This window comes from Haemaphysalis longicornis, unplaced genomic scaffold, assembly GCF_048455015.1.
Source record: "Haemaphysalis longicornis isolate Haplotype H1 unplaced genomic scaffold, Haemaphysalis longicornis Haplotype H1 scaffold_67, whole genome shotgun sequence".
In the NCBI taxonomy this organism is placed as follows: domain Eukaryota; kingdom Metazoa; phylum Arthropoda; class Arachnida; order Ixodida; family Ixodidae; genus Haemaphysalis; species Haemaphysalis longicornis.
Genome location: NW_027526419.1, coordinates 1,410,952 through 1,483,040, shown reverse-complemented (window position 1 = coordinate 1,483,040; position 72,089 = coordinate 1,410,952). Strand labels below are relative to the sequence as shown.

The 72,089-nt window shown below is 45.2% G+C and overlaps 1 protein-coding gene and 2 long non-coding RNA genes across 3 annotated transcripts; 1 reads left to right on the top strand and 2 right to left on the bottom strand.

Moving 5' to 3' along the window:
• The first annotated feature begins 24,549 nt into the window (after positions 1 to 24,549).
• LOC144144230 (uncharacterized) lies at positions 24,550 to 31,221 on the top strand. The gene is made up of 5 exons (XR_013317204.1): positions 24,550 to 24,699; positions 24,953 to 25,083; positions 25,160 to 25,263; positions 27,205 to 27,312; positions 31,058 to 31,221. It is a non-coding gene; the product is annotated as an uncharacterized LOC144144230 (long non-coding RNA).
• Positions 31,222 to 37,376: 6,155 nt separating this feature from the next.
• On the bottom strand, positions 37,377 to 48,159 carry LOC144144229 (uncharacterized). Its single transcript, XR_013317203.1, has 5 exons — positions 48,036 to 48,159; positions 44,707 to 44,834; positions 44,543 to 44,634; positions 41,154 to 41,258; positions 37,377 to 37,664 (listed from the first exon to the last, which is right to left on the bottom strand). It is a non-coding gene; the product is annotated as an uncharacterized LOC144144229 (long non-coding RNA).
• A 3,183-nt stretch (positions 48,160 to 51,342) lies between these two features.
• On the bottom strand, positions 51,343 to 70,693 carry LOC144144221 (uncharacterized). Its single transcript, XM_077675591.1, has 5 exons — positions 70,577 to 70,693; positions 65,259 to 65,386; positions 65,097 to 65,188; positions 56,713 to 56,817; positions 51,343 to 51,515 (listed from the first exon to the last, which is right to left on the bottom strand). Exons 1-5 carry the CDS (start codon positions 70,682 to 70,684, stop codon positions 51,343 to 51,345), a joined length of 606 nt encoding a protein of 201 aa, XP_077531717.1. The 5' UTR covers positions 70,685 to 70,693.
• Positions 70,694 to 72,089: the final 1,396 nt, after the last annotated feature.

The following is a 72,089-nucleotide window of genomic DNA, read 5'->3' as shown; positions in this document are numbered from 1 at the left end:
AAAAAGTCAAAGAACAATATCATGGAAGTCTTGACAATATCAAGGAAACGGTTTGGCGGTGTAATGTTTCCGTTTACACAATCATTAAAAAAATGTCTCTTATTTGAGCGTCCCGTCCATTTCAAAAAAAGGTGGTCATTGTTGCAAGGGTCTGCTTACATTTATAATTCTGCTTAAAGAACTTCGCGCTACAATAGACGATGGGCCACCGAACTGTGCACCTCATTGATCATTAATTCTATATTATTATCATAAACTGGTCAACTTCGTATATCAACGAGCGTATTGGCTGTCAGTCTTTCCGGCTTACGGTCCGTATGATGTTCACAACGCGAACACTCCATTTTCTTATAGCGCCACCTGATACAGCAAAGCTTACACTGCCGCCTCGCTCTTTGCAGTATCTAAACACCACGCAGTTTGTGTGGACTGTTGTTTCAACTGATAAAGACAGTGTCTGCAAGGTGGACAAGGCAATATATGAAACGTACCGAGAAATATTTTTTGCAAGAACTTTCTCTAACAGAGACAGGTATGACTTCTCTCTCCTGTGCATGCTAAGTGTAACCCTCTGAGAACTTTTCTTCATTCTGTTTTTTGTCTTTCCACAGAAGAAATCTGGAACTTTTGAGAGGAGCATTTTCTGACTTGGAATCGACTTGGTCAGCGGTAATGCAACCGTACGGCCCAACCATCATGCAAATAAGTGGTCCAGGTATCGTGATTTATATTTGTATATGTACAGTACATCACGACGTACTCTTTCTGAAACCACACAAGCACAAAAATTTAAGGGTTCTCAATCTGTTATCTTGCTACGAGTAACAATGAACGCGATTGCTTCTTTGCACATAGTTCAGTGGTTAACAATCAAAATGCACCAATGGCCTCAGTACCGAGGGTTATCTAGCGAAGTTGTATGGTTTTTAGATATAAGCATTAAAGGCATGTCAGTAATAACAATCGCGACACACATGGGTACGCCTTTTTGAGAAAATGTGACTTTCACCGCCGAACCCCCTCATCAAGTTTTTATTTCATGGACTACACAGGCGCTTTATTGGCTCGCCTCGGCTTCGGTCGTCTTTCGAGGCTTTTGCTTGTGTTTAAAAATAGTTACACTTATTGATGAATTATTATCAACAAATTCAATTCAAATTTGGCTGCGAGAACTGCAATATTCCTCAACAAGGCAGGCTGCAATGCACACAGGAACACACACACGCACAAATATATATATATATATATATATATATATATATATATATATATATATATATATATATATATATATACAGAAAGATAGGTCGGCAGTCTACAATGCCAAAGGAGGCATAGGGGTGTGGTTAGGCTCTTTTCTTTTTCACCACGGTTAATTAAGTAAACATTTTTTTAAACATACAGAAGAAAGAAAGAAAGAAAAACACGCGCCCAGAGTGGGGACCGAACCCACGCCTTTCGATTACATGTCGAATGCCTTACCAATTCGGCTATCTGGGCGACTGTGTTCTCCTTCACTTTCTGGGCTATTTATATTTACTAGAAGGGTATCTGACGCTTGAGGGTGGTAGCCAGCGCCACTCTGACTACACGGGGAGAAGGGGACCTTCTTTTCAACCCCCGGGGCGTGATTCGAACGTCTACAGCCTGTCATGAGCGGGTTACTGGCGGGAAGCCCTCTTATGCTACCTAGGCATCAAGGCTGCCAGAACCGAGACCCTCGCTAGGCTTTCGGAGAATAATATAGTAAGGAAATGAGGGGCTCGTTGAGGAAATACAGAAAGATAGGTCGGCAGTCTACAATGCCAAAGGAGGCATAGGGGTGTGGTTAGGCTCTTTTCTTTTTCACCACGGGTAATTAAGTAAACATTTTTTTAAACATACAGAAGAAAGAAAGAAAGAAAAACACGCGCCCAGAGTGGGGACCGAACCCACGCCTTTCGATTACATGTCGAATGCCTTACCAATTCGGCTATCTGGGCGACTGTGTTCTCCTTCACTTTCTGGGCTATTTATATTTACTAGAAGGGTATCTGACGCTTGAGGGTGGTAGCCAGCGCCACTCTGACTACACGGGGAGAAGGGGACCTTCTTTTCAACCCCCGGGGCGTGATTCGAACGTGTACAGCCTGTCATGAGCGGGTTACTGGCGGGAAGCCCTCTTATGCTACCTAGGCATCAAGGCTGCCAGAACCGAGACCCTCGCTAGGCTTTCGCAGAATAATATAGTAAGGAAATGAGGGGCTCGTTGAGGAAATACAGAAAGATAGGTCGGCAGTCTACAATGCCAAAGGAGGCATAGGGGTGTGGTTAGGCTCTTTTCTTTTTCACCACGGTTAATTAAGTAAACATTTTTTTTAACATACAGAAGAAAGAAAGAAAGAAAAACACGCGCCCAGAGTGGGGACCGAACCCACGCCTTTCGATTACATGTCGAATGCCTTACCAATTCGGCTATCTGGGCGACTGTGTTCTCCTTCACATTCTGGGCTATTTATATTTACTACAAGTGTATCTGACGCTTGAGGGTGGTAGCCAGCGCCACTCTGACTGCACGGGGAGAAGGGGACCTTCTTTTCAACCCCCGGGGTTGAAAGGCATTCGACATGTAATCGAAAGGCGTGGGTTCGGTCCCCACTCTGGGCCCGTGTTTTTCTTTCTTTCTTCTGTATGTTTAAAAAAATGTTTACTTAATTAACCGTGGTGAAAAAGAAAAGAGCCTAACCACACCCCTATGCCTCCTTTGGCATTGTAGACTGCCGACCTATCTTTCTGTATTTCCTCAACGAGCCCCTCATTTCCTTACTATATTATTCTGCGAAAGCCTAGCGAGGGTCTCGGTTCTGGCAGCCTTGATGCCTAGGTAGCATAAGAGGGCTTCCCACCAGTAACCCGCTCATGACAGGCTGTAGACGTTCGAGTCCCGCCCCGGGGGTTGAAAAGAAGGTCCCCTTCTCCCCGTGTAGTCAGAGTGGCGCTGGCTACCACCCTCAAGCGTCAGATACGCTTCTAGTAAATATAAATAGCCCAGAAAGTGAAGGAGAACACAGTCGCCCAGATAGCCTAATTGGTAAGGCATTCGACATGTAATCGAAAGGCGTGGGTTCGGTCCCCACTCTGGGCGCGTGTTTTTCTTTCTTTCTTTCTTCTGTATGTAAAAAAATGTTTACTTAATTAACCGTGGTGAAAAAGAAAACAGCCTAACCACACCCCTATGCCTCCTTTGGCATTGTAGACTGCCGACCTATCTTTCTGTATTTCCTCAACGAGCCCCTCATTTCCTTACTATATTATTCTGCGAAAGCCTAGCGAGGGTCTCGGTTCTGGCAGCCTTGATGCCTAGGTAGCATAAGAGGGCTTCCCGCCAGTACCCCGCTCATGACAGGCTGTAGACGTTCGAGTCACGCCCCGGGGGTTGAAAAGAAGGTCCCCTTCTCCCCGTATAGTCAGAGTGGCGCTGGGTAGCACCCTCAAGCGTCAGATACACTTCTAGTAAATATAAATAGCCCAGAAAGTGAAGGAGAACACAGTCGCCCAGACAGCCGAATTGGTAAGGCATTCGAGTTCTAATCGAAAGGCGCGGCTTCGGTCCACACTCTGGGCGCGTGCTTTTCTTTCTGTCTTCCGCATATTTAAAAAAAATGTTATCTTCACTAATCGTAGTAAAAAAAAGAGCCTAACCACACCCCTATGCCTCCTTTGGCGTTCTAGACTGCCGACCTATCTTTCTGTATTTCCTCAACGAGCCCCCCATTGCCTTTATATATATATATATAAAGGCAATATATATATATATATATATATATATATATATATATATATATATATATATATATATATATATATTTATATATATATATAGATAGATACGTAGCTGGATAGATATCCAAATGGCTGCTTCTGCACCATCATCCCATGCTAAGGGGAATTTCAGTGGCCTTGTGGGTTGCCTTGGCACTTGTCAAGACAACCACATTTCCTGCAATATACAGTAGCCTTCGTTTCTTCATTCGTGTACCATCACCCTTGCCACTAAAAACCGCGCACTGCGCTAGACATTACTAAATACTAGCGGTTCATCGCCTGTCCCATACATGTACTTTATCCCTAATTCTTCATATATTAACAGGAAGTTGTTCTTGGTCGAAGCTTTCATGGGACAAAATGTGGTAACGCGGGTGCAGCGATGTGGAGAGGGCATGGCCTAGCGAGGAGGAAAGCAAGCGGCATGCACTCATGTAGCAAGTTGTAAGGTTGAACGACGCGCTTATATTGTCAAAGCTTGCCTAAGCTCACAAATCTGGTGGGAATGTGGATGCGTTTCAACATTGTTGAGAAAAAATAACACATTGGCCGTATTTGTGGTAAGGCAGTGGCCTTGGCATACAGCACTTGAATTGTATTTTTAATTAAAAATACATCATTGCTTCATTTTTGGAGCAAATAAAAAATAGGCCACAAAAAACAAAGAAGCGCTCGCAGCGACACCTCGTGGCCGTGTTTCAAGTTCAAAATTAGTAAATGGTTCCAATGGATGGCGCGAGCAGTGTAACACCTATTTTGTATTGGTTGGAATGGGAATCCGTCTTCGGGGATTGAGAAGTTATATGAAGCTTCTTAGTCTTCAGACAAGGGTACGCCAGCTAGCTTCTCTGTTACATGAGTGTTCGCAACGTTAATTCTATGAAGCGGGCCTAATTTTTGTATATCCTTGCTAGAAATACCCGCATTTAAAGTTACCGTCATGTTTCTTTGATTCATAATGTTCACAAAATTATTTCATTTTTTTTGCAGCCGTAAGTGAAGAGTTTATGGAAAAATTGGTTTACAGAGATAAAAAGAACACCTGCGGGATATTTTGGACTTATAAAAGTGCGACACTGGACAATATATATACCCACCGTAAGTCTAAATGAAGGTTGATTGACGTTTTAGCTGAGAGCGACACATACGAGTATTATCAATATATGTTTGACACACGCAAATCCAGCATTTAACCGGTGTATCAGCCCAACCTTCCTTCTTGTCACTGCAAAGCAGACCACAGAAAAAATTCTCTGACGTCTTATGTGTCACACTTGCTTATTGCAGCAAAAACGCTAATTTCTTTCGGCGTATTTCTCTTAACAAATGCAACTTACAGTTCACCTGCATGCATTATCAAATTTTAGAGAATAATCAAGCTCTGAATGCTGAATCTTTTGCAATGGACGCAATGGCGTTCTTCGATAAGAGCTGGAGAAAAGCCAGTGGTGGCGTGCTGTGTAAGTGTAATTCATTGTTGTCGGGAGATAAAAGAACTGACATGGCTACATAAGAACAACCGGTACATTTTGCTGGGTGATATAATGTTATAGACTTTCTGTCTGAAGTCTGAAGAGTGACGTCTCACAGCATGTCCTGCCGCAAGTAGTAACCGAGTTCAGCGTCCACCGCGGCTGCGGAAGTCACCATGTGCGTTCGCTTGCCCTGTTGGAGACGCGCTCCTACCGCTAACATAGGTACAAGTGACTCCCCGGCGTGACGCTTGGCCCTTGTGCGGGACAACAACGCTGGGGAAGTTGACCCGGTTTTTACGGGAAATCGCCTCTATTGAATGTGGCAGTCGTAAAACGCGATTTTTTTAACAACAGAGCTGTTTAAGCTTTTAGTTCCGCCGTCGAGCCTTCCCAGAACAAAATACCAAGAAAAAAAATTACGCCATCTTCCCGTGGGGAACCCTGATGAGGATGCGAAGCATCATGGGGCTTCCGTGTGGTTCCATTGTGTTGCCGTTATGTTGGAGTTAAAGGGCCTGAACAAACATCAACACCCAGAGCCGTTGGCTACTTCGCGAAGCTCTTCAAGAAAGACATGTTTAAACATTCGTTAACTGAGTATGTGGTAGACAATGGTTCAAGGGTGACATGAGTTGTGCTATGGCGAGATGGCATCACAACAAAACCTGCCGTATCGTTGTAAGGAACGTGGCGAGTCTTACAACGAAGCTTCCCATATTCGCTGACAGCCAGCCTAGTCGTATTTTTTTGCATTTCTTTGTGTATTAATAATTAAGATGCACTTTTTGTCGACTGGAACCTGAGTGCGGGTTCTATTAACCCGGTCCTTCTTTACACGGGTGTTTCGGTTCGCCAACATCTATTTCGGCACATAGTTATTGCAACAACTTCCAATAATAATACTTCCCCTCCCGTATGAAGCGACAATATGAACTCCGTTTACCTTCGTTCTCAAGTATTATTTTAGTCCATCGTTTGCAGCCAAAAACACTCATAAAAATGCAGTTATGTCCTCCTAATAATAAGCCTGCATATATTTTGACCGTAATTTCCCGGTTACCTAAGTTACAAATTTCCCGTAATTTCCCCGTTACCTACGTTACTCTACGACATGCCAGATGTGGCTTATTGTATGTGAGCTTACCTTTCTTTTTAAAGGACGGTTAGTTACTCCTCCCTTGAATGCCAGGTCTGAGTCATCTCCTGTTGCTTGCTCGTTGTTACTCATCAGGCTAACGGTTTCTTCGGCGAATGTTTACAAGAAACCTTGGTCAAAGAAATCGTTAAACCTTTCTTCGTAGTGGTATTCAAAACGTTTAAACTCTTGTCGCTTTAGTCCATCTTCGAGCGCCTCATCGTTGACGAGACACTCAGTATAGCATCTTTATTACTCTCGTACCATTTTAATAGCGTTTTTCTTTGCCAAATGTCCTGAGCCTCTAAGCTACTCACGCTATCAAGGAGGCGCTGCCGCCTATAATAATGAAAGTTCTTTACTCCAACGGTACACCGTTGTTTCCTTAAGGTGCCTTTCGTAGTCCTCAAAACGATATGGAGGAAAACAGCATAATTATGAAGTAGTAAGCAGGCTTGGCAGAGTGCAGCTCTTACGCACCCATTGCCGCGTTCAGCGGTGTCGGCCCTCGCTTGTTTTAGAATTGCATTTGTTGCCTTTGCGTACGCTAAACGCTAATTTTTTCGCCACGCTACGTCAACACCGTGAAAAAAGTTTTGCGTATCAGCAGTCTACCGCTTACGGCGCCATCTTTTGCATGGATTGCGAAACAAACCGCCCATCGACCGATCCGCCAGCGGGGCATCGGTGTGCCTGAACTTCTTACGACTATCCAAAGCAGTGTAAGCAAACGCTTTCCAGTTAGTATTAAAGGGAAAACGCTAATAACATGATATGCATATTCCTTTACCTGGGTACGCTTCATAAAGGAAGCGTTGAAGCACCGGGGCAGTTCTTTTCTGCACTTGCACACACCGCCCTGAAGGAAAATACGGGCTTGACGCATACATTTCATTCAGCTTTAAAGCAATCCAGAGATGTGTTTCGAACGAAGACAACCTGCGCTTCACGTTGTGCAGACATGCGTTGCAAGTTTCAAAAGCAATAACGCGCTATCGGTTGCCTCCTGCCAGTCGTACATTCGGCACTCATCTCTCGTGGTTTCCGTGGACGAACAAGACACCTAGCTCTGGGGCGCAAGCCGAGAATGCTCTTAACCACGCACACTGTACTACACACCCGATGCGAGGTTGATACGTACTTCAATAGGGAGAGATAATACCGAGCATGGTGAGCACAGTCTACTGGCAGAAGCACAACGTCGCATTTCATCGCGAAGCGACGCGTCCACAACACAGACAGCTTCGGTCGGCGGCCTGGCTGCAAAGTTTCGTTCGGACAGCCAATGATGTCACGGCAATACAGCGCTGGGCAATGGCTATATGCAAACCACGTGACGTATTTAAAAAACATCCCCCTCGCGAGGGGCACGATCAAATGCAGAGCATTTCTGCGGGGGGGGGGGGGGGGGCGCCTGCAAGTCGTATGGATTACGTATTGGTTGTTGTTGTTGTAATTGTTGTCTTCCAGCGTAGACATTGTCGATGAAGTCGATGGTGGAACGTGCCGTGAACCCCCTGCCGCGGCTATGACGCAACGTGGAGCGGCTATGACGCAACACAATCCAACACAATCCACTTTAATCCAATCCAATCCAAATCCAAGCCAATCCAAGCCAATCCAATCGAATCCAATCCAATGCCCCTCGCGAGAGAGTGTTATAGCGCCGAAATCGCCACCACGCGAACGCGTGATCCTGACGTCACGATCACGCCACAGATGTTAGCGACCGCAGCGCGCGCGAACAACTTATGTGGTTTAAGCGCGAACCGACCGCGGCGAGAGAGCGCGATGCGAGCGCCCCACCTGTTCTTGCGCGCGAACCTAACGCGGCTAGAGAGGGTGTTGCGCACGTCCCCACCTGTTGTGCGCCCGAACCGAACGCGGCGAGAGAGGGCGTTGCGAGCGGAGAGAAGGCGAGGAGGACGCGGGGGAGAGGGCGCACCTCTGGCCGACGGTTGAATGAGTCAAGGATATAAGGCACGTTCGTAACCTTCCGTTCTGTGTCGGCTTTGTGGCAAGAGCTTTCGCTGAATATTATGCAGAACTATTCTCTCGACGGTCAGTCCTAGATGCAATCCCAGCTGAAGTGCTAAATCAAATTCCCAAAATACCTGAAGAAACCAAAGATTTGATCAACACCCTCATAACAGAAGCGGAAATAGAGCGTACCATCAAGAGCCTACCACGGAACAAATCTCCTGGACCGGATGGTATCATCTCAGAGTTCTATATAGCCTTTAGGAAGGAACTGAGCCCCATCCTAGCCATGGTCTTCGAAGAAATAAGAAAACAGAAGCGCCTGCCATCCTCCATGCGGACAAGCCACCTGGCCTTAATCCCCAAAAAAGTACCCACCGATTCTATCCCCGACGTCGCCGATTACCGTCCGATCAGCCTTCTCTCAACGGACTACAAGATCCTGGCCCGAGTTCTCGCCAGACGGCTGGAGAGTGCACTAAGCGCTGTAGTTGGTCCTCACCAGACATGCGGTTTCAAGGGGCGGTCCATCAATTCCAACCTACATCGCATGAGGGTAGCCATCGAGGCGGCTGAATCAGGTCTGCTACCTTTGGCCATCGTTCAACTGGACCTGAGGAAAGCGTTCGATCAGGTGGACCACAATTTTCTACTGGATCTCCTCCAACACTGCGGAATCGGTGACACAATGATCGATTGGATCAAAACTTGCTACGAGGACATATCTACCTGCGTAGTAACAAATAGGTCTGTGGGAACGCCCATAGACATCCACAGGTCGGTGCGCCAGGGCTGCCCCATGTCACCCATCCTATTCACCCTCTATCTTGAGCCACTTTGCCGTATGGCCCTTGCATCCGAGGTCATCAATGGCCTGAAGATGGGAGACGAGGAGCTCCGTGTTCTCGCCTATGCGGACGACGTGGCCTTCATCTGCACTCGTGGATCACAAGTGGGCGAGGTAATTAAACTAGCAAACCAGTTTTGCCGCTTTTCGGGAGCAGAGATAAATTTACTTAAGTCGAGGGGAGCCTGGTTGGGTGATTGGGCTTCCAAACCAAGTTACCTATTTGGAATGGCCTGGGAAGAGGAGATGTCCAATTACTTGGGAGTCAACCTCAACCAAAGCGTCGCAGTAAAAATCGGTGGAAACCCAAGCTGTCAGCTGCGGAAAGAAAGCTTCAACCATGGAGAAATAGAAACATTGCTCTGTTCACGAGGGCTCATGTGTGCAATGCGATTGCATACCCCGCAGTGCTGTACGGGGCCCGCATAACTTCCATCGACGCAGGCACCCTGAATAGGCTGCACCGGTCCTGGGCGGTGTTTCTCTGGCGGTCCACATTCGAGCCCACGCGCCGCTCAAACCTCTTCTGGAGCCTAGAAAAGGGTGGATTTGGGCTCGTCAACGCGGAGCTCAAACTCACTATCCAACGATTCTTGTACTTTCTGGGTCTACGCGATCCGTTCCTAGTGGCAGCCACGCAGTGCCTGGGCACCAGACACTTGGCCCCGTGGCTTGCCACGGCAGCATCACTCCGCTTTGACACGCGCGGAACGAGGTTCTACAAAGAAATCGCGCTAGCCTTAGCCCTGCTCGAGCAGCATTTCTCTTGGGATTATCTGCTCAAAACAAAACCCAGAAAACTATACTGGGACCTCGTGGAGAAGGTCCTGCCGCCCCCTCTCTACCGACAACCCCCAATACCCAACGATGTCTTGAAGCGAGTAAGACGACTCCCTGTGTCCACCGCCTCAAAGGACTTTTTCTTCCGCCTCCACATGGGGGTGCTGCCAGCAAAGGCACGTCTGGAGGATAAGGGTTTCTTTCTCCATGGCGGCGCGTGTTGTCTCCTCTGTGGAAAACGCGAGACGGCAGAACACGTCCTCACAGATTGTAACGCCGCGGCCGTCTTCTGGGACGAGCTGCAGACCGCGTACACCGAGCGATGGGACCTGTCGTGGTCAGGCCTGCGGCACCTGAGTGCGCCCAGAGAGAACAAGGCGCTTCGCGACTGCGTGCTTGTCCTGGGGCTCCACTCGCTGTGGAGGGCTCGAGTGGATGCAGTGGAGTGCGCCAGGAACCCCAGGCCTACCTCGAGGCACTTCACGGCAAAGGCTGAATGGACAGTGAGCGTGTTGGGGGCATCAGATTCTGACACGGAGCTCCGCGAGTCACTGCAAAAAGGATGCCAAGCACTGCAGCGCTTTAAAGAAAAAGAGATGCAGCGCTGGCAACGGCTGTGATCTTGCCTCACTAGTACTTTGTAGAGACGCTTTTCCCCTCTGAACAGGCTTTGTACATCCTTGCCCAGAGTTTACACTCATATGTGAACATGTTACCTTCACACAATTCCCAGTTCATGTACTCTGATATTACACTGTCTCAGGATGTCATATTTTCCTGCTTGTTTGTTCGTTGTTGCCACCGCAGTCCCACTACGTTGCTTACTCTGCGGCTCAAGTGAAGGCACGCCTAAAGGTGATTGGAGTCCCTGCGGCGACAGTATGTACGCGTACCAGCATTGGTCACCGCATCGAGCGTGCCAGTGCATTATGTATATATGTATATCCTTGTAAATAAAAAATTGTGTTTGGGAAAAAAAAAGTCGGCTTTGTGGCTCAGTTGGTAGAGTACCGTGCACCTTGCGTTCCGCCCGCAGAGTCGTAGGATCGAAACCTGGCGCCGGCAAGTATTATTTTTTTATATAGTGTAGGGGGAGCGATGCGGACGCGGACTATGGACGCCAACGCGGGTGACATCGTGAGTTACTGAAATGCTCTGCGTTTAAGACACAAGAGCAAATAACTGCGCTCATCAGTGGCAAATTGCTACCAACAGAAGGCAGCAAACGTAGAGGGTCGTCGCCCTACTTGACGTCATGTTGTAAACAAACAGATACGCAAGCCGCCTCCTGTTGGCATGCTATTTTTCTAAAATAGCGTCCGCTCGTCCTATGTCCGCTAAACGCTAAGCCAGCGTGGAGTAAGGTTCATGCGCAATGCGAACGACGGAAAGAAATAGCCTACCCTAACTCTTGCGTACGGCTGCTTACGCTGGCAGAGGACGATGGGAGAGAAGGAGCACATTCGGCAGAGGGAAATAAATTACTCGCTGCGGAAGAGAGAACGACAATGAAACAAAAAGAAGTTGATAATATTTTCTCTATATTAGCAGGTGATAATACACGCCGAGACACGCGAACGCCGAAGGAGCCTGCTGGCACCTTGAAATCGGTTGCGAATCAGCCGTACCCGCTTTCTCCCGCCGCTACTGTTGGCCATACGTAAAGCTCGGTTGAATCCCGGTAAAACTTGTCGGTGTCCTTCAACCACATTTAGCCGCCGCTTCTTTGAAAACTACGTAACATCGTCTGTGGACGTTAACGTCACGTAACTTCCTTCACGCTTTCAGGAATTTATTGTAAAAGCTGGGGGCCTTTTGTCATTATTCTTTCCTTCATGCGAAAAGCAAAGAACCGGACGAGCATCCATTCACAGTTGCGATGCGCTATGAGATAGGGCGAGAATAAGGCACCGTTCCTTTGTGGATGACTTCACGGGTAAGCTAAGCTGTGAACGCCGCCACCAGCACCATACTTACGAACGCATCGCCGCACGAGTGGAGGTCTGTGAGATGTGCTGGGACAGAGGTACTGCCGCAATGTTCCGTATGTCTCTAATTTCTATGCGTAAATACATCGCAAAATCAGAACACCGAGAGAAGTGCCTACATTTGTTATAATACAGTATTGTAATTGTCGGTGGTTTGTTTAACGATTTGTGGCCAAAAACGAGCTGATCAGAGACACTTTCCCAATGCTAGGGAATGCATCACAGTAAGTATGAATGAGCGCAGTAATAAAACTTGCTTACAAAACAATATTTTGTTATTTTATTAGAGCAGCATGTAAGCTGTGGAAATACATTTCAAAACAACATTTATTTTTTTCAGGTGCTTTCTCGAAATACCATGCTTGTGAGATCCGCATAAAAGGAAACGAAGCCGGCCCATACCTCACGACTGCATGCAACGAGACCTTTTACAAACTTTGTCGTAGGGATAAGACCTTTTATTACAGAAACTCGTGTTAGCTTCTTATGTACAATAAAGAATAGGCTCGATCAAAGTTTATTATTAGATCATGATTCGCAATGCAGCAGCCGAACGAAGGCCAAATAACGTATTATGCAGTAATAAAACTTACGTTACATGTTGCAAAGGGCTAATAGTTCTGCCCGTTTATTCTTCCATTCGAAACGTAATGCACCGACGTTTAAGAAACCATGTTACTCGTGAAAAAATTGTCACCTTAATAAAACAGTTGCGTTGTCAACCCCAAATAAAACTGACAATTTATAGCCGTACGAGGTACCTAAATCACGTGGCAGTGAGGTGAACACTACGAATAGCTGTCAAGGATTAACCGGATGAAAAGATATTTTTAACAGCATTAACAAAATCGTGTCGCAATGATGTTGACTGCACGCATCGAAGGTCAAGCGCATCAAAAAATACTTCTTTGGAAGAACATTGCTAATCTCCGATAAAGTAAGCTGATAGCTTTACGGCACACTTTAATAAAACTATAGTTGTGGGGAAAGTAGTAAGAACCCTGCGACCAGTGTCGACAAAGTCTTTGACACTGATGACCGTAGGTTGAGCGAAATGTGCCTATATTGTGTAAACACCATGCAGGAGCTTCAAATTTTTTTCCAAGTGATTAACACCGTGTTTGGGAGGAAATCTCAATTTCATCTCACTCTAACCATACACTTGCGAAAAAAATTTTCGTGCACAAAAGTCTGCCTACGTGCTTCGGAGAAAAAAAATTCCCCCGCATTTCCCCGAGGGGGAGAATGTGAAAGTGCGAATGCACGGTTGTCGGCCCGCTTGCGGCGCTTGCGCTCGGCCCCCGCAGCCCACCGCCTCGCCGCCTTCTCTTCCATCTCTTCCATCGGGTTTGTAGTATCACGTGTACACCACGCAGTTATCAAGCCGCTATAACGCCGCTGAGTCGCCAACGCACGCCGCTGACGACGTAGTTTGAGTGCGTTAAAGATATAAGGCGCGTTCTGACACCGATATCAGCGTCGCGTCCGTGGCTTATTCGGTAGAGCGTCGGGCTGCGGCCCGCAAAGTCCTCAGATCGAAACCTGGCGCCGGATGCTGTTTCTTTCTAAAATATAGAGGAGCACTGCGGACGCCGACGCCGCCGCCGGCGGTGGATGGTTCGGGGTCGCTTATAAAGAGCATTCGCTCTTAAAATGCCTGGCGATACTAGTTAACAAACACATTACTGCAACATTGTGTTTGCGTCTCTTTCACCACTTTCGTTTCTTTTTTTGTTTTGGTGCATTACTTCGGCCGGATTATTTTCCGCTACAAAATGTTTAGGTCTCTTTTTACGCTTTCGTTTCTTCGTCTTACGGCACGAATTACGTTGGCGTTGTTGCTGTTGCTGTTGTTGTTGGTGGTGGTGGTGCTGGTGCTGGTGGTGCTGCTGCTGCTGGTTTGAAAGAAAGGAAACGGGCTGTCCAACGCCACAGCTGGCAGAGTCAGGGTTATGCTCAGCTGGTGTGCACGTGCTCTACTCACGGGCCACCACGTTCGCGGGTAGCGCGGCCCGCATTGTTCTACAATTTTTACTTTCCAAATTCATCGTTAGTGAATTTTGTGGAGGGAGCACGCTAGGCATTGGCGCATTTGTTGCGATAAAATGAAACTCAAAGCACTGTTTCCTTTTGGACAGTTTTGTGACGCACCTGCTAACAAGGATTTCTAGGGTATAGGATTGCAAGCTTGGGTATCTTCGATGAATTTTCCGATACCACAAAAAGTTCAATAACGAAAGAGATTTGCAGGAACGACAGCTGTTTTAAAAATGAAATAGTTTAAATGCACGCTTCAAACTATTGGGACACCACTACAGCAGCCAGCGATGCAGTAATAAAAGTACAGGGCGTTCTCTCTTCCGAGGTTTACACGCAAACTATGAATCAAGAATTTTACAAACTAGTGATATATAAAGCTACACAGATTGAAAATTTGAACTCCACCTTTATATATAGCAAAGAAGCGTCCGTACTATTTAGTTCATTGTGGTTTTAATGTGCGAATTAAGATATTTATTACCATTCAAAATTTCCGTGGTTCAGCGATACAACCCCTGTATTTCTAAATGGCCTGAAAAATTATCTTCGTTTTTGAGGCAGCTTCAGCAGCGAGCTGACTATGGCCAAACACTGTCCGACTGAACGTATGAACTTATGAAGGAATGTTTATCTTCATAAAAACGCTTAAGGGCGACAATAGGGAAAAAGTTGCAATCAAGCAACTTGCAGGGTCCTACAATTCTTTACAGTTGGAGGCAGCAGCATACATGCGCAAACAAAAGAAGAAACAAAGCATAAAAAGAAAAAGCCAAACAGCACCCAAATCTAGTAAAAAAAAGACACCTAATAACCACCAAACTAAGAGCTTATAGCACACGCTGTTACCCATAGGGGGAAACAGACAACGGAAGGGGGGAGGAGGCAGAGGTGCAGAACAGAAAGTAATGCCGCCTCCTTATCGTGCGTATTTGTTTCAGAGACGGACAACTTTATCTAGAAGTATCTCAATCAAATTGGCTCTCTCTATCTCTCTCTCATGTCTTAGTAAACAAACTTGATGCGAAAATCGCAAACCGCTCACACACAGGCAACAAACAACAAAAATAATGCGCCACTATGTTGTTGATCTTGTGTTATAACAGCAGGCAGACCTTATTTCTAAAGGCTTTCACGGGTGACAAGAGGACAACCACTGATGTCTTCAATGTGAAGCATTATCTGCGAACTACTTCAGCTACAGGCTTTTTCCGGGTGGGCATGTTCCAGATAAAGCGAAGAATAAGCCGGCCAAACGTGTCGCCCGTTATCTACATCATCATTAAGAACATCTCAATCTTCTGGCTTCTATCGTTCCATAAAATATAGCGAGAAGAGCGAGTTGGTAGGCACTCTTCGCGGAAAACTGCAGCCCGAAAAACAAAAAAGACTGAAGACGCGAGCGCGTGCTACATCATGTAAATGCAACTCGGCGCACCTCGACCACAAAAACATTCAACTTGAATTTTTAGTTGTCCTTTCATTTGGCAACAAGGCCACAAGGTTGTCACCTTTTGTGAATTGAATAAACTTTGGAGCTCACAGATTCTTCACAGTATCGGAGTCCCTGCGCAAAAATTGGACAAGGAGTCGACGGTTCCACGGAAGCCCGTCTGCTCGGTGTAAAACATGTTCAAATAAAAACGACAGACACCGACCAGAAGACACTTCTGAAACCTGAAGCGCGTCGTCCTGTGTATTTCTCTTCTTAGTCAACGTATTTCCGCGCCTGTTTTCAAGATGAATCAACACCAACTCGCTCAACTTGCAAGTCTGTGAAACCTAAAAAGCAACCAATATTCAAGTCTTGTTCCCAAGGTTGTGACGGGGAGTTCACGGAAACGTATGTATTCTTCAGTGCGTGACGTCAGCAGCGCGTGTACAACGGGGGGGAGCTTCCTCATTTAGAATGAGGCTGTGACGTGTGTCTGTATCTCGGACGACTCCAGTAAAAGCCGAAATTTCAAGTTCCTTCTCGAAAAAGAATTCTTGAGTTTACCAAGTTGATCTTGTATCCCGCTGCACCCGCCTGCTCGGCGATGGCATTTGACGCTGGTCGTTCGTTTTCAACATAATTCTGATGCGGATTCAGTCTGCCTAAATCTGTCTGATTCGCAAATATATGCATATTTACAAGCTACCCAGGGTACCTGGTAAACTACGCAAGAAAATGATTTTGAACGACTGAGCTGTTTAAGCTTCAGTTTTGTCCGTGGGGTACTTTAACAAAAAACTATGATGATCTACAAAGTGGAGAGGGGGTAAATGCTAGGCCAAGAAGTGTGAGAACTGCGAGCAGGCAGGGAGCCCACGACCTGGGGTTTCGGAATGCGCGCCTGAAGAAACAAATGTGGTTAGAGAGGTTACGGGAATCGAACCCGGGAGCTTTACGCCGTATTAGAGGTAACCGAATCACTGGGCCACCCCAAAGGCCCGAGCTGTACGGGGTTAGCTAAAGCGGGGCGCAATAACATGGGCACCCAATAGGGAAAAAAATGTGTTGGCTTGCAGTGCGCAACACCTAGCAGGAAAAATTTCCCCGCATTTCCCCGAGGGGAAGAATATGAAAGTGCGAATGCAGGAGTTGAATTTGCGCGGTTCGGTAATGTTCGCGAAAGAGAGATCACACACACACACACAACTACAAAGAAAGAAAGATGCATTTATTCACAGACACCTATTTGTGTTGTCGTTGTACTTGATTGCTAGAGCGGATCTCAGCTTTGAAATTTCGTGTCAGTACTCCTTTAAGCGGGTGCATTAGCCCTTCTCACGCCCGATTCCTGGCCAATCCCCCACGTGGGTATGTGCCATGCACAGACACCTATTTGTGTTGTCTTTGTACTTGATTGCTAGAGCGGATCTCAGCTTAGAAATTTCGTGTCAGTACTCCTTTAAGCGGGTGCATTAGCCCTTCTCACGCCCGATTCCTGGCCAATCCCCCACGTGGGTATGTGCCATGCACAGACACCTATTTGTGTTGTCTTTGTACTTGATTGCTAGAGCGGATCTCAGCTTAGAAATTTCGTGTCAGTACTCCTTTAAGCGGGTGCATTAGCCCTTCTCACGCCCGATTCCTGGCCAATCCCCCACGTGGGTATGTGCCATGTCAGCGGCCAGGCAGCGCGCGCCCATCTCCCCCCGTTGCCAAGGAAGACAAGGAGATTCCTGGCCAATCCCCCACGTGGGTATGTGCCATGTCAGCGGCCAGGCAGCGCGCGCCCATCTCCCCCCGTTGCCAAGGAAGACGAGGAGCGCGCGCACCCGCAGCTGTTGCTATGTGGACGGACGGCGGTCAACGGAATTCAGGGTCGCTTATAAAGTGCATTCGCACTTAAAAAAGGCCACATAGGAGTTTACACAAGTACTAGGGCCCAAAATACAGTTCGAAGCAGAAAAAAAAAACCTAACAACCACTTGCGCGCCCACGGCATGCAAATGCAATTCCATCTCTCCTTCCTAGGCCACCTCATTACGTCACACAGAAAGCAGGCGAAGTAAAAAGCAGAGAATGAGGTGAGGACAGGACAAGCGCTAACTTTCAACTATTGGTTAAATGCAGAACCAGCGCATACAAACACATCTGCCTAGCAACAGCAGAGAAAGAAAAGAAAAAAATTCTGGGCCATGTCCACTAATGAGAAACTTAGCGAGGGGCAAAGCGTGCAGTGCATCAGTGTATTCTTAGCGCCAAGGTCTTTTCCCCCACGAAGATGGAACCGTTGGGTGGTGGTAGTACACTGCTTCGGCGTAAAAGCCTCGTGTCGTTGAAGCAAGAGTGTTTTAGCACGAGGAATTGGAAACGATTGTCCCTAGTGTTCTTTTTGTACGCGTTTTTGCCGGCGGAGATAAAAAGTTCTAGAGTTCTGCGCCTCAGAATTCATGGCCAACGGGCACAACATAGAGACTATACACGCGCTGGAAAAAAAAAAAACGTCCATCAAACAATTCGGCTCAACTCACGCATCTCGAACAGGCACCACGAAATGAAAGAACATAACCTAGTGAGACTGGTGCAGGCTTTCGTTTTAAGTAGGATTACATACGTTACTCCTTACCTGAACCTCAAGCGGGATGAAGAGACCAAAATAAACACAGTGATAAGGACAGAGCACAAACAAGCCCTCGGTATACCTATAAATGCATCGAACGGAAGCTCTGAAGCGCTGGGCCTTCATATCACCTCAGTGAGTTCATAGAAGCTCAGCAAAAGCACAAAAGGAACGCCTTTCTAAGAGTCGAACAGGGAGGAAAATTTGGGATTATCTTAAAATAAATTACAGACGCGCGCAGGGCACGAAAGTCTCAATACAAGCGGAGATACGGACCCACGTACATAACCCGCCACTCCCCAAAAAAATTCCCCCGCACCTCCCCGAAGAGAATCGTGCAGAAATGCGAATGCATTGGGTGCACCGATGAGTGTGTTGCGAGTAATGGCGTAATTAATGACAAGAGTGTGAACGTAATCATTTATTCATCAGCACCTGTTTGTGTTATCGTTGTACCTGACGGCCACAATCACTGCCTTGTGATCGCTAAAGTGCACGGTCAAAGAGTCTTTGAGAAGCATGCGCGCGTCACAGTTTCGCGTAAAGACCAGATACATGCAACTCCCGTGAATGGTAGTGGGGCACGTGTCGAAGCCGGCAGAGAGACAATGCATAGACCAAAGGAACGCGCCCGTTTACCAGAGACTCGCGGCACGAGGCACACACCAGGTACGACCTCGACGGCGCCAGACGAGGGTTGTCGTCACAGACCGCGATGATGGCGTCACCGTTCTCATCACCTCCTCTTCCAAACTCGTTCCAAAGAACCCGAAGCGCGTTCAAACGACTAGACTCCTTCTTGATGTTCCCGAGCGCGTAACGCGTTCGGCATTACGCGCTCTTCGCTTCGCAGACTTGTCTTCTTCTTCTTCTCCAACCGATGATGATGACGTGGAAGCAACTGCAGTGACGTCACCGCCAGGGAGAGGCGTAATGCTCACGTTGCATTGTGTGAACCCCCGACTAAGAAATGCATTCGCATTTACGAAGACGACGACGACGACGAAGGCACAACTACGAAGCGCGCGCTCACTTGCGCTCGCGCTGGAGGAATGCAGGCGCACGCCGGCCAACGGAGAAAGACAACCCCCGGCTAATAAATGCATTCGCATTTAAAACATGCATCCGGTATATAACGAGGAACGACGACAGTTCAGAGCCAGGGCTCTGCACAAAAGATTCTCAAAATCCGAGGACGTGATATACGTGGACGCCGCCGAATATACCAACCCCGACGCTAAGGCCTTAGCGGTAGGGAATCGACAGGGCAATTGCATCACCTTCGGTTCGGTCTGGACAGCGGAACTGGAGGTTGGCGAGGAGGTGACCGTGACCATGGCAATGGTCGCGTCCCCTAAGACCACAGTTATATATAGTAAGCGACTCCAAGTCGGCCATACTAACTTACGCGAGAGGCTCCATCTCAACCTAGACGTTTCGAATTCTAAAATCCAGCTTGACTATGGATCGAGACGGCAGAATATAACTGATATGTGCACCGGCCCACTCTGGCATGGCCGGGAATGGGTGTACGCACGACGCGGCTCGAAGTTTCGTTGACTAAGCCGATGTCTAACCTCCTGACTCGGACGTTCACTCGTTACGACGGTCGGGCAAGGACAAGCTGGTGTACTAACGAGATATAATTGACCACTATGGGCTAGAAAAGACAAAATTCCCAGCCCCAAACAAAACACTGAGCAAATGGCAGTCAGTGGCGTGGCGACGGCTGCAGACCGCTTGCTTGCCCAATCCAGTGGCTTACAGCCGATGCTACCCAGGGCTCTCTTCAGATAAATGCAAGGCGTGCGGTGACAGGGCTGACCTACATCGCATGATATGGTCATCCCCTCTCCGGAGAAATGACCCGCAAATCATTTAACATACCATCGAAGCACCAGTACGAGACCTCGCTACTCAGCTCCGACCCGCGTATCCAGACCCGGCTCGTACAGATGGCCACGACAACCGCCAGGAACAAAGGCTCCTGACCGACGGCTAAGCGACAAATCTGGGCAAATGAAAGTTCTTCGATCAATCAAAAGTGCGAGTCGTTGGAAAACGAGTGTCCCGGTGTATTTCTTTAGTACGCGTTAGATTCTAGCGCAATGCGTGCGAAAACGAGTGTCCAGGTGTTTTAGTACTGTGTCTATATGTAACGACGACAAGGACAGGAGACGCTGACAGCCCGAGCCTCTAAGGGGCTTCGCCCCTAAAAATGGAGGAGCTTGCACTAGTGGTGTAAGGCAGGAGAAACACCAAAGTACCCGACTCGGTGGCTCAGTGGCTAAGGCGTTGCGCGGCTGAGCACGAGGTCGCGGGTTCGATTCCCGGCCGCGGCGGCCGCTTTTCTGATGGAGACGAAAAGCAAAAACGCCCGTGTGTACGAGATTTCGGCGCACGTTAAGGATCCCCAGGTGGTCGAAATTAATCCAGAGCCCCCCAATACGGCGCACCTCATCTCCTGCGTTGCGTCGGCGCGTTAAATCCTACAATCAATCAGTCAACTGAAACACCAAAGCTTGTGGCCTTACCTAGGAGGAATTTCTTCGAGCTCCTTGGTGGTATTGAGGACTCAAACTCGCTCCCCGACTCATTCCCGCTCTGAGAATCTACAAGTAGTGACCCTCGATGCGCACGGCAAAGAGGTCCCGGAACTGTTCGATGTCATAAAAATGTCTAGTGTTTAATGTAACCATAACCTAATGAGAGGTAACCACCAAACCTAAACACTCAGACGTAAGAAGCTATACCATAAAGATGTAACCGCACTGCGAACCAAGCTAAATAATAACATTAACCGTACATCTTGATACCCACACCCAGGCATAACTGAGTTAAGCCACAACCAATTTTCCCATTCCGTTCTAAAGCTCGTTGAGGTGTGTGGCACATTTGCCTATTCAAAGGCGTTTTCGCGGTTTCGTCGCTCGTGCTTCAACTGAAGAAACGGAGTTCGCAATAGCGCGCTCACCTCGCGGAGGGCAGCCATGCTGGAACTCAACGCGGTAGCATAAGCTACCGCGACGGCCGAGGGGTTGCTGAGCGGGGCCCCGCTCCGGTATCGCCGCTAGCGCCCTACCGCGGCACGCATACGCAATGCCGCTTCCGCTTGCTATCGAGGAGCAGACCGTCAGAAACGGTCAGCTAAAATTGCTGCGGACCATGGAGGAAAGAAATGCTACGGACACTGCGTGCTCGCCGCACACTAGCGTCCGCTCCCCGACTGGGCTGGCGTCATATTGTCAACATTTTGCAAGTGTGGTGCAGTAACTTGGGCAAATAACAATACCTGGGACACGCCCAAAACCATAAGGTGCCTGCGAAAATAAGGTGCCTGCGAAAAAAAACGGAAAACTCGGGACTCCAGCATTGTGGTGCAAGGGCAACTGGCCTGTAAATCGGTTGGTGCTGCCTAACTTCTTAATTTTTGTGAATATTAAAATTCTGCCAGTAATTATCCCAGCCCACAGGATACTTGCAGTTAATATACATCTTTGGATATGAATTCTGGTTGTATATGTATCGTTTCCTACAAGCACCGAATCCGCGAAATGGCTCACCTTGACCGCGCTCAAAGGCGTATTCTTGGCGGCCAGCTCATTGTTCAATTCTTGAGCCCATGCACCACGTAAGCAAAACAACACTGTGCCATCAGATGTTAGGCGGTATGCTTTTTTTCTCCATTTCTGCGCGGTTTTTTTCCTCAAGAAAGCATAATTAGGTCTACAGTATACCTTCCAAGAGCGTGCACGCGTTTCCCACCAAGCACTGGCCACAGTTCCAAGAAATTATGCGCCGCATTGCTCTCAGCACTACCAACACCCTCAGATGCGGCAGTGATAGTACTTGCAGTGCTTACAGCGCTTTTACGGCATGGCGACAAGGCAGCCATGCAAGCGAAGAGAGGGCCAAATATCGCAGTGGCACACGCACCGTCGCTCCCGACATCTCAACTGCGTATGACCGTGTCCTTTCCATGGCCGTTGCCAAATGACGGCATCGGTATCTTCGGCCGTGCGTTCCGTGGTTCATATTTCAATTGTCCATGACTGTACATTCTCTGTGTGCTATGTGTGTTCGCTGGCCATCCATCGTGACGGTGTAAAATGGCTTTTCATTTTTTCTAGTGAAAGCTACACTACGCTATCTGGCGCAGTCTTCTCGGGGTGACCAGATTTGATCTTGAGAGCTAGAGGTCAAACCACACCCCCTTCCACAAGTGCCCGGCACGGGGCAGCGGCCCGATGGCGGGGAGAGATAGGCGGCAGGTGAGAGATAGGATTATTCTTGGCTGAATCAAGCGCGAACCTAACCAAAGACAAAGGAAATGGAACACAAGAGCAGCCGCTGGTCTAACAGGTAAAGTTTAATATCAAGTAGAGTGAATATAAACACTTAACACAAAACAATAAAAACACTGCGCATGCGCGAAACAAGGTAACAAAAGCCACGGTGATAAGGCAACTAGGTAGACACCGGTTACAGTCAAGGCTCACGAAGACATGCAACCTCTTTGGGATTAAAACCCACGCTATATAGGCTGACACACTTGTCTCGTATTTCTACTATGTGGAACGCTTCCTTGATTTCTTGGGGCGTCTGTGAACAGTGTCTGAATTAAAAGTTAAGTGGCAGGAAATATAGGTAATTAGGTATACATCTGCTGCACGTAGTACAATAAGAAGAAAGATGGTATGATCGGGGGCCCTTTAATGACAATTCATGCTCTCTCGAACGCACGTTGATACAACTTGTGTTTCACTTATTTTGTCTTTGTTTAAGTTCGCGCTGGTTTGATCCAAGAATATGTCTTTCCAACTTGCCCAGCTTGCAGCCCTTCTGCCGAGAGATAGGTGAGGAGGGAACTGAGACGCGCGCGGGACCCATGTCGCCACCTGGCGGAGCATCCGGCACGGAGCAGAGGGCCCATGGCGGCAGGGGAGAGATAGGCGTGGAGGGAATGGAGACGTGCGCAGGACCCGCGTCGCCACCTGGCCGAGGAAGCCGAGGAGGCCACGTGCGGCGCAGAGATGTCTGGGATGTACCCAGACGACCATCCAGCTGTGGTCGCTCGTACAGCGGTGGTGCTCGAACAACGCCGTGAGGTGACAAAAGATGAATAAGCAGTGTATTCATTGCAAACATGTATGTATATTACTGCGAAACCTTCCCTCGACCACACCTTATAAATAGACCTAGCCAGGGCAGTGAAGTTTTCGCAATAAAATAGGGTTAATCAAAGCTAAACCACATGAATCTTATTTCATTTGCGTGCAAATCCTGGGAGAGTGTCACACGTAATCGTCCTTTTTCTTGTAAGAAGAAAACGCTTCGAAGATTTCTCTTTGCTCTTGCGTTCTAAACTTGGGCAGCACCCGTGTTCTCTGAAAGTCACAGCCGCAAATTCATTGGCGGGGAGGACATTTGGCAAATCACGCCGGCGATGGTCTTGCACGCCTGACTTTAAGGGAACACAAGTACTGCTCACGTTTAGGACGCAACAGCCAAAGGAAATCTCCTAGGTATTTTGTATTAACAAGGAAAATGACGATTGCGTGAGCAAAACATCGCTGGATTTGCACGCTAATGAAAAAGCAAAACGAAAGCTGCGCCATCCGTCTATTTTTAGCGTTCCTTGCCCTCACGTCATTGAAAAAACCACTTGGTTGTCAGTGCAGACACTCCGTACATGTTCTCACCTTGTCATCCTTATTGATGATATTTGTGTTTAAGTTACTCTTTGTGGTACCTTTACCATTATTCTCTGATGTTTCGATTCTGTCTGGGATATCCTAGCCTCCGAAAAATTTCCTGCCTGGTGAAGTGCTATCTTGCTGTTGTAGTCATACAGTCCCCATTGTACGAACGACCGACGATGCTTGTTCAACGGTGAAAGAGGGGTAACGCTGTAAGAAAGGTGCGTTTTCCGAGTAAAGGTTGCATTAGACGTAGAAAACTTTTGTTTGATGCGGGCAGTGTCACTTGTTTGATGTAGTTCAGCGCACGTAATAGTTTTTCACGCCGAAATCAATATTGATAGCAGTTCCAGTGACACGATGAGTCAACACGTTACAGAAAGGTTTATTTCTAGTTACATCATTACTTTCTTTCTTTTGATAGGCTGAGGGTTAATCCGTGTCGTCTTTTCACCAGGCAGAAGGCTTTTGTTCATCTATATAGGCATAGTTAATTATGTTTTTTCTTCGTTAAGAAAGTTTATAGTGCTTGAAGGTGGAGGAAGTTGGAAGATTTGAGTTGGTGCTTCTTCAAACAGACAAAAAAACGACTGGATAACTAATGGCTTGTTTTGAAAAAGAAGCGAAAGGTCAGTTTTCCTGCAAAACCAGGTTTTTTTAATGTTCCAAAATTAGAAATCCGGGCCCCTTGGAGAGCCTTAAAATGTGAACATCACGCGAGCAATTCTTTTGCCCTACTTTTAGCACATACATTTGATAGGCTTTATAACAGTGGTGTTATTCTGATTCCCTTCGCATTGGTAATGTTCTTGTGCCTGCTTTTCTGTCTTTTTATCAAATTTGCTACTGGCGAGTTAATACTGTGGAACCAAAAGCATTTCTCTACAATCGACCTGAGGCAGGTAGGATTTAAATATTTCTTGCTGTGCACTAAATTTGGTTTCGTAGTACCTTTGTATGTATATTTTGTCCACGACTTACTAGGAGGTCGTCAGTGCTTTTCCATTTTTAATTATCCTAAAACTAAATTTCACTGAGGTCGACAATGCGCGTGACAGTTGTATAGCGCGGCGTCGATATACCCGAAAGAAATGAAAGTTCTTCATGCTTCCACAGAATATATCGAACCTTGTACTGACGCCTAGCTCTTTGCAGTATTTAAATACTACGCGGTTTGTTTGGAGCGTCCTGTCTACTAAGGGAAAGGATTTCTGCAAGTTGGACAAGGTTATATACGCAACATACGGAGAAGTCTGCTTCCTAAGGAACTACTCCATGAATGTCGGGTAAGAGACTCCTCCCTCATGTATGCTCACTCCCGTATTCTAACCATTTTTCATCGTTCTTTTTCTTTTTTCACAGAAGCAAATCGCAACTCCTGAGAGGAGCATACTGCGACTTAGAATCGACTTGGTCTCCTGTAATGCGACCGTATGGCCCTACCACATTGCAAATCGGTGGTCCAGGTATAATTGGTTATTTTGTATATGTCCTTCTAAGTAAACACGTCGTTTAAAGCAAATATGTTCAAGTAAATATGTTGTCTAAACAAGATAATCACCTGCCGGCCCTCCACCTACATACCTCTCTTCTCTTTCCCACTCACCTCTCACGCTCTTCCCCTCCGGTTTCACTCCCCCCCCCCCCCCCCCCCGCAGTGCTTCCAACGGAAATTTCCCAAGATCTAGGGGATTTGTGTCGTCTTTAGGGAAACGGGGAATTTGTCAACATTTAGGGAATTTTTTGCGGCGACGTGGTCTGATGCCTTCAGTCGTGTAATGATGCCCTGTTCAGAATTCAGAATGGTGTTCAGAATTCTTTATTTTTTATATATCTATGCATTTCAGTTTTACGATGAAGCACAGATATCTACTTGCCATAAATGTGCACCGAGCGAAGTCATCGCTCCTACGTTTGACATAGCTGATGTCCATTGCAAAACAACATGATGGATGAGTTTCATAAACTTGCTCGCTCTAATATCTCATTCAATGCGCATCGTATGTGCTCGATCCTGTTATTCTTCTTTCTTATATACTTGCATGCTATTTGAAGTGCACAGTGTCCTAGTGCAAGATTTTTGTGTTTTGCATTGAACTGCAGTGTTTTCGATTATGGCATTTTAATAATTTAACGTATCCTGCTTATGCGAAATGCGGTGTAACACGTGCTGTTCTTGGAATGTTGTATCGGTGTGTATGTGCAGAGCGATTGCTTTGCCTTGCTTGGTAATCTTATGTGTGTCATATACTATTAATGTCCCCCCACGTGACAAACACTAGTGCCTCTGTGGTTCGATGAAATACAACGTTTAAATCTTCACAAATTGTGCTGCAACAGTTTTTTTTCTTCATACGGTTACTTCAAAAATGCTTTAAAATTACTACATAATTATATCATAAATGTAAACTCTGCAGTCGTATCGCACAACACGAACACAATATCAGAGCGAAAACATCTAATAACCTCATTCAGCAAAAATCCAGGGAAATCTAAAGAATTTCTTTATCCGAGCTAGGAAAAAACTGGTTTCGCAGGTTGGTAGCACTGCCCCCACAATAAACATGGTGGAAGTTCACTGAATTCGATTCAAATTTACCGCGTTCCAAGGCCCGCGCGCAATCTATTGGAACCTTTCGTTACTGTTGGACTTCTTGGATTGCCACCAGAAGGTCTGGGGTTTCGCAGGAGCGTTTTTTTTTGTATTTTTGGATAGAAACATTTTTCGAAGGCGTATTTGTATTTGCAATCGTAAGACTCAAGCAGCCGTAAATTTTTGTTTAAAATAACAGTGCAATTATGACTGATGTATTGATGTTTTGCCAAAAATATGTCTAAAGTGTTCTTTTGCTGATCAATGCTGAGAAGTATGAAAATTGAAACCAGATTTAGTCGTTTGTAAATGTTTTACCTGTATAAACGCCTCTTTCAATAAATTTCTAAACTTTCCGCCGGACAGCTGGATTGAGGGACCGCCAGGTCAAACTTTACGTGTTTAAGTAGCCAAAAAAGACTATCGCCTTAAAACCGCGATACATTACGGTAAGTTTTTGAAGTAACAGGCAAGTGCAAACCACGCAGTTAGCATAAACGTTCATCACAACCAATACAGAGAGCATTGTTAGTCGCAACATTTTTCTGGGCATGCGTTATCTTAGACCCACAAGAGTCGATAAATTACTCAAAATACAATACAGCCCTCGCTGCATCAACGATTTAAAATCCCCCATTCAAAGGCCGAAACCAAGAAAACAGAATACTACTCTTTGGCCGTTTCCTCAAGATATTGTTCCTTTGAATTCTTTCCAAATGTGTTGACATATACTGAACCCGTTTCTATCTGTGAACGCATGTGTTTCAGGTTTGAAGTTTTTCGTTATCTTGACGAACCTGTGTTATATATGCAGGGATACGGCAAGAGCACATCGAAAAGTTGGTATATCGAGATGCTAGCAACACCTGCGGAATATTTTGGACGTTTAAAGGTTCTTTACTAGACAACCAATATAGCCATCGTAAGTACAAAATGTGGGCCTATCTTCTGTTGCTTCAATCACGGTATAGATTTATTCATTGTCCATATTCAAAAGGGAGGCTTGTAGATTACCGGGGGAAAGATTATAGGAACGCAATGATTGGATGACATGTCCTCCTTGTCTTACTCATGGATGCCTTCTTGGGTTTTGTCAGGCTTGCTTAAGACTGTTCTATCGTGGCCAGTTTTCCAGTGTAAACATAGTTCCCTGCGGACCAGTTCAACGTGGAATTTAAGTCGGCAGGACCTCGCCCTTTCTCCAGTAAGCCAGCCCAGCCCCTGCTGAAGCTTCTGCAGTGTTTAATTAATCGCTAGACATCGGGCACTTTCTGCAGCCTGCTGAAGGCGCACGTTGGTGCTGATTTAAAGGATGTGGACGCATCGCACCACGTGTATTGCGAAAGCCTTAAACAGTTTTAAAAGAAATAAAATGGGCGTCCGGAGTCTGTAACATAAAACGTCTACCACGTATCCGTGACTGCTTCAACTGTAGCCCCTGTATGGCGTGTTGGTGCACTGAGCGCACGGTGGCAGGCTGTGGACTTTTTTCTCACTCTTAACTCGACCAACGCTAAGAAAGCTGAGAGCAGTATGCCGAAAATAGCGGTGCCGTCGGCACGCGCAAGTCATTTGTATCACGAGGAGAGGCACGAGACGTTTCACCACGCAAGCCTGAAAGGCAGTTGCTGACCTTCAATAAAGGGAGATGTGTCGAGTGCATCCAGGGATAGAAGATTTAACACGGAACGTTAAAGGCCTCAATCGGTGAGGCGAAGACGACATCAACCCTAAGCGGAGGGAACGGGATAGACGCAAGGACTGGGGCTCCCTCCAGCGTTTTTCCACGTTTCGCTTTGGGGCGAGCCCGTTCACTAGGACCACAGAAAACAAGCGCTGTAAAAACCAAACATAGGACGAGGCGCGGACAGGACAAGTGCTGTGGTTTTTCACAAAGCTTGTTTTTTGTGTGACTATGAACCAACACGCCCAAACCTTTTCCCTGCCGTTCACTAAGATGTCCACAAAACGAGTTTAAATGCGGCAATTGCCAGAAGTGGTCATTTCTGCCACTATACTGCAGATGAAAAGACGGAAAGAACAAGCTGAGTAATTCATAATCCTCGTCAACTCTTCCATTAAGCGGCGGCTAGTACGAACAGCGGCGCAACGCGTAGGAGACAAATCGAAGCCATTCAAAGGCCTTAAGGTGCATTGCAAAGCAAAACACCTCCAGCGGCTAGATTTAAAAACACTTCGACAATGCCAGGCAAATCATGGCACCTCAGACGTTCAGCTGGACTTTCATGCTTCACGTTCAGAACCCGCAAGAAGGGCGTAGGTGTCCTCGGATTTTTTATAACGTGTCGTGTGTACTAGGCGTTCGCATAGGTCATATTTATAAAGACCAGTTCGTGTCCCTTTAGGTTTCGTGATCCGGCCCGTACACTGAGGGTGTGGTCTCTTCAAGCAATTCACGACTTTCTTGGGGTAATTTCTCTCGATATAGGTTCTATGTCAGTGTACCCGAGGGAGGTTTGGGAGTTGGAGCTCGAGAAGATGGGATGGCTCAACACTGCCTGGCAGTCTCGTGGACTTGTTTTTATCGATCTCCCCGAGCTCTGGTTTTTAGCAAACTCTGACTCGCATTTTACACAACGTGGAATAGGTTTATGATTTTCTTTGTGCTCATAACAATAGTGTATGCCTTCGTCTTGTGTTCAAAGCATTCACAACACAGGCACGAAGGAAGAAAGAAAAAAAGCTCGGCTGTTTCTTTCTTCGTTCCTATGTTGTGAGCGTTTTAAACACTGAGATCAGCAGCTACCAACTAGCCCGGCCGAGCGTTCTGCTGCAGTAGGTGTTTTGCGTAGCTCTTTTAAAGAGCGCGCAAGTCCTGACTGAGCCGAAATTTTGTATTGTCATTAAGATCAATTCTAGCAACTGTTACAAGGTGCCAATACGTACGAAGACTTCGGCTTCTTTTTCGAGGCTCTGCGCGTCCGAGAAGACCGTACTCTTGCAATTTATTTTCGGTAGCTCGGGACATAACAAGGCAATTTCTGCTTTACTTCAGTCGACAAAGCCATCAGTGCTGACACATTTTTTAAGATCCACCAAATGACCTTCTATCATTCCTGAATAACCATAGCATTTCTTAGCCCAGTTAAGATCTATAGTTTTTGTACCTGGGGCTCCCGAATCAGAAATGTTACTTATGGGACTGCTCATTAGTGGGTCACTGACTCAGTCAGCATTAGTGAGTCACTGTCTACACCAGTGGTGACCAAGTACGCAATACCCAATGGTCAGTCATTAGTCACCACTTTGTACATGACCTAGAAGAATAACGAGACCCGGGGTGGGACAGGAAGCTGAAGTGGAGCAGAGATGGGGAGAAAGATTAGGGAGATGGCACGACCGGTATAGCGTCAGGAGAGAGGGGACGATGGAAAGCAGTACAGACGGAAGTGGCAAACGGAAGGGTAGTGGTAACAGCGACGAGGCTGGTAACGGGTAACGGAGAAGTTATAAGGACGGGAAAGAGAGGGAGAGAGAGGGTACTGGGGTGGAAAGGAAGTGGAGAGAGATTGGGGAGAATAGGGGATAGTGAAGGTCTTGCGAGAGCGAAGGAAAAGAACTAGGCGGAGGATAAATGCGGAAGGGCGCACGTTCGAAGCACAATGACAAACTGAGCCAACATTCGCGAACCACACAATGTGTATAGCCATTTTGTAAAACACTGACGATAATGTTAATAACAAGTATACCAACATAGAAGCCAATGGGCCAGGTATGTGCTTCGTCGTCTTTTACAACTTAAAAAAAAAGAGAAACAGATTAAGCAGGGATGTGAAGAGGTTGCGGAATAAAGCCTGGAGTCCAGCGTGAAGGGCACGTAAAAGGCGGACGAAAGGCTGGGCAGTGAGAAGGAATGTTGCGTGGTACGGAGGTAGACGGCTGTAGTCTTTTCGAGCCATTTGCAACGAGTCCAGTTAGCGTTACTTTTAGCGTTGCGAATTTGTGCTCCCCAAGCAACTCTCACTATGTAAAAACGGGATTAAAACGTGCAACGCCACTATTACCTTCGTAAAAACTTTAACACAACACTTGAGAAACGAGCCTCCCCATTAAATAAAGTCAATCAATCAATAAAGCTTCTACTTCAGAAACCTGGTGGGTTCAATAAATGTGTCCTTATTTTTATTGTACTTTGCTTAGTACTGACAATATTGTCACGGGCTCGGTCCCTTGGCTCCTTACTATAAACGGAACCAGTGGCCAACCCTCGCTATACGGGTATGCGCCCTCTGGGATAAGTGAAACCATAGGCTGGAGAAGAAGACGCTCGCGAATGTATGTGTGCGTGCAGTGACATCGCAGCTGCCTTCCCGTCTATTTTCGTAATTACAGTCTCTAAAAACATCCCCTTCGTTGCAACGTCACAATATTATAAAATAAACAGTTCATTCTTCAGAAAAAGGGCGGACATCTTGCTTTTTTCGCTATGATTTATTGCATAGAACAGTTTTATTGTGCGCGATTTATTGCATACAGCAGTTTCATAGTAACCATGCTCACAAAAGTAGAGCGCGTGCTCAAATAAAACGCTATTAAATCAGTCGTTAATTGTTTTAACGAAACATACATTCTTTGTTATTTGTTCATTTGTTTATACTGTGGTTCAACTTTTTATCTGGTATTTCAAACTGAACTTTATTTTTCAGGTGCATTCTCAAAGTATCATGTGTGTGAGCTCCGCATAAAAGGGAGCGAAACTGGCCCTGACAATACGACTGCATGCCACAAGGCCTTTTTCAAGCTTTGTGGTCGTGACATAATTTATGATATTTATCAAGGCATGTGTTCACATCCTAAAAGCAATAAAGATAGCAGGCTATAAACTTTTTCGTTGGGCGTGCATTCCCAATGCCACAGCTCAATGAAGGTTCAATAATAACCCGTTCACCTTGTGCCACTTTAAAGCTCTAGATATTGTTTCGCCAAGATTAGATATTTCGATCCTTCGTTTTTAAAGTTACTTATTTTCTAAATTTTCAAAAATCACCTTATTCGGCAATAATTTGTAATGGCATAAAAGGACCATGTTGGGAACTCATATCAAAGGTACGCTTTTTTTCCCTTTCAAGATACAAAGCTCCTGACTAGTGACCTGAATATAGTCATCGATCAACCGCCTAAAAGTATTATTTATACAAGATTACTAAGAGATTACACATCACTCTTTCAGATGCACTTTTTAATGTCTGGGTTTCCCAGAACTACATTACAACCAGGCAAGGGCTGATCCTTCACACAGGGTTTTAAAAGTACCTGTGAATGTCGTGAGCGTCTTCCATCAGCGCTGACCAAGACATAGTCTAATGTTTTCTGAAGCCTTGTCCACTTGGAAGGCACTCCTGCTTGATAGGCGCTTATCACAAGGAAAACATTATGAGGTATTCAGAGCTTGGGGACTTTCTCGCGAAAGCCGCAAAACTCAAAAACCAAACAGAAGAAATGCACAGTGGCACATTTTGACTTTGCAAAATTGGTCAGCAGCCAGGAAATTGGACATTAGCAGTGCTGATTAAAAGCGATGGTGAACTGTAACACGTGGTGACTTAATATCTCAGCCTTTCTTCAACATGATTAGAGCCAGGGCCCACTCCCCGAGTTTTAATTTGCAAAATTGGCGCGGCAGTCGCAGCGCCGCTTCAGGCGAGATTGCCATTAGCTTCAACGAAGTCTTCAACACTGACGTCAATATGCTGCCTTAGTGCTGCACACTCTTCAAGGATGACCACAACAAAGCTGGAAACTTTTTTCGCCGGAATAAACACCCTTGTTTGTAAAAAAACTTTGATTTTTTCTCAGTTGGACCTACTAGTTGCCGGATACTGCAACAGAATCCATTAAACAGTGCCCAGAAACTACATTTAATATATATGACCAAAGCCCCAAATAGCATCTTTGGAGTTAAGACATCGGTAATACCTGACAGCATTTAAGCACGAAGAAGGTATTCGGCGCAATTTGGCACGGCCGTACTGCAGAACAGGTATTATGCATGTATGAGGCCAATAGTTTTTTTTCGTGCCAACCCCGACATCACCGTACTGGGCGGTGGAACTAAAAATGGTGAGTAAAGTAATCACGCCATACAAGGCATAGTCGGTTTTTTTTCAAACGCAAACACTAAAAAGTGCACGTTTTGTTTTTAATACCACGTCAAATACCCAATTTACGTATGCACACAATGCCTCTCGAGGTGATCACGCGTCTGTGAACCACGCGTTGCCGCCACTTCTCGAACTTCAGCAGCCACCGCATACAAGTGTAGAAATTTTCCAATAGCGGTGCGTATAAAGCAGGATGCACAAGGTTGAGCTCACAAGAGCAGTTTATTCAAAGTCGTCAAACAAAGTGAGATTGTGCAGACGAAAATCCGGTGAAATCGAGGGTTTCACGAAGCCCGTGTGGTGGGTATAAAACATTTCAATGCAAAGAAGAGGCACCGAATAACTGAAACTTCAAAAGCTTTATAATCTGAAGCAAACAAGAGACATTACGGATGCTCAACAGCGTCCTTCTTCACAATCTACTGTGAACAATATTTCCGCAGTAAATCTGAAACATCTCGTGTTTGCTATATAATACGTTTCTCTGCCCCTTTTTACCATAAAAAAAGTTGCCATTCAACTTAAATGCAGCCAAGCAGTACAAAGCAAAGCTATTCAGGTTCCTCAAAAATTATTCCAGTTGTCAAAACATTATTTCTGGTTCAGAGATCGAACACGAAACCATCTGTTATATAGGACAGTCACCCTACCAACCATGCAAACCTGGAGGCTTCCTGTTGTAGCTTTGGAACAAATTAATTTACAAATTGAAGTTATGGGCAAGTTTTCGAGACCCACAAGAAATTCTTGAATGGAGTAATGGCCCATACACTCACTTTCTGCAAGATTAATGTCAAAATGTGCTTTGCAGGACACGGATAATCATGCGCTCATGAATATGTGCGCAGTGAGAGCCGCAAACTTTAGATACCCCTACTCAGAAATCGTGTTGCAGTGACAGGCCTTTTTCCAGCTATGAGAAAAACGCATTGTTGCTTACGGGTGCAGAATATATTCATAACTTTAGTTGAAATGCAGTAAGCATAAAGATTAAGGCTTCTCTTCAGAAATATCGTGATTACACGGGTAAACCTTTATTACTTTATGCCTTCCGTCACTGTTTCAAAGAATTTTATGTCAAAGTAGCACGATTAGCACAATCCTAGCACGAAATTAGACTGAAACTAGAGCGATTAGTACTACTGCACAAAATTTACTCTTACAATTCGGAATTAGGCAGTCAGCTTTTCTCTGCACCTTCATGCATATCGTATCGCACTGATAACCCCCATAAAGTGTTCGCTCCACAGTGCCGCTCGAATTTGGTTTTTACTCTTTTATTACAAAAACCATCAATGAATGGAACCACCTCCCCCCTCAATCACAAGCATAACCAATTTGTCTGCATTTGGAAATGCTATAGAAAGACACTTTTGTTAATCCGCGTTCTTGTTTTTTTTTCGATTTTCCTGTTTCCGGTATCCCTTTCTTCTATTTTTTTATGTATTCGCTCCACTCCCTTCTGTAACGCCTTCAGGCCTTGAAGGTACAATAAATGAAATGAATGAAAGGAAATTAAACCAAACATGGACATTTTCTGGGCTTACTCATGCAAACCGTGGAAATTTAGAGGGTTACTTAAAAAGGAATAGCTGCAAAGCCTATTTGAGTTGAATCCCCGGACGCCTTGCTAATACTCGTAGGTTTCTCGGTCGAAACAAAAGCATTTTTAGAAGAAATTCAACTCAAAACTTCTTTTCTGCTTTCCCCAGTTTGGTCATACGATGTAATGGCATGTCCCATGTGGGCAACTTGACGGAATGAGGCTGAGTTAAAATGTAATTACTGTCTTCTAAAATAAATATGCATATAACTAACCACAGATTGGTGAACAACCAACATTTTAATCCTCAGGTAGTGTCAGCTCACGCATCAAATCAGGTGACTTCATCAGTGTAATTCATGATGCTTGTGTTAATGAAGCTTGTCGTTTTCTATTCTGAACTCAACACTCGGATGATGACTCACACTAAGTACATGAACAAATAGTTACACGTCGATTTGAAGTGTAGACACCAACCAGAAATCGAGAAATTTACTGCAGCGTCCCCAGTCTTGAGGCAACAAATTATCCTTCCTCGCCGTCACATATTAGGTTGAGTCAACACGTTCTTCACATTCCTTTACAAACTTTTGAAGGTACTCCTTCTGAGTTCCTATCCCATAAAAAACAACCGTAGACGAACTAGTACCACCCAAACAGCAGTACTTCCCGTTTCACGTTTCAATTGCAAACTTCCAAATTGTAATTTAGGCCAAAAACGCGAAAGAAAATCTTAAAAGTGCCGACACATGATATCCCTAAACCTCAAATGGCATTGCTGCAAACGAAGCCACGTGATTGGAGATCAAATAATTGGGACTTAACACTGAAGCATGCGCCACAAGTTTAAGGTTGTGGCTGAACAACTAACAATAAATTCCACCCAGACGGAAGGGCAGAAAAAAACTTTTGTCTTAACTTGTAGCAAAGTAGCAAAGCAGCAATTCAACCCAACTGACGACCACTACAATAAACTGCTTTTCTTACCTGGCGTAACCCGACTGAACCATATTAGGCTGCAGATTTACACAACCAGAATATCTACGTACTATGCGCCATTAATAAGTGCTAGTGCTAACATAATTCTGCTTGTCATCGTCATCAGCCTGCTTTTGTCCAATGAAAAATAATGGCTGTCCAAAAACCTTCCGACAGCACTTAATTTCCGATGTCCGAACTTTCAAGTTTTGTCCCCACATTGAGTTAGTCGCCTTCCCCTACTTCTAGTCCCGTTTCTCGGCGTGCCCTGTGTTACCAGGTTGGACCCTCCACAATTCTACATCTTGGGTAAAGTCCAATGTGAACTCGTTTATATTAATTGCATCTAAAATACCTCCCACCCGAGTTCTACCACTAATGCTAAAAGCTTGTTTCGTATTGTTAATCGTTAACTCGGCTTCCTTGAAAGCAAGCGCCTTGATCTTTCAAGTTAAAAATCTGGCTGCGGCTTAGCTCAGCGAACCCTAAGAGAAAGCTTGGCTTAGCCTTGTTAAGTTGTGGTTTTACTTGGTTAACCGTTGATTTAGCTGCCATTAGTATACTATTTGTCCAAAGCCTGCCTTTCTCTGCTGTTGGGGTCACACTTCTGTCGTTTTCCGAGCCGAACGAGTCGCCGGGCGATATCCTCAGGGTGGTCAGACGCCGCTTGCCGAGGACGGCTCAAGGCCTCGAGCCCCCGCGCAACACTCAGTGAAGACGGCCCGGTGTCGCTCTCACACGATCTCGCTCTCGTCCATGCTCTCACATGTACTCGCGAAGAGTCCCGTGGTCAGCGCGAACCAGCTGCTGAGAGCGCATGCGGGAAAACCAGGAGCAGCGGCAGCAGCGGCTGGCGAACGCGGCCGTAGGCGGAGCTCTGCCCGGCAAGTCACGTGATGCGTTGCCATGGATACGGCTCAGCTGCGGTCAAATGAAAGTCAAATTTTCCGTGATTATAAAACCACTAGATGAGTTTAGTAAAGATTTGCTTTAAAAGCACAGAAGACCAGCACGCGCTGCCTGCGGCGCGTGCATCGGTTCTTTGTCATCCTCTCTGTTGCGTGGCTCATACGAACCACTTGACATTTCCACGGGAGGCGCAACCACGATTTACAACAGCATAGCTCGGCGGCGGTGACGCGCTGGGAAATAACACCAGAGTATAACGCTAGGAGATAACGCCGTCGTGCGTTCGCTGATCACGTGGCCACTTCCGGAGTCGCAGCAGCTATACGATGTGACCGAGAATCCTGCAGTTCTCGCTGCGCTAACATTTCGTATTACGGAGTATTGTAATCGTCAGACTTTTTTTTCTAGAACCAGGGCCAACAGACCTTTATCAGGTCTATTGGGACGCTACTTTACAGCGCTCAATTTTCTCTGTCTGATGAGGACGCTAATGGCAGTTCTAGATCAATTTTGTGTCGGTATTTTTGGGGGGACGCCATCGGATTAAGCTCAAGCCTGAACAGCTAGGATGTTAAAAAGCGCGACTACTGGCCAGGTCGAATCGCGTAGAGCCGATTTCTGCCCTGGTGGTGCACACCATAATAAGTAAATCACAAAAATGAAAGCCATGTACGTTGAAATGAAATCAAAATGTCGTGTACACTGGTACATGACACTTTTCTTTATTTTACTCTTCACTCCTTTCTCCTGGTGGCTCTCCACGGCTTCACCATTTTGCGTTCCCCAACTGCTAGCACCTTGTCAGCGCGGCGGCGTCGTCTGGCCGGCGCGCCTCCAACTTCACTGCTGCTAGGGATTGTTTGCCGGTATTTGGTTGAACTATGAACCTCAAAGAGATTATATTCATGAATACTGAATGATTAACGATCTCAGACTTTCCTCGAAATCAAAACTTCAGGCTAAATAGTGTTCATAAAGGCGCAGACGGTTGTATTACGCATTTATAGGCATACACAGGAATATGGGCACGAACGCCAAAATAGGCTTATAAGTACTATAAAAACACCATAAAAGCATTTTTTGACCTCTAAGCCATACTTATATATTAAATTGGGGTGATAGGAGCACAAGGAACAAAACAGGCATTTGGCCAGTCGTTTGGAAGTGTTCTGTTTGGCATTATTCCCCTTACCTCTTCTAACAGTTCCAAGGTTTGTGCTCATGGTGCATTGATAAAACTATTATGTTTTCATCGGCCTGTGAAATCTGCTGTAGCGCCATCCGGCGCCGCTTCCACAACCTTTGAAATAAACGTGCTGCCCGTCGGGTTCATCAGTCAGCATCTGGACCGAGCCTCGCGCATGCCCTATCTTGGCAGAACACGACACACACTTGCAATCTTAACATGTTCTTGACAGTTTAGTGGCTGCCACTGTAAAATTTTATTGTGCAGAAAAATACTCGACTTGCATAAATTTACTAGGCTTATTCACATTCATTTTGTACACCGGAATCGCACCACGTTTAATTCCGTGCTACATCAAATCCGATGACTTTCTAGCTTTTTGCTAATTAAACAGGAGCTGTTGTAGGCTGTATACGTGTTGTTATTGCGTCCACAAAGATCTTTAAACGCTGTGTCGCAGTCAGTTGTGGGGTTCTTAGGACCGCATATTGTACCTTTCACGCGGAGCTCGCATGAATAGTAACTGTAGTAGGTGTCTGAAACGACAAAGAAATCGAAATTATGACATTTTTGTTTATGAAGAAAGAGGATAGAAAACATAACCAAAATATTCGCTGTTAGTCTACAACGAAATGCATAGTGAATGGCTCTACCCTTGCCCCTCGGACGACTATGACAGAAAAGTGCCACAACGGGAAAGCTGCCACAACGGGAAAGCTAACTGGAACAAAAAAAGCTACTGTCGTTAGTATTATTTGTTTTCACAATCATTCACGTGGGTCTCTAAAGCTATGCCACGTTTCTGTAAGTAGAATTTGGCTCCGAAACACACAAACAGGAGGCGAGGAAGCAGGACAATTAGCTGATGTCCTTATAAAGTCGGACAGAAAAATGACGCAGCGTTTGAGCAACCTTGTAGCAACCTTGTAACCTTGTAGCAAGAGAAGAAATGTACATTCAGTGGGCTTCACATTAAGAGTAAAAGTGAAATATATTTCATTTCACAAATTACTCCTATATGCGCATCAATTCACTTAGAAGCCCTTCTCAAAAAAATTGTTCTCTTTTTCTTTCTTGGCGTTGTTCGTGGGCTAAAAGTACGTTATTAGAGTGGTGTAGCGGCTCTTGGCTGGCTTTCTTTTAATTGTAGCAATAACCACATTCGATAGCCATTTCTAAAGAATGCCACAAAAGCAAAGCAGAAACGGAAACACCATTGGCTGTGACGAGCAAATCACGCGGTGCCGCTCAGGGTTGGCGATAATTATAGCTTTCGCAGTGCTTCCAGACGCGAATGAAAGAGCAAAGTCCCTTGAAGGTCATTGCGACGCGATATATGACCTTGAAAGATGTAACGTAGTACAGCATTCGCTCTACCCGCCGCGGTGGCTCAGTAGCTAAGGCGTTGCGCTGCTGAGCACGAGGTCGCGGGTTCGATTCCCGGCCGCGGCGGCCGCTTTTCTGATGGAGGCGAAAAGCAAAAACGGCCGTGTGTACGAGATTTCGGCGCACGATAAAGATCCCCAGGTAGTCAAAATTACTGCGGAGCCCTCCACTACGGCGCGCCTAATCGCCTGCGTTGCGTCGGCGCGTCAAACCCCACAATCAATCAATCAGCATTCGCTCTAAAAAGCACCGTGTTCAGCGTATGTTATAAAATCCTCGAGGAAGTTGACTAACCCCGGTATACACGTTGCCAGTGCTGGTGCCAACCTTGAGAGATAAATCCTCTCAATTTAGTATAGACTCAGATGCACTCTGTCAGAGCTCTTGAATAATGAAGAGTAGCCCCCTCTGTAAAAAAATTGTGCACAGCCAATGCTCAGTGCAGGTGATGAGTTCTGGGGCTGAAACTTCGCGTGTTACTGTACACCTGGAAAAAAAGAGGAAATCCAACATGATATGCGACAAAGGATGATAGGCCTAACGATTACGGATAGAAAATGGGCTTCTTAGATAAAAATTTACACCATCTTCCCGCGAGGGGAACCATGGATAGATACGACGCATCGTGGGGTTTCCGTTGCGTTTCCGTTATGTTGTTTCCATTTAGCGTGTCAATTTGTTGTTGTTTTCATTATATTACGTACGGTTGCGCCGACCATCGCGATAGCAGGCCTGTTAGTCTCCATTCAAATCATCGGTGGTCATCGGATGTCATCGGAGCGGCGGCGCGACTGAGCGGAGCGGCGCAGTTACCGCGTTTATATGTACCGCGCATTAACGGTGAGGGGAATGAGAGAGAGCAGCGCATGCGCATGTGTTGGATGTTTAACCGAGCGCTAACGCACGCTGACGCACAGCTGGCACGGCGACGGGAGCGAGCGCTAACACGCAGATGGCGCTGCGGTGAGAGCGGCGTTAGCGCGCAGCTGGCGCGGCGAGGAGAATGGGGGAGGGATGCGGACTACGGACTACGGAAGATGCCGGAGGGACAAGGCGAGTTAAAGAGATGCGTCGCATCTAAAAAACATCCAAAAGAAGACATCATAACTCCAAAAAAAAGAGATAAAATTGGGCCGGTCAAATTTTTCGAAAAATGAAAACCGATAGAATTTCAAGATAAACTGGCCACTGAGATAGAGGAAAGTAGAACGAGACTAATAATTTGACACAGAGACGAATTTAAAAAATTGTGTATACTACTAAAGCCGACTTTAAGGCGTCTCGCTGTATAGATCTCCGTCGGGTTGCAAGACGTCTTACTGAGGGCTTTTTATTAAGCTCTAGGTTCTATCAGAGGGCTCATATAGCGCTCAGATAGCGCCTCCACATGAATCTTTCAGCAATGCATGTTCGTGTAGTAGCGAAGGCAGGTTTGAAAAAACCGGGCCATCTCCACTAACGTGAAACCTGAGGAGGGGCGAATAAGCGTCCAGAGTATAAGTGTATTCAACAATTGTACACGACGCGCACTGACATGCGCAACATCCCAATTACGAGTGTGAGAGAGAGAGAGAGAGAGAGAGAGAGAGACAACTTTATTTAGAACCAAAGGCAGTTCAGACAACCAAATTACAGGTCGTCTTCAGTGGATGCTGAACTCAGCTCTAGTGTGTTTTTGATGTATTGCACTAGAGCTAGCTGCTCCTCGAAAGTGGAGGCGAGAGTCAGCCAGGTTGGGTCAATGGGAAGACGGAGAAGTGAAATTTGAGACACAGAACTGATTGATTGATTGCAAGGTTTAACGTGCCGACGCAACGCAGGTGATGAGGCGCGCCGTAGTGGAGGGCTACGGATTAATTTGGACCACCTGGGGATCTTTAACGTGCGCCGAAATCTCGTACACACGGGCGTTTTTGCTTTTCGCCTCCATCAGAAAGACGACCGCCACGGCCGGGAATCGAACCCGCGACCTCGTGCTCAGCAGCGCAACGCCTTAGCCACTGAGCCACCGCGGCGGGTGAAACTTGGAACTGCAAAATTTTAAGTTAAAGCGAGTACGAAGCGAAATGGAAGCAATCAAGCGCAAACAAAAAAAAAAGAGTGTCCCTGAGTGTTCTTTAGTACGTATGTTTGCCCATAGAAACCAAACGTTCTAGCGCAAGGCCTGCGAAAACGAGTGTCCGGGTGTGTTCTTTTAGTGCGCGTTACACTCTAGCGCCAGGTGTGGGAAAACCGTCCAGCGTCCTGGTGTTTTAGTATCGTGACCACTTGAGAATACCAGGAGACGACGACGACATGAGCAAACACAGACAGAGAGTTGGCCACAGTGTTGAAATCAGAAATTACCGACGTAAAGTATTTATCTGGGGATATTTAAACTGCAGATATCGCTTACGAGGCCGTCCAGCATTGCACAGCCATAATTTATAGTCCAAGATTTATGATCAAAGCGAAACTTACACAGTCCTGTAAGGGAAACCTGTTACTGTACACTCTGGAATTGTCAAGAGGAACATTACAAGCTAAAAGATGCACACCACCGAGTTCTCTATGCGTGAAAAAAAGTTTATGTAGTAGCATTTATGACTAGAGGTGCTTTTATACTTTTTAACTGAAAAGAGTTTCAAAATTGCTCTTACTTCGGAAATGTCTATCATCTATTGGGGTTATTTGAAGCGTCAGAAAAACCCCACACATGTTCTTCTTATCTCTGTACACCAATTGCTCCGTGTAGTCACTCTTTACTGTAAAATAAAACATAATACAATTATTTTGTTAACACCAGACCGAACGCACACAACACATCAAGAATAATTTCCTCAACTCTACTTTCTCACCGCCTGGAAGCAGTGCCACTGAATGGACCTGGACCACCTAAACAGCCCCATCCGCGACAGTACTCCAGAAAAAAAAATTGGCCGCGTATCTGCTCCTTTCGTTGCAAATGTCGTCAAAAGACGATAGTCTTTATCGACTTTTGTCAAGTAAATGCCTCCCATCGTTTTCCCGCTCACCTCTCATGTTGTTCTTCTTGCGTCGCGCTCCTCCCAGTATAAAGACGCCAAAGGTTTGCTGAAATCATTTCAAATTTCCCGCGTTTCACTGCTCCAAACCGGGTGTCCCGATGCCAACGCTGCCGTACGGCGAAGACGCGCGTGAATCGAAGCGCCCTACTTCAACGTTTATAGAACTACGTTTCTCTACTGCGCGTGCGTTGCAAGCAGAGCGTGGAATCTATCTAGTGGAACCTTTCGTAACTGTCGCCGGTTGATTTCATAAAATGCCGCCAGAAGCTATAGTGGCGCGGGCGACAGCAAGCGACGGCGGAGGGATTTTTTTTCTGCAGTTGATGGAGTATTTAATCTCGCACAATTCGAACATGTACGATTTTTTATAAACGAACGCTGCAAATATGACTTCCGTATTACTTTGTTGTCTCATATTTGCGTAATGTCTTGTTGTTCTTCACCAATATTGACAAGTATGAATATTACACCGGGCTTAGACGGAGACATTTAGCTGTGACAATATAACACTATTGCGCAGTTCTTGTTTTAGTTTGGCCGGGTGGCTGAATCGGGTCACAGACAGACAGACGGGCAGACATACAGAGAGACCAAAATTTCTGGGTTGAAGTAGCCCAAGAAAGGCTATCGTGTTTAAAAAGCACTGACGTGACACCCCATTCAGAAATCAGGGCATGAGAAAAATACACAGACGATTACTCCCTAATGAGAAATTCGCGCGCAGCGTGAGTTGCAGCCTCCTCGGTGACGGCACATATCTGCTGCGTGTCAGGAAGTCATCGTGTGATCACTCAACGCAGGGCGGCGCGCGCTACTCTGGTGTTATCTCGCATAACGTCGCCTGCGCCCGCAAACGTGTTGTTGTAAATCGTGTTTGAACCTCCCGCGCAAATGTCACGTGGTTTGAATTAGCGGCGAACGCAACAGCGTCTGGGAAAGCACGAAAAAGAGCGCGCTCCTTGGCGGCGACGCATAAAACAAGAGTGCGGGGGAGGCAGTGAGAGATGACGCGATAGCCGCGCGTGGCACCCTCCTCTTCACCCTTCGACAGACTCTCCACTTCGTTTTCTTTCTGCCGTCGCTACTCCTTTCGCTCACTTGGTTACGCGGACATAAACGCCAACGCCGCGAAACCCAGGTAACGGATTCCAGAGGGCCGCGCCCTAATAGCTACGATTAACTTCATTATATTAAATTGTGCATATGTGTGTCTGCTTGTGTGTTCGTTAGTGTGTGTGCGTGTGCGAGAGAGAGTGTTAGCGCGCGCGTGTGGGTGTGCGTGGGGGTGGGTGTGCGTGTGTGGGGGGGAGGGGGTTGTCAGTTACCCGATGGTTTCGGGTCGCCACCAGTCAACAAATGTTTGCTTTACTGAACTTCGAACATTGCTATTTCCCAACCAAAGAGTACGAACTACAAAGCCATTTGCAAAGAAGCAAATAGGAGAGAAACGTATGTGCGGTTTGGGATTCTAACCCGACACCGACCCACCAACTCATTCACACACACACACACACGCACGAACGCACACACGAAGTAATTTGTCGGTTGTGCGCTACTATTCAATTACGAAATCTGTAAAAAATTGATACCAAGGTTGGCAGACCCTTTTTATGAGGTAAGCTACTCTGGATTACTATGACGCATCTTGCCATAATATTGGGCTCTTCCTTCTATTCTTGTATATCCGGATATATTTACTCCGCAACGATATTAGGTATATTTCCCTCAGCTTTTCCAGGATTCTTATTTCTAATTAACAATATGCGCATTTTTTAGGGTTCCTTAAGCCTGTATCCTTCTTGAAGTGTCTGGTGTGAGTGTGGGACCCCTATAAACGCGAGAAGTTTATATGCCGGGCGCCAACGTACGACCAAGGGTATCATGTTATGTCACCGAAGTAGCGGCAAAAAAAGCTCGGCGCGCCATTTGATTCCCCTCTTCGACAGTGCTTCACTTTATGATGAGAAGAAAACCGACGACAAGTAAAAACTCAACGGGGCAAACTAACAAACATGGGCCGGTAAGAAAATGGTGAAGGAAGCGGAGCCGGTTATGGGGGCCGAAAGTATGGAAAATAAAAAGTCATTAGGAGCCCAAAAAGCAGGTAAACAAAGGATTATTTCTCCGATACCTCTAAAGGTAGTTCGTTGCTTATTTAGGTCTTAGCTGGCTTCTTGAAGACAAAGGCCCCACAATGAGGCGCGTGTAACCTGTGCAAAATGTACAGAAACAATTGTCTAGATAGTAATTGAATGCGTGAGAATTTATTCACAAGGAAATTGTATTTCCTCTCCCAGCACTGGCTTTTACCGATGAGGGAAGCAACAACTGGTTTGCAGTGATTATGTAGGGCAGTGAACAGATTCATGGAATCATTTCAAATGACAGCACATTGCCAGCGACATCAACGGCATATTCCTTACTGTCATCATGACTGTCACATTATTATCAACATTTTAACGCTGATAGAGCAACACTGTCAACAACAACGCGTCACAGTGATCAAAGGCAGTCAACAATATTCACTGAAGAAAGCGATCATGAAATTGGTTGAAAAAAGCAGGAAAGGGGCAAAGGGGGGACCATCAGAACCATATTTAATGTCAGGACTTTATCTCATGTGCAATATATGCAGGAGTAACAAAATATAAGTGATTGTAGATACGAAAATTACACAGGCAAGATGGGTGTACAGTCACCCCGATTCTAAGGAAAAGCCAATTGCGACAATCGTCAAACGTCGCCTCATGGCGCGTTTAAAAATACAGTATATAAACTAAACACAATTATGAAAGCAGTGTACCTCATAAATACCTGATAAGAAGCTAGATTATCATTTTTTTTTTTCAAAACGCAACAAACATGCAGCTTGCTATATCATCAGTTGAGTTAGAATGTCAGTTGAAAATTTTAATGGTGTATGACATTTTCATGAGCAACCAAAGCTGTACATAGCCCAGGCAAAAAACAGCAAAATATAAGTGGGAAAAAAGTCGATTTACCTTCATTACTAACTTGCATCATGGTAGGCCCAAACCAAGGGTTTAAGTCGTAAAAAGATCCTCTAAGTGGCTCACTTGGTTTCTGGTTCAACCTTAAAGGCAAAAATTGCTGTTACTTAAAGGCATTCACTGCGCACATCACCACGAAAAATGGCAGCGCCTACCCGGTGTCCGTGGTATTTCTTAAGAAGTAAACTTCTTTGTGCGTCTCGTACATCGGGTTGTCAACCTTGCAGAAAACATTATTCAGTGTCGTTGATATTGTCCAAATGTACCGGCTCGTGTTGTAAAACTGATGGGGTATACAAAGACAACGTGTTAATTACTGCGAACATAGCGAATTATTTTACAACGTATAATCTCATGGTGTAAATGGATAATTAAAGAAAACTTAGCGAAATAGCTTGACTGTGAGTCTCTTATTTCCTAATACCCAAGTTTAACTTGTACAAACACCCTTCATTGTCGTTACTTCAGCCATTTGCTGATTTGACTTGGTTTGCCCGAATAAATATGCTTTCCCGCTTCCAAGCCCAGGTATTGCCGTAAAAAAGGTAGTATTTTTTCCTCTGTCCTGCTTCCAAATGTGCACGCCGTTTGATATACACATTTTCTACTCGAAGCCGTACAAACAATTACAATTTTAAATGCTCAATCTTCCAATATCAGAAAAATAGAAACCACTCAGAAAGTTTTGACGCTATTTGGGCAGAATAGTAAGATTTACGGAAGTAAATAAATTTTTAACCAGCGACTATACATAGAATTTCTCTAGTATAAAGTTGTACAGAGTTCAGCCATAAATACAATCCAATATATTCTACATAATAATTGAAAGGCAGTAATGTTTGGCGTTAAAAATAACTATCAAAATGAAGGGGCGGCGGAAAACTGCAAACCAAGGCGTCAACTACAATCAATGCCTGCTGTGCGTGCGTGACGCTCAACGTGGGTGCCCAGTGTGACATCACTGATGTTCCATGCAGGGAGTTTTCCCTTTGGGAAATTACTGTCCTCGATTCTCGTGAGAAGGAATTTTATGTTAGTCGTCAGGGAATGATCAAGTCGATTAAGTGTCACTCTCGTGGAAAGAGTCGCGTACCTCTTCAATGTGTTTTAAATAAAATTCTGAACTTGCTGAATTATTTTGTTCCTGGACACCTTAAATGTTTCGCACTGTATCACTGGTAGTTTTAAGTGCGAATGCACTTCTTAAGCGACCCTGGACCTGCGTCCACCGGCGATGTCCGCATAGCATACCCACGTGGGGGATTGGCCAGGAATCTCCTCGTCTTCCTTGGCAACGGGGGGAGATGGGCGCGCGCTGCCTGGCCGCTGACATAGCACATACCCACGTGGGGGATTGGCCAGGAATCGGGCGTGAGAAGGGCTAATGCACCCGCTTAAAGGAGTACTGACACGAAATTTCAAAGCTGAGATCCGCTCTAGCAATCAAGTACAACGACAACACAAATAGGTGTCTGTGAATAAACGCATCTTTCTTTCTTTGTAGTTGTGTGTGTGTGTGTGATCTCTCTTTCGCGAACATTACCGAACCGTGCAAATTCAACTCGTGCATTCGCACTTTCACATTCTTCCCCTCGGGGAAATGCGGTGAATTTTCTATCCAAATGTGGGGATGTATCATAGGAAGTTTACAAAATAAGCTTTGTTTGTGCATCTGCCGCTAGTTTTGGAAGCACCTGTTCTCAGGAACCTTTGAGCTCTTTTCAGCCTCGGGAGTACCTGCACAATTTTTTTACGAATGTACAGTCCAAATTAGACACTTGTAGTGAGTTAGTTCTTCTCACTCGCATGTTTGCATGTTTATTTTTTTCCATAAAGCCCCTCTACTTGAGATTCTTAATCAGCCTCCCGATGATTTTGAGCATATCGTTGTGACATATCCAGTTCAGAAACAACCTTGTCTCATGTTGTAGTTCAGCCAACTGGTTTGGACCTAGCCCAAGATTTTTTTATGCGCAGCCGGAACAATTCTTTACGACAGTGTGCATATGTATGGACTTTACTTTGCCGACTCCGAATATTAATTCAGTTAACAAACACTTTACCCTCAACGCGCTTCAACTCATTATTTTGTTCAAAAAGAATGAGTGTCAAAAAGAGTGAGTGTCAAGGAACGACTTTTTTCAAGAATGAACCGTCTTTTTCAAGTCCAATGCTGTCAAGAATACTTAAGTGGCGGTCAATAAATCCTCAGTATGAGATAGACGATTTCCATAATCTGTCCCTAAAATAGTAAACATTTTTCACTGCAGAAACGTGAGGATACAGCCTAGCACGATTTATCACTATGAGACAACCTGCTAACCGACGCAGGACATCACATGCGCAGCAGGGGCGCGGGGGGGGGGGGGGGGGGGTAGTTGAATGTGGTACGCTTTTTTTGAAAGCGCTGAAAAATCTTGCACAATATATTCTCCGCCAACTTGTGGATTTGGCATTGTTGTGCCCCATAACGTTTAAGGTTTAAAACGGCTCTCTCGGTTCACTTATTATGTTTTTTTTTCAAATCATACACAGTCCGAACAAGAAAATAAGAAAATACCGCAAAGACCCACAAAGATTTAGGAATTACGTCATTTTAGCTTACCCATGAATCTTTACCGCACAGATGCTAATTCCGACCCGAGTCAGAGCAACACGCGTATTATTACGGATAAAACAATGTTTCGCTTGCCGGGTGGTTTCGCTTGCGAAGCTATAATTTATCCAGTATTCCTCAAGCCTGCCAGGACCTTTTGTTTATCCTCCTGCAACCGTTTAACGTGCTTTTTCTGACCATGCGGAGATGGCACAAGCGTACGAATTACTGATCAAATTAAAACAAAAACATCAAGAAGCATGGGTACCTCATAAGACAGCTGTAGCAAACATTCTCAATGTCATAAAAAAGCACCAAGAAACGGCGTTTGACAAATAGTGTCTGCATATAGGTAGTTCCAGGGAACATAGACGTTTCAAGAAAATTTGAAATGTTTCTATTTTTGCAACAAAACAAATATTCATCAATCAGGGTGCTATAGGCCACCTGAACCTCTTTTTCCTTTTTTTTTCGGAAGAAAGTAAACAGTTTAAACAATTATGCATGTCAATATAACCGTTAATACGAGGTTCCGTGGCTAAATGCTGAGAGCTAACTTTGGCATGCCCAGCGCAATCCGAATTAAGTTTCTTTTTCCTTAAAATCCGTATATAAAGAACAGTCGTAGCAAAAAGAACAGCACCTGTTCCTGGATACTCAAGAAAAACTGTACTACCATCACAACAATGCTAGCACTGAGCTCTGCGACGACGTTTTTCTGAACGCTGTGCGCCACCTATACTTCTAATATTTATGGACATTGCACATTGAAATCGGGTAGGGCATTTTTTCCCAAATGCCACTACGTTGCGCACAAAGACTAACTCTTCTCATACGATGGTTAACTATGCCAAATTCTAGGGTAGAAAACATTTGTTTCGTGCCAACCTGCCGAAGGTCTACCAAGGGGAAGTAAGGCAGCACCCCTGAAGAAGAGTCTCCACTTGCAATAGGAACAATTAAAATTCCAAAAGCTGGCAACCACAAAGGCAGCATATCGGTAGTATGGTCACTCACTCATCGTTAGGATTTATAACCCTAGTCCATCCACTTCGAAGTTCACTTGGTATTTTAAGCCGCTACTACGTGACGGCAAAGGCCAGTGCGCTGACAACTCCACCAAGTACAGAAGATCCCGTAAGGCCAGTGCTCACGACACAGCGCAGGACATTTCGACAGTCCCTCTCGAATAAAAAAGGGTTTTTTTTTGTAATGATCATGTCTATGCTTCGTGGCTGGAACAAAAGGGACGAACTTCAATTTCTGAAACAGCGAAATAGCCCCTCCGTATTCAGAGAAGTTGACGTCATCCAGAAATAAAGGGATGCAAGTACAGAGCAGGAAACCCAAGTATAGCTATGTATTTACAATTTGCGTTTTTACGCGGTTACTAACTTTTGGACCGAAAGCAAGCAAGCACCAATATAATTTTAGAACAACTTTTGCTAGAGCTGTTTGATATACGACATCTTTTACTTAAATGCTTTAGTATAGGCCCTTGGTGTAACATAATTTTTTGCAAAAATTACGCCTACAAATTCAAAGAAATGTTACGTAATATATATATAAACTTTGTACTTCCATTATCCTGATTGCACGGAGTCTTTTACTGCAAAACGTAACTATTTTTCAGAATCACTTGATGCAAACGTGTTGATGATAGTCATGACTCATAATTAATGTTTGCATAGTCATAAAGATGCACTGACCTACAATGTAGCAGAATTCGCAAGTCTTGGTACCTTTTTATTTTTTTCATTGTAATGCCTGGGCGTTGCGAATGAAGAAGGTGGAAAATATGAATATTTGGTTGTCAACAATAGTGTATCAGGTTGACACATTTTTTCCCCAAAATGTGTAGTGCAGGAACCTTCATTCACCTAGGCCCGCCAATAAATTTCCCTTTTCTATACATCCTAAAATATTGAGACGAAGATGCTGGCCACCACTATAAAAGTTTACTTTAAAATCTACAACATCCACAAAAAGTTTCGCTAATAAATACAGAAAGACCTACCTAGTGACGTATTCCAATCCTCGGGATTTTATGTGCACTGTGATTCTGGCCGGTAATTGATTGATTTCAACGGATGTAATCCTTCATGAACTACCTTGTTATGATAATGAACTATTGTTGAAAAAACTACCTAGCATATGTTTGCAAAAGCAAATTACGATGGCTGTGTTCGTAAAACGCGGTTTTATTATGCACTATTCAGCGAATCTAAACGGAGGTATAATTTGTTTACTTCAATTCCCTCTCTAGATTACAGTGTATCCACATAGTCGAATGTCCCGTAACTACGTTGCAGTGCCCGATGTTTGTTAAACCAGGCAGATCTGAGAAGTTGCAAAAATTAGCACCACCACTATTTTATCCGCCGTTCTGACGTCAAGCAGGGCAGTATGGAAGCCTACTACCAAATTGTTTCAGTTAAGTACAAAAAAACTGCTAATAAACCATTTTACGAACTCCAGTGTTATCTCTTAAAACTCTAGTAAAACCTGTCTTTTATTTCGACGTCACGTTGATAGCATCGTTTGTTCTTTTCTGAGCTTTGTTGTTTCTTCCTCGTTGTATATCTCGGTGACATTTATCTGGAAGTCATAGGTTGGAGCTTTCTGTTAGCCCGCTTTTTTCAAGGAACGTTTACTTCTAGCAAAGGTCTATTTCTGCGCAGCTACTCTACGCCGTTCAAAAAGATATTTTAGCTGTATTTGTGAAATAGTCCGAAATTTTGCTCTCAACACTTTCCTGAGTATATACCTTAACATCTTCAAACAATGCACCGTTAGACATCTAACAATAGGCGTAAAGTGTTACAAAGCGTACTACGTCAAAACAGAAAGTTAGTCAGCTTTTAGTGTTTTGGTAATCTCAAACTAAAAAGCGAAAATGTGTTCGTGAGGTCACAAAGGTCCATAGAATTCAGCGCCTTCATGCAACAAACATATGAAACGAACGAAAAAACCGTTGCTCTCTCAGAGAGAACGTGTTCATTTGATATTAACAAGGAAACTTGGGGCGGACAAAACAAAGAATTGGCAAGAGCAGGCTTACACATTATTAGGCAATTGCCCAAATTTTAGTGACTTCCACGGATGATGCTGAGGCAGGCAACGGCAATATCGCGGGTTTTTCACATAAATTTTACTTTCACAGCCACATGATGCCTCTATAGTAAAGCCGTGCAGCGCCCTTCGACAGCACAGAACTCCCGGATACCAATGTTCGGGGGAACCAGGAAAACGAAACTTTTAATAAGCTCCGCGGTTTCTCCAAGGCAAGAACAAGCGGCGAATAAAGAATAGGAGGAAGGCAGCTTCATGCGTTAAGCCACTCGCACCAGCCGCCTCCTATTATCGTAGCTCTCTTTTTGCAGCCATGTTATTTAAAGCTTAAAGGGAAAAAATGTTGGTAAGAAGGGTAAGTCGAAGTGTTTGTTCACTCAACAACTTAGCGGCAATTTCCCCTCTCCAACGTTTTGGACTTGCCCAAAGTTGTGCCTATTGTTACTAACTTATCCTGCAAGAAGGACTTGATAGTTGTCGTTCCGCGGGGAATAACGAATATTTAGGGAGACATATGGTGTTTAAATTACGTAAATTTTGTATATGAGAACTTCCTTCATAAAGCCTAAATCATGTTCCCTTTGCGATACAAAAAGCATCCCGACGGAAAAGAAATAGGAACTCATGGAGTACATCCCCACTGTTGAGCGGGATGGAAAAAAAACCACACTTCAGAAATAATTCATGAGCAGTACAGATCTAGCAACGCGCGTTGTACAAAATGTTCCGCATGTTTCGTAAAACAACCTCCAACCATCATTTTTAGCATGAGAAATTGTCGACGTTACGCTATCGAGAAGCAGGATCAGGGCACCGCTCATTACTACATCGCCATCAATTGTTTCTTTTGTGCTATCATTGTGGTGCAAATTACGCCCACAATAGCCCTGTCATTTAATATACTTTTTTTTCACACGACAGCTTCTAGCAGTTACAAGGTCGCTATTCATGGTGCAATTTACGAAACGTACAAGCTTAACATTATCTTTAGAGTTTCTGTACCGTTTACAATGTTTTTGAAGCCGAAAATAATTACCACTCCTTCATTAATTTACAAATTTTATTGAGATTTTCCTTACAACCAGCGTCGTTTGCACGCCGTTGGCTGAATGATATATTAACGCTAATCGCTCTCCGGCTTCTTATAAACTGAGCATGTGTCGTTGTAGGCTTTGTACGTTTGATTGCGTCCACAAAGATCTTGAAACGCTGCGTCGCAAGCAGTTATGTTCTTTTTGGGGCCGCATCTTGTACCTTTTACCCGGAGCTCACAGGCTGTATAACTGTAGTATGTATCTGAAACGAAAAAATAAGTGAATTAGTATCATTAAAATTATGCAGGAACAGGGTCTAAACCTAAAGAAAGGGTTTTGCTATTGGTTATCAAGAAAACGCTCACTGGCTGGTAAAAGGGCACGCAAACCAGTCTTGTTATTCTGATATTGCGGCTTCGCAATCACAAAACGCTCCCAGTACAACATTCTCCGAGAAAAATAACATGGTATTACTTTAAGTAGGCACAAATTACGGCAAGCAGACAGCACCCTTTTCTGGAATAATGCTTTCAAATTTATTTCTCACAAATTTTACACTGTTCTATTCGGAACGTTCATTCTTTAAATCACTAAAAACTGGTAGTGGCCAGCAATGTGTCGGCAATCACAAAGTTGAAGCCCCTTTTTTGACAGAAAGGGTTAAAACGTGAAGCCTCCTTTCATACAACCTGAGCCAAAGACAGAGACTAAACACTAAAACCCCAACTCCTTCGACGGTGTAGGATTGGCGAAATCGGATAGACGTCGGCTTTAAAACGCGAGGATCCCAGGTTCGATTCTGATTACGGGAAACGTTTCTTGTTGAGGTGCTATCATGTTGCAAAACTCACAGTGTAAGCTTGGCCTTCCTCCATTGCGTTTTACCCGGAAGACCGACGCCATCAGTAAGGCATGAAAAGCTTCCCTCCGAAAACCTTTATTTGCAATGAACCTTGTTTTACTTTTTGCGGTTCATATGATCCAGCATTGGGCCATAGGTAAGTACTCTTAGGTATATATGTCATTTAAATGATGTTTAATGACATTATGTGTTTTAGTTTGTGGGAATCGCCGAGAATGGCAACCCCGAGTCAGCGTGCGCTTCGAGAAGAGGAGCGATGCGCCGAAAACTCGTCGGGCGCGTCGCTAGTTCCACAGTACCCCGAGAAATGGCACCACCGCTCCGCGAGCTCGCACGCTAGCCGGGTATCCGCAAACGTGGACGTGCTGGGCGAAGGGCATTTAGATATCCTGTCCGAATGACATTGGCGGAACAGGGAGGCCGTGGCGGAGCACGTATCTCAGGTCCGGGCTGTTATTGTCGCGAACCTTGAGTTCCTCCTCTTCATGACCACGGCAGGATATCGTATTCCGTGAATACCATCGAGCTTCGTGCTTGCATGTATTGGGATACACCAAACAGCTGTGCCTCGGCACTGCTGTCTACTGTGTTCTTGCATCGGCGAGACTCGCTGGGCCTGACTTGGATGCAGTGGCCCACATGCGCAAAATTAGGCAACCTTGTGCTCTCTAAAGCGTTGAAACATTGGGACCAGGACAGGGGTGCAAAGACTCACTTTTTGCATTTTCTACATAAAGACCGATTACATGTTTAACTAGCCCTTGCTCGGGCGTTCGCGGCAAGTGGCTGTACGTTTCTGTGCGCCTAGGCGTTGTAGAGTTATTCAAATTTTCACGATGCTGCCTATGTCACCCTCCACCGTGGTCCTATTCCCATCCCAGTATAGGCACGGCGTTTCTGACGTAGCGCTGAACTTAGTTTTTTTCCCCTTCGTAACTTAGTTTCCGGGGCAGCGGAATGTCGTCTTCAGCTTTGACAACAATTTTGACCCCTGCTTTGCGAATTTTTGCCTTTTTGTTCAAGTTTAACCCCGCTGGCTGGGCCGATTAGCTTTGCGATTACTTGGGGTTATTTATATCGCGTTTCAACGAGCGGTATTATTATACGGCCTTGCCTTGTTTCTAAGTGCCTGAGCGATGCGCCAGAAGTTTGTTTTACCTATTTCAACTGTTTAAAAGTCCCGCCCGGTGAATTACTTGCTTATTCTGCGATTTTGCACAGGCGGCTTCGCCAGAATGTGCTGCGGTGACTTTCGTTTACATTTGGGCTTTTGGCGATAACTTTACCACAGGAGCGCCTAGGAGTTGTTTTATCTTGTCAAACTACCGGAACAGCCCCGTGATAACGCGAGTATGACCTTGAAGGGGGCACCCTGTCGCGGAAGTTAGCTAGGTTTCATTTACTTGCTTTGACACACGGTGTAAGAATATTCTTACACCGTGCTTTGACACCAGGTGTGACTCAACGCGGCCACTCCTGCGCCGAAAAAAAGAGAACGGTTATATCTGTATAACTATTGGTGCTAACAGGTTCAAACGCGGTACAAATGCGCTCGAGAACTTTATAAAAGAGGAGTGCGAATGAATTAGGACTTACATCACTAATTCTCTGACGAAAATTTGAAAATTCGCGCAGCTTCGTCTACACACGTCCGCCATGTCATGAAGCTTCTCCTCTCAAAGACATGAAAATAGGAAAAGCTGCAGGTGACAACGGCATAACCGTGGATATTTAGAATGAGGGACGAGATGTTGCGCTGGACAAGCGTCCTCTACTACTTTCTAAATGCTTGATGACTGAAAAAGTGCCCATAGCATACAAAAAGGCCATCATTTTAATTCATAAGAAGGGAGATCCCAAGGACCTCACGAATTACAGACCTACCAACTACCTCTGAGCTGTTTACAAGCTGTTGACCCCAGTTATAGTCAGCCGTATAGATGACAACCTGAATTCCCAAGAACCCAAAGAGCAGGCTCAGTTTACGAAAAGGTTATCAACCATGGATCACATTCATGTCGTCAATCAAGTGCTTGAAAACTCCACAGACTACACTAACCCCTTTAAATGGCATTTACAGATTATAAGAAAGCGTTTGATTCTGTACTCCCCGCAGCCGTTCTAGAACCACTAAATGAGCAGGGAATAGCAGAAACTTACATAAGATTATAAAAGACATGTACAAGGAATACACTGGAAGAAAAACCCTCCACAAAAGAACAGTTAATTTCCGATTTAAAAGGGAGTAAGACAGAGATACCATCTCGCTGAAACTATTCACACCATATCTGGAGGGGGTATTTAGAACACTTGGCTTGGAAAACATAAGATTAAGGATACACGAGGAATACTTGAGCCATTTGAAATTTGCGGACGACATAGTCTTGCTGAGTGAGACTGCAGAACGCATGCAAACAATGCTTGAAAAACTACAATCAGAAAGCGCGGCCGTGGGTATAAAAATTAATAAGAATAAATTTGAAGTAATAAGGAATAAGGAGGCCGAAAACGACCTTTTCAGATTAGTAAAGAAACGCTGAAAGGGTCTACAGCTACGATCATCCTCCATAGGGAGAGCAGTAAAATACCTATAAGAAAGGGTGTCAGACAAGGAGACACAATCTCTCCGATGTTATTCACAGCATGCTTACAAGAAGTATTCAGAACGTTGGATTGGGAACAGGTGGGAGTAAGGGTTAATGGAGAATACCTCAGTAACCTCAGATTTGCTGATGACGTTGCCTTGCTAAGTAACTCGGGGGACGAATTGCAAAGCATGCTTTCCGCACTGGGCGAACAGAGTAGAACCGTGGGACTGAAAATTAATATGCAGAAAACTAAAGTAATGATCAATAACCTCGGGACAGCACAGCGGTTTGACATAGGTGGCGAGGCAGTGGAAGTGGTAAGCGAATATATCTACTTAGGCCAAGTTGTGACCCCAGATCCCAACCATGAGGCAGAGATAATTAGAAGGATCAGAATGGGGTGGGGCGCATATGGCAGACATTCTCAGATAATGAATAGCAGCCTACCACTGTCGCTGAAGAAGAAAGTGTATGACAGCTGCATCTTACCGGTACTCACCTACGGGGCAGAAACTTGGAGGCTCACTAAGAGGGTTCAACTTAAATTGAGAACGACTCAGCGGGCAATGGAGCGGAAAATGATAGGTGTAACATTAAGGGACAGGAAGAGAGTGGAGTGGGTCAGGGAGCAAACTGGTGTTAAAGACATATTAGTAGAAATTAAGAAGAAGAAATGGACGTGGGCAGGACATGTAATGCGAAGGCAAGATAACCGCTGGTCATTAAGGGTAACAGAGTGGATCCCTAGAGAAGGCAAGCGTTGCAGGGGGCGGCAGAAAGTTAGATGGGCAGATGAGATAAAGAAGTTTGCGGGGATAAAATGGTCACAGTTGGCACAGGACCGAGGCAATTGGAGAATAATGGGAGAGGCCTTTGCCCTGCAGTGGGCGTAGATAGGCTGGTGGTGATGATGATGATGATGATGATGAAAGAAATAAAAAAAAATCGCTACTTTGGAGGACTGGTTAGTGCTCACCCCAACCTCGATAGAGAAATCCCACTCAGAATAGATATGAGTTGGGAGCACTCGGTAAGCACTCCCAAATACTGAAAGTAAGCTACCTCTGTCACTAAAACGAAAAATCTCCCATCAACGAATACCGCCGGTGATGACATACGGAGCTGAAACTTAACGCCTTACTAAACCCTTAACTAAACGCCTTAACGCCTTACTTAACGCCTTGGTCCGCTCAACGGGCCAATGAACAAATAAAGTTAGGAATAACACTCAGGGACTGCAAACAGGCTACCTGGATTAGAGAACAAACTAGAGTAGATGATATCCTAGTTCAAATAAAGAAAAAAATGGACTTGGGCTTGCCATGTAGTGAGACGAACCGACAGCCGGTGGACAAGTAGAGTAAGAGTAGATGCCAAAAGATGGGTCTAGAAGAAGTGGGAGGCCAATAACATGATAAAGGGAGGAAAGATGGAAAATTGGGTGTAAACTGTGGACTCGAGCAGCGCAGGACAGAAGTGGTTGGAGATCAGTGGGAGAGGCATTCGTCCTGCAGCGAAACCGAGGTGGGTAATGATGGCGATAATGATGTTTACTTTATTCGCACTTCTTTAAGTCACGACAACACTCTTCCCGCCATGGTAAAATATAGTAAAAGAAACTAGGAAACAGTGGTCACGGTACGGCGGTACACGTAGGGGCGAACAAAACTTGGCGGGACCGTTGACATGACAGAATAAAGACACAACATATTGTTTCAGGTGTTTTTCATATTCAAAGAATATCGGAGATCATTCTGTCCGCCAGTCCACACACGTAGGCTCAAATGACAATTTATATCCAATTTTTCCCAAACCTAACCAGCTTGACGCCGTGGTCCCTCTAGGGAAATAAGTTATGATGTGCTCTGAAATTGTCAAAAAACCACTCGGCCCAAAACATGCTCCTCACTGTGTTCCATACGCACAAAAAACCTATCCATGCAGGTAAATTGCTGACTCGAAGCATTTTTTTCTTCTTGCACACCAAAACTATTAAAAAGCAGTCTTACTGCGGAAATGCTGATCTCCTATTGGGGTGATGTCAAGGGTCAAAAAAACGCCGCACCTGTTGTTTTCATCTCTGTAAACCAATTGTTCCGTGTAGTCCTGCCGATCTGTAAAAGATAAAAATCATATTTGTTAACAGCACACTGAAAGAGCACAACTCGCCAATATAATGCATTGTATATGAGAGGCTCCTTGAATGAAGACAGAAATAAGGCTAAGCAGTCAAGAAACCCAAGGAAATCAAAAGGGAAAATGGGGTAGGTCATTTTAGTCTTTTTGAAACAGATATTTGTTTTGAAAGAAAAAAAATGCAGGAAAACACACCCGCCGGGTGGGATCCGAAGCCACGACCTCCAGAATGCGCGTCTGGTGCGATGACGACTACGCTACCGGGGGGGGGGGGGGGGGGGGGGGCTGTGCTCTACTCCACTTCCGTGGGTATTTGTGTCAATTATTTTCTCTGCTTGGAAATGGTAGCCAGCGCCACGCCAGATTTCAAGGCCTCTGCATTATGCTCGTAACATCACACTCCTTGACCGAGTCGTGCGGTAAACCGCCTACATATGTTTACTCGCACCGCACCTTTCGTTTCCGTCGCCTGGTTCGCTTTGTTAACATTTATTGCCATTTTAACGAAACAGCAATACTCAGTTAACATTTGGTCACTCTCAGAGAAAACCTTTCTAATTTTTTACACACGACTGATGCGAGGGGCAACAGACTGTACATGTCTGCTTACTCCTAGCTTACTGGGCTTGTTTTCTATAGAAAATAAAAAAAATCATACACAGGTATTCCACGCATTTATTTTGATCGTCTCCAACACCATCTGCCTCTAACCACACGTTTACTTACTGCTTCTTTTCCCTTCATTCATGTTGCATTACTTCACTGTCCTCAGTTCTCAATGTTGCTCCTCCGCCTTTTTTGTCCTCAATTTGGCTGTTCTCATATTAACGTTGATGTTCGGCGGAGTGCTCACGGCGGCGTGCAAGACGTTGTGAAGCACCGTGTTCGGGTGGTATCTTTTGAAGCAAACATCAAAATCCTAATTCCCAGAAAAAATGTGTTTCGAGGAGCAATTCTCGTTCGTTTCATGCAACATAGAACCATGGGGAATTATATTTTTCGGGCAGCTCTTTCTCAACGAGCTGTGTCTGCGAAGCAGCATTCACTACCGCTGGCTGCAAAAACGTCAGGGAACCTGTGGATAGATTTTCAATAAAGATCGTCCTATCTAGTCGTAGCTCACTTTCTTAAGTTGTAATGTTCAATGCGCGCGATTCACAAAGCAGTTTATTGGGGGCAGCGTAGGCGCAAAATGTAGCAATGCCCATTATTGCTCGCAGGTTGGGCTCCTTCCTTTTGATGCCGTCAGTTGTGCTTTTGATACCGCGATCTTCCACAAGTTTGGCTGAATCCAGAGTTGTGCGGCAAGGTTTACACAGCTATTGCATACCTGAAACCGCTAGGGAGTCCCGAAGCCTCAGTTTTCTTTCAGATTCGATCTGCTGTACCGAAATTTGGTAATTGGATCCAGAGATCCAGACAGTCGACGTTAACTGCCAAGCCAATCGTTGAGACTGTCCATCTGTTGGAATTTACCAAGTAACACGTATTCGAAGTGCACGTCTTCGAGGCAGTACTGACTGACTTCAATCAGAGAGTACGATGTGACTCTGAGCGCCGAGTGTGTTTCTTACTTTAGATTTCCTCTAGCTATTTTCATGTTTCTCCAGGTGTTCATTCATTCAACGAAATCGATAAGAAACTCAATTTGCTTATCAGTCATATCTCGGACTGGCTCTTGCATGGTATCGTTATGTCGCCGTCCCTTTGATCGAGTTTCCACGTCGACAATACACCACCATTTTTTCTGTATTACGTCGATGAATGCTTCTGTCTCCGTTGCGCAAGGCATGTTGGGCTGTGTTCCCAGCATTTTCAGTGCTTCTTCACCAAATGGCCTCACCACCGTAAGTGCCAGCTTTACGTTATGTCACCTAAGGTTTGAGGTATGCCAACCCTTGTACGTCAATCCATTGCCAAACTGAAAGGCTGTTTTTTTCTGAAGTTTGCAAGTCTCGAAGTGTCTTGAATAAAGCTCCGTTGATGACCACTGATGAACTGGTGCTGTTGAGCTGAGGGTAGAAGATGCAGGTCCCTCGATTCTTTATGCACATTAATAACAGCACTGAATCTACAACGTATAACAGGGGCCGTGAACAGTCTGCCGAATGTGGGTGTACTATATTTGCAGCTGTTGCTTTCGAAAACATGAGCATTACCTTGCTGTTAACAGGATTGTTCTCAGTCACAACTGCAACCACCGTGAACCTGGAACTTTCCACAGCGCTTCATGCAACTGGCTGGCTCCATTACTAAACATACGAAGAGTGTGGGTGACATCTACTTGTGATGAAAGGAGGCATTGTTATGAACACCTGTGCAGTTTTGACTGACTTTGATGAGTTAGAGGCTCCGACATTGAGTGACCACGTGTGTACTCAAAGTACTGCTGGAGGTGGATTTCATCTATAATGACCGTAACACATCTTTTGTGTGGCTTCAAAAGTTTTGCCAGTTCATTCACATATCTTTAAAAGCCTTCTCAATTTTTTTCCTGTGCAGTACTCACATTGTACTCACTGCAAAGCCTCATTATTGTATACTGATGAGGCAAAATCAACGCTCCAGTCCTTCGTACAAACATGTAGGCATGAGGGGAAATGATGCAAAACAAGCTGGCAATATTTAACGTCTGCTGAATACCTTAAGGCACCTCCTTCTTTAAGGAGCAGGTACAACTGCTCTATCAATAACGAAACTGCTTCCACTTTTTCTTTTGGCAAAAGGTCCTTATTTCAAATGTCATCTAAAAGTCACAAAACGAATTGAAAACAGGCTTCCCGTTTTTCATCTTTTTCTCAGGTATCTGGGGCTTTACCTTGATCCACCCTGTCCAAAACATCTTGAAGTCCGCAGTGCTGACACCACATCCGCAAAGCTTCACTTTTTTACGAAACGCCAAGACTTCCATGTCCTGCTGACTGTTGCCGAGTGCTCAACCTATGGGTGCCGGCACTTATCATTGCACTTCAAGAGCAAAAAGGCAATTTGCCACTTAACGACCCAGAAATCGGAAACTGGAAAGCCTGGCAGTAATGATACCAATTCTTCAAATGATTAAACCCTGTTCTGCCGCTCTTCATCCTCGTATGGCTCAAGTTACAGCTCATTGACTTCCTGGAGCTGTTTATCTTCAAGGCGAGTTCTCTTTGACTCTAACTCCTCACGGATGGGTGCGCATCTGTCAAATAAGAAGGGCAATTCGGAAACAGCGTTGGTGTTGCGTCTTGAGTGTGTCTCGTAAGGTTCATGGCCCCTTCTATTGTCTTGTTATTCTGAGCTGTGTACGAGGTAGTTGTCCGCCGATACTCCGGTTTGAAGAACAGCTCGCACACCTGCGAGACAGGCAATAGAAAACAGTGTAGTTAAAATTACCAGACCTTTTCTATTTCTACCTCTACACCCTCCTTGCGCTATGAAGTAGTTTGTGCAGCACCACTCTGGCTAGTTGGCGTTTTCAGCACGTTCCAATAGGCCTAAGTTATAGTTTCGCTATTCAGTTTCTAACAGCACAGAGCATAGCTTCTATATCCGTATCGGAAAAGCAGGCGCTTTGTTTTAACTTCTGAGAGCGCCATCACGTTATTCAAATTTTAAGCAGCAAGCAGGCTCGTGGGAATGGTGGTGAAGCACGGTATCTTACCTTGGGGTCGCGCAAAGTCTCGATACCAACGTCATCACGACGAATCGCCTGTGTCCTTTTTTGCTCTACGGTCGTCCTTCCGGATCGAGTACGCACAGACCTTCAGCCCACCGCCATTGGATTGGATTGGATCGAAAGAACGTTTATTTGACCTGCAGTAAAGTGCGCGCGCTTTAGACGCGGCCTACGTCGTCTTCTTGGCGCGCCTGCAAGTGTCTCGACTCGCCTTTTCAGGCTCGCCGAGTCCCTGCCTGGCTAACGCCTCGATGACCCGCTGGATGGCCTTGAGTTGCGTTTCTTGGTCTTCTGTCCGCGTCGCCCATTCAAGCGACGGCGGGAACATCCGTATTCGTGCTTCATCCGGATGCTTTTTGCAATCCCACAGAATGTGTTCCATCGTGGCTCTTTCGTCGAGGCACACCTTGCACTTGTCGTCAGGGTACGCGTCCAGGTACACCTTGTGTAGTACTGCTGGGTTCGGCAGCGTTCTTGTTTGTAGCTGTCTGAACAGGACAGCCTGTTTTGTTTAGGCTCTTGTTTAGGCTTTAGGCTTAGGCTTTGTTTAGGCAGTTCTCTCCTTGCCAGTCTGTACAGTTTGGTGATTAGTTTCCGCGGCAGTTCGGAACACAAAATCGGCCCATCGCCGCGTCCCGTACAGTTGCACCACGTTCAAGCCTAGCCACCGCACATACGAGAACTTGATCCAAAACACATTACCACCACGGCATAAAACAGCGCCCACGTCATTTTGTGAAAAAGCAACAGCGTGCACATGAACAGTCCCTCCAAACACAAAACGTCATGCCGTACCCGCGCCCAAACCGGTCAAGCGCGCCCCGCTAGCGCCCTCTAGTGGCCCGACCACTAAACCACCCGTCGGTCAAAGTGGGGTGACATCAGAGCGTCGGAGCTGAATGGGGATGTAGGCTTAGTTTTCTTGGAGGCTTTGCCCAAGCACGGATGCAGCGTAGTGCCGAGAGGGGGAGTGGGCACCAAGCGCAGATGGGCGCAGCCAAGGCACGGCTGAGAGCACGTGTCCAGCCATGCGCCGAACGCAGGCGGCCGAAGTCAAGGAGAGGAGGAGAGTAGTCGGCCGATTGGAGAGTGCACTCCCAACCATAGAGTTTATTACTAATATATAGGTGGTTTCCGTTGAAAAGTTTAGCTGCAATTTCGCCGCTTCGCAACATGGAAACGGCCGCAGACATGGCCGATGCGCGATGGACATGGCGCGGCTTGGGCCACTGCGCCCGTACGCCGAAGAAAAAGAAACATCGGCGTGCGCCGTCTGCTCCGTTACAACCCGATTTTAAACGGTGGCGTCAACAGATATGTTATTAATCGCACTCAAATTGGACTCGAGGCAATACTTTGCGTTCGGTAAGGTAGAGTCTGTAATGTGCAAAAAAGTCATGTGCTTAGCACGGAAAAGTAACGCCGTCCCGCGGAGCCCGACGCAGTGACGGCGCACTCACACGGTTGCCTGCATGCGCGCCTAGCCAGTGAATACAGACAGGGCCGGTGTGGGCGTCGCCATTGCCGCTAGCCCCTCGTCTGCTTGTCTTAGCTAGCAGTATGGCTTCTTTTTGTCTCGAAGCAAAAATAAACAAAAAGGGGTAACATTATTTTCTTGTCCGCCGTTCCTGAAGCTTCTACATAATCACTGACAAATTAATTTTTTGCATGTTCAATTTTATAATAACGAAATAAATTAGATAAAACTTGTACAGTAATATTGATGGTTTTTTGCAGCCAGAGCCAAATTTTCAGCTTGTTCATGAGCCATGCCAAGCCCATGTGGAACGTGCCTGCCCGGTACATGAAGGAACGATCGCTGAAGCGCGGCTCCCCTAGAAAGTGGCGCCAGATTTCCCTCTAGTATACATTGGAATGAAACTATATGTTCGCAACAAATGGTTCGGAGGAGCGCGTAATTAGACAAGTGCGCTTACGGGTCGTTTCTCGAATGTTCGAAAAATGGGTCGAGTCGCGCGCTATCTTGAAAGGGCAGACTAACGGGGACGGCAGGAAAGGTCGGCCGCAAACGGGAACCCGTTTGCTTGTTTTGAGGGATTGGGGAACGCCATGCATCAACTCTGTTAACATCAGCCCCCGCGACTTCGGGTCAGTGAAGGTGGGCTAGTTTTAGGGGCGAAGCCCCTTAGGGGCTGGGGCTGCGGCGTCTCCTGTCGTCTGCGTCTGATGTGGTCATGGTACTAAAACACCGGGACACTCATCTTCCAACGCGCGTGTGCTAAAAGAAAAGTGTGCAAAGGCTGAAACCAGTACTAAATAAACTATCATTATGTGAATATTTCTGGAACGCTCTAAGTCCGCTTCCGCAATCGTCTTGTACAAGCAGAACCTGTTTGCAGACGAGTTATAATTTGTGTTACACTGAAATGGCTATCGGCTCTTGACGCTAGGCGTGATCGGGCTGGGTGGTCGGTCGAAGCATGAAAAGGCATACTTACCTGGTGCTGGGCCTCGTTGATCACCGAGGACGAGACGACAGGGCGGGGCGCGGGCATTGCACTGCGCTCGCCTTTACCCCTGCCACCCCGAACTGGGGCCGATGGGGCATGGAAATTGCTTAAATCCGGTTCAACGCAAGAGAGGGCGCCACCGCCTCGGCAAGCGCACGATTGCTTCTCCCACCGGCGCTTCTCCGGCGCTCATTCAGAGCCCGCCATTTGGAAAGAGTGTGATTTACAATTTTTGAATACGCTTACACATTGCATGCTTCGCCCTCCCCAGGGTTCACGTAAGTGGAGATGGCCCGGAATTTCTATTCCTAAAATCTTTCAATTGCTACTTTCAAGCGAAAATATGCAACCTACTTTCCCTTCTTTGCATTCTTAACTGTTGCTTGTCGATACCGGTACTAAGACGTTAAGAACAACGCAAAATCGAGGTCCTCGGTTCTACGAGTATCAGTGGCGTCGGTACCATAAACAATATAACGCTTGCTTACAGCTACTCATAAGTAGTACACGCTTAAGTCAAAGCCCCGGGGTATGAAAAAAGGTTCCCTTCACACCCAATTGCCGGGGTGACGCTGCTAACACCTCGTACGAGCACGATACACTTGCACACATATAAGTACACCACAAAGAGAAAACATGCAAAGCCCCTGTAGCTGAAACGACGGCTTCTGTATATATCTTTTAATGCTGCATCTATATCTACATCTGTAAACGCACTGTACATACTATACTGGATGAAATTTGCCATGTTGAACAGAAACATCATCATCACTACCATCATCAATCTATTTTGCTACATGCTCACCAGCGAGAATAAATTGTCATGAGGACAAAAAGAATCGGAAAGGCATATCGCCATCGGCTGGAGCGACGGAGTTCACTTGAATTGCCCCGTTTAGCTTTGGTCATTATTGGAACCTCTCTCTCTCCTTCATGTCTCGCTCGTGCTAAAACGTTTTCTTATAAATTTCATATTCGTATATCAACTACACGAAGAATAAATATTCGACACACAGCAATCGCCAGACTTTTATTTACTATTCAACATATGGTGCTTGTTCAGCGTTAACTTAAACCACTGTTGTGCAGTATGTGGTTGGTCGGTGTGGGCGATATAGTAACACGGAAGTGCTATACACCAGGCTTCGTTTGACGACTTTTAACAGCCAGGTTACGCTAATGAAAGCTCCCTGTGCCATTTAGAAGCATATCCGCGAGATAGCGCAAGCTCGCATTTACAGGGCCAGCCTGCGTCCGCGCTTGTTCAGCGTCCCAGACTATCGCGTTGCAGTGCCACTGACAATGTCACCGCCTTACGCACTGTAAAAGGCAGCGACGTCGACTAATAAAGCTTAACCGACAATCTACGTCCAACCAACGAGAGACGCCCCGATTGGCCAGCATCCAGAGTCGTTCAGAGAGCGTGCACGCCTATACAAACGGGTTGCGTGTAAAACGTTCCGTGAGCTAGCATTTCGCTGGTACGACTGGCGTATGATTGACGAATTTGAGCCGTCTGGCTCCGAAGATTTTGCAAAGACTTTCCCGTTGGGGAAAGCTTTGGAAACACGTATAATACTGCTGGTCGCGCCTGCAGAACTTGCCGGGTTTCGTAGGATGTTGGGCGAAAGCCTCTTGCCGGCGCACCCTTGCAAACTCAGGACTTCGGGCAAATTTCCGGGCCCAACTTCGGCCGAGAACGCCACCATTTTACGGGACCGCATTAGCAAATAGGCGAATGCTTCTTAAATGCGCGCATCACTTTCGTGTTAAGTCGACTGAACTGACAAAGGGATAAGCGTGTTTATTATAGTTGCTTCAAGTGCTCTTGTTTGTAAGCTAATGTTTTATTCGGTGTAGTCGTAAAAAACAGAAACTTTGTCACTTACGCATGGCTGTAAAAACTGATTCTTGCCCATAGTATTGACTAATGTTTCATTTCCTAGGGTGACTTGAATAAAAGAGAGGCTGTACCTCACTATGTAGTTCTTATATCTCCTGCACGGGACGCAGTTAAAATGGGAGTCCTAAATCAGGATAAAGTGTGCCGTTTTGATGAACAAGCGAAAAGGCATATAACACTAGTGCAAAACAGCCAAATACAAAAGTGAAAAAATCGTCGTGTTACCTGCATCACTAACTTGCATCATGGTAGGCCCGTACCAAGGGTTCAGGTCATAATAAGATCCCCTAAGCGGCTCACTTTTTTGGTGGTGAAGCCTGAAAGGCGAAACAGGTGTTTTCAAAGACATTCACTGTGCACCTTACCGTAAAGTGTGACGGGGCGTACCTGGTGTCAGACCTATTTCTCAAAAAGTAAACTTCTTTGTGCGTCTCATACATAGGGTTGTCAACTTTGCAGCAAACGTCTTTCACTGTCGTTGATACCGTCCAAATATACCGCGTCGTATTGTAAAACTGGTGGGGTATACAAAAACAATGCGTCAGCTTCTGCAAAACTAATGACATTTCGCTGTGTGTAATGCTATGGTACAAATGCATGCTACCAATACGTGAATAAAATTTCTTACGATATGTTCTTTTTGTTCATGTACCAATGTTTAGGTTCAACTAAAACCATGGTTCGCCGCAACTGTAACCGGCTCATTTGACTTGGTTTGTCCCCCCCACAAATACGGTTCCCCCCTTGAAAGCCCTGATATCTCTGAAACAAACTAATATCATTCGTTCGAATACATAGCCCCGGAGCTTCCAAACGTTCGCAGCTGTTATGTAAACACTGCGTTATAAGTAACCTTCACTAAGGAATAAATTTACAAATGGTGAATGCATCTAATATGCGTGTTTCGTGGCACAATGTACTTGGTACAATTTTGGCTTAATATTTTTTCACACAATTTATATATTCAGACATTGTTATATAATATATAACATATAATATATTATTACATAATATACATATTATTACACATAATTACATAATAAATATTCACACATTATTGAAATAAAATAAATATTTCACGAGCAGTTATGCCCAGATTTCTTTTCTCGACCGAAGCTGCTTCACGCACATGAAACAGCATTGCGGTATCTGGTGTAACTACGCGGGGAACATGCATTTCCACGTAGAATCACTGGCCTCAATTCAGTAAAGGAGGGCATCATTGTCAGTCTGCATGGAATTGTCGCTTGGAGTGCTTACTCTTTTCTGAAGTGACTGAAGGTTATGCTTTTTAAATGCTTAAGCCTTTTTAAATGGACTAAACCGGGAATGCCGTGCGTCCCCGTGTAATTCTCGGTATGCCACACCTTCGCCGCAACAGGAAATGCTGTTAATAAATGGTCCTAGGTCATTCATATTTCCATATATGCCCGCTTATACTGCGCTTCAAGAAAAATCTCCCAAGGAAAGCTTTTGCGTGTAAAGTAAGAAAGCCGCATTTAAAGAGGCGCACTGTATCATTCTTCCAAGGGATACCTGCAGCTGCATAGATGTATTGAATTGAACGCGCTAGGGTCTTCATACGTTGATGTCCAAATCGTTATACTGCTTCTTAAAAACGAGATCTCAGAAATGTATAGCTGTGCCGCCAAATTTAAAAGACTTAGAAAGCAGTGCAGCTTGCGCATCGCTTTGGTACTTGAGAGTTTCGGGACTTTTTTTGTCTGAAACACTTAAGGCGTTGGATTGTTCTGTTTCTTAGCAGGTAGGTGTTTAGAACACTAAACTGACCTAATTTTTTTATGAAAAGCGAATCCTGTACGAAGTTAAGATTTTCAAATTAGCCTAATATTTTTGCATATTTGCAGCCGCACACTGGGCATGACTACCATCTGTACTTTATTACCCCGTCTTGCCTTAAATGTACCTGAACGCAATTATTTATAACTATACTGTACCAAGAAAACCCTTCAACTTCCCTATTTGTGTGCTGGAAAGTCTTCACAAATTTTCCTAAAAAAGCCGATCCTTAGAACGTTTGAGCCACTTGCTGGTCGGCTGGAGCGAATTGTTATGGTTCGTCCGGTTCACGAGCAGCCTCAAAATGGTTTATTTTCTATCCAGATTGCAACAATATTAGACCAAAGATTTTTGGGTGTCCGCGGAAACAAAGTATTCGCAAAACTGTGGTAATGTGCTCCCCCTGTTGTGATCATCCCGGACAGGCATTCAGCATATAAACATTTTACCGTCAAAGTTTTACAACTGTTTACTTCAGTACACGGAGTGACGATCATCTTTTTCAAGACTGCTTCTGTCAGAAAGCATTAAAAATCATTCCCGAATAAACGCTCGGTATCGCAAAAAAATTATTTCTGAACCCGCCTTGCAATTGCGGAAAACGTTTTTGCTAAAACTACTACATGAAACATTCCTACAAGACATCGTGCTTAGCTGCGCAACGGTTGAAATGTGCGCTGCGCAAGCCGGTTGCTTGAGTTGGGCGGGTCTTTCCAATCCAGTCAGAAATCTTGGGTAATATTAAAATTTCGGCCTTTGGATTAGCGGGTCTTTGTAGTGAAAGACGTTTTATTGCGCAAGGCGTTTTATAGCACGCTACTTAACTCGTCAGTAATGACATGTCCCACACCGGCTCGACAAACGACCCACCTCCTCCAAATGCTGTTCTGATGGAGGCGAAAAGCAAAAACGCCCGTGTGTACGAGATTTTGGGGCATGTTAAAGATTCCCAGTGGTCAAAATAATCCGGAGCCCTCCACTACGGCGCACCTAATCCCCTGCGATGTGTCGGCGCGTTAAACCCTACAATCAATCAATCCTCTATATGGTCGTTCCTGGTTGGCTCTATCCTACTCGTCAATGCTCCTATCTACCCACAGTGCTTTGAAATTGCGTGTACCCTATGACTGAGTAGAATAAGACCCGTGTTCCTCCCTTCTTTGCTCCTGAACTTTCTAATCAATAAACAATAAACAACGGCAGTAGCGAAAGGAAATGAGTAGCGGCGCAACGCGTTGAAAGCGCATCGGAGCAATTCGAAAGTGTGAGACGGATGCGGTTCTCGATGAAAATCGTGTTAAGCGCAAGAGGACGAAACCCTTCCGGAAGGCCGGGCGGAAGCATCTCTGGTGTTCAGTTCGACACTGATGATTTCGTATTCACAACCCTTAATATATGCTCAGCTGTCCTCCAACTGTTCTCGGACGATGGGTTAGTTGCCATGAGACTATACCCCTGCGGTCGCTGTCAGTGATTACAACGAGGGCGTGACAAGACAAACAAATTAAAGCCGTTCCACTCAATGCGAAAGCTGTCGAAAGTGCAGTGCAGTGCTTCGCCATAATCGGCCGTAGCGCCGTTATCCGCTCACGGCTACCACCCAATGCATTTCAAATTTCTCGCCTCCGTAGTGCTCGCGCGACCCTCACCTAAAACTGCGCCAGTGGGAGTTCCGTTCTTTATGTGCTCGCTTTTCCTCCCGCACGTGTTGGCGTTGCACTTCCACTTTTTTCGCTTACTATAGTAAACACCAAGCCAGCGAGCATTCCTAACTAAATGAACGTGGGGGCGGCAGGTTAATTACGTATATTTTGCCTCAAATGTGCCTATAGTTTTCCTTACGCTAAACAACGGGGAGATGTATAACAAACACCAGTGGTTCACGAGTTTTGAACGCTTATGACTATATAAACCGCTTGGCTTTCGAAGCCTCTGGGTTACTCCGCGACGACAGCCGCTACGACGGAACGCCGCGTGGCTCTACTTTGGTCCAGCGAGAGAGCTACGATGAAAAGCCGATCCCCTAAAGCGTTCTGCACTTAAAAATGGAGTAGTTTACGCGGTTCGTATTAATAATGGCATTCGGCCTGGGATGTCACACCTACCCGGTGAACCGATCACCGAGCTCCGTGCGTGCATAGATTTAACATTACGCATGAACGCGTCTATAGTTGCGATTATGCCGATCAGTGTATATCATAGCGGCAAGATGATTACGACCGTCGGTACTAAGTGCGATGACTACATCTTCGCTGGTCAGCATGATTCTCAAGCCGGGATAGCGTCATATTTCGTTTGCTCTATATAGGGCCTCTTATCTATCATGTACCGAAATTTTAAAAAACTGAAATGCGGTTACACGATGAAAACCTAGGGCATAATGTTTCCAGTACAATGGGGCAGCCGCCACTAATTTATTCGTTAATGAGATTTAAATAATTAATAGCAAATAATTATGTAATTCAGAAACTACTGTCCTAATTATCAAAGTGTCAATGAGGCACTTCTAGGTAGTCACGAGGGGCACCTAACTGCGGTATTTTTAAGGACGAACTAACTGCTTGGTCATTTATTCTGAGTACCAAAGAAATCCCGGTCCTCTGGCGTGTGGCAATCATAGCAGTTGGTTTCAATTAGCTTATTTTAAGGCGCTGCTTGGCGATAAACGCGGTAGCATCGTCACGTGGGGTTTTTCATATTTCGCGTGGTTTCCTCATCAAAGAGACTAAACTCAATCAGTTCGTTGGTGAAAATACCGCAGTTATATGCTTCACTCAGGTACCTACAAGTGCACCATTGACACATTAATGATTAGGGCACTACTTCTTGAAATATATAGGTATTTACAATTAATTAATGAAATCTCATTAGCGAAAAAATCGCTGGCCGCTACTCCACTGCACAGAAAGCATTATGCACTCGGCTTTGTTCGATAATGCCATTGCTCGTTTTAAAATCCTGGCGCATGATAGCTGGGACACCCTGTATAATTGCAGTTTAAAATTTATCGCTGAGTTCTGTCCTCAGTCTCTTTGATTTTGTCTGCGCTGAGCTTTTTAGCAAAATAATAAAAGTAATACAGATAAGATTCAAAACTTTTGCAAATATTTAGCATTTCTGTTTATCCGCGAATCGTAACAATAAGCAAATTTCCAACATTGCCTCCGAAGATGGCAGTCAGAACTGTAACCGCATTGCTATGGCAGCAAGAAACGCTTGACCTGGAGACTGACGCCGGTTTGGCACACTAATACCGGATTACTCAAACCAGTGAAAATCTTTTTTTATCTTATGGCCAGGTCGAGCTCATTTTTTTTTTACCTCTGCCACAGCAAATCTCGGCACTTCGAAACAGCCACTCTTGAATGCACTGACATCTGAGTGGACAAGACTAGCAAAACTTCGATAGCAGGAACTGCAAAAAGGCACCAGTTTATCCGGAAGCGAGTGTGAATAAGGGAGGGTTTGAGGCGCCCTTGTCTAAAATAAGAGGCTCAGCAACGCCCCCCCCACACACACACACACGCCCTGAGCTCGGTGGAAGTAGACAATTTGCTTTAAATCCAAAAAAAGAACAGAAAAAAACAGGTTCGAATGGTTGAAAGCACAAGGCTTAGTATGGAAGTCCTTGTGCCAGAACGTACGACCTCTCATCCAAGTCTAATCACTACAGATTTCCCAATTCGCCTGTTTTTTTTTCTTGTAACTTGTTAATGACACATTGCATCACTAGAATTTTGATGTGTCTCTACGATAATAAATTTATCCCTCCCATTGTTTTCTACACTTATCAGGTAGAACAACTTCTCACTGCTTGCAGTGATATTAGGCGTAAAGATAAAATTATTTTCAACAAACCACTACTTATGGCAATTACGTAAAAAAAGCATGCGTCTCATGCGAACCTGCCGCAGATCTACCAAGGGAAAGTAAAGCAGTGGCTCTTTAGAAGTTTCTCCGCTTGCAACAGGAACAATTAGAAATCCGAGAGCTGGCAAGTACGCAGACCACATATTGGTAGTATGAGCACTTACTAAGCATTGGGACTTATAGCTCGAATTCAGCCTCCTCAAAGTCAAATTGATATTTTTAGCGGGAACAAAATAATGGCAAAGGCCAGTTTTCTATATCTAACAAATCCTGTACCGTAAATTCACACAACACGGCGCAGGGCATCTTGACAGCCCTTTTGGAATTAGATGAATTGTTCGTTTATAATGACCATGTCCATGGTTTGAGGCTTCGCAAAAAGTGATTTTGTTTTTGAAAATCGAAATTGTCCCTTTGTATTCACACAAAATGACGTCATTCAGAAGTACAGATCGCAAGTGAAAGATACGGAGCTGTGCGGTCTGACGCCTTTCGGTTTACGTTTCTATGAACTTTTTACATTTCTGCTGACAAACAAACAGGCCAGAAAATATTATCAGTGAGGCTGTTTCTTTGGCTTGTTGCTACACGACACTTTCGGTTCAAGCCCCCAAATGTCGCTTCTTCGTGTAAACATCAATTCCTGTAAAAATTAACGCAAAATTTGAGAAATAAGGCATTACGTATAAGAAAAATTTCCTTTTCATAGCTTAATCGGGCACGATTTTCAAGTAAACACTACTTTTGATGACACTACTAGAATGAGAATAACAATAATGTTTATTGTGTGTTCATAAACGGCATACATAGGTGAATACACAGAAGGAGGCCGCATAGAACGAGACTGTAAGGGGTTCTCGTGTGAGTAAGTACATACAGAAATTGCAAAAAGATCAGAGCAGCTAGTTTGACAAAAATTAAATACAAGTACAGCAGTGCACAAACGAACGAAGGGGAATTACAAAATTAAGTGTAGTCAAAAGTGTTTATACCATGCTAAGCTGCTAAACTTGATGCTACAGCGTTGATAGTCGCCGTCAGTAATTTCAATTAAAATCATGAAAATTCCCTAAACGATCGTCCTTACAGAACGCGCGAATTTGGGTTTTTTTCTTTGTTTTCAGTCTAAAGCATGTTTATTGTTAATTAAGTTGGCGGAAAAACACAATCTTCAGTTGTGCGGAAGGCTCTCTGCAGATAACATCTCATTTTTCTCCAAAATGTTTCACGCACAACTCTTCATTCAGCAGCTCGTGCATCCAAATTTATATTTGCTATTGTCACGAAGCCGAGGACACATGGTTCGCGGCACTATTCATGCAAGCGTGGCAAAAATAAAATTTTGTTCATGGCTGTGAGAGCTTATTATAAAACTTGCATACTCGGCTACGTATTTCAGCTTTAAAAAATCACGGAAAGACTCAGCGATGTGTTCTACTCCTGATTATTCTACTCGTGCTTTGTTGACTAGTGTTGTTTTCCTTAAAAACATATCTGCTTTCATATATTTTCTGCCATGTTATTAGAATCTTCAGTTATACAAAGAGC

Bases quoted from the DNA above. Each gene is read 5' to 3' on its own strand.
- LOC144144221 (XM_077675591.1), bottom strand. From the start codon at position 70,684: ATGTGGTCTGCGTACTTGCCAGCTCTCGGATTTCTAATTGTTCCTGTT. The intron at 65,387-70,576 runs GTTCGCATGAGA...ATACCCCACCAG, and splicing joins CCTTGGTAGATCTGCGGCAG to TTTTACAATACGACGCGGTA. The intron at 56,818-65,096 runs GTAACACGACGA...TATCTTTTACAG, and splicing joins GATGCAAGTTAGTGATGCAG to ATCGGCAGGACTACACGGAA.